Source organism: Somniosus microcephalus, unplaced genomic scaffold (assembly GCF_052327205.1).
Source record: "Somniosus microcephalus isolate GS21.2 unplaced genomic scaffold, FLI_Smic_1.0 unresolved_chr4, whole genome shotgun sequence".
Taxonomy (NCBI): Eukaryota; Metazoa; Chordata; class Chondrichthyes; order Squaliformes; family Somniosidae; genus Somniosus; species Somniosus microcephalus.
In genome coordinates, this window is record NW_028225182.1 from 39,509,017 (window position 1) to 39,580,945 (window position 71,929).

General features: G+C 48.4%; 1 protein-coding gene across 1 annotated transcript; it reads right to left on the minus strand.

The window, feature by feature from the left end:
• Positions 1-20,212: 20,212 nt before the first annotated feature.
• Positions 20,213-55,286, minus strand: LOC147090595 (guanine nucleotide-binding protein G(I)/G(S)/G(T) subunit beta-2). The gene is made up of 10 exons (XM_085977362.1): positions 55,181-55,286; positions 54,240-54,351; positions 51,391-51,429; positions 49,275-49,381; positions 46,374-46,437; positions 42,061-42,223; positions 34,772-34,838; positions 32,600-32,801; positions 30,737-30,953; positions 20,213-27,811 (listed from the first exon to the last, which is right to left on the minus strand). Exons 2-10 carry the CDS (start codon positions 54,294-54,296, stop codon positions 27,705-27,707), a joined length of 1,023 nt encoding a protein of 340 aa, XP_085833488.1. The 5' UTR covers positions 54,297-54,351; positions 55,181-55,286; the 3' UTR covers positions 20,213-27,704.
• Between the last annotated feature and the right edge of the window lie 16,643 nt (positions 55,287-71,929).

A 71,929-nucleotide genomic window follows, 5' to 3' on the forward strand; every position in this document is an offset into this window, starting at 1 on the left:
AGGGGACAAGTAGCAGAATGGATTGCTGGCTGGCTTCAGGACAGAAAGCAGAGAGTAGGGGTAAAGGGCAGCTATTCACAGTGGCAGAAGGTGGGTAGTGGTGTTCCACAAGGATCAGTGCTGGGACCACCGTTGTTCACAATTTACATTAACGATTTAGACTTTGGAATCAAAAACACAATTTCTAAATTTGCGGATGACACCAAATTGTGGGGGATAGTCAATACTGAGGAGGACTGCAACAAATTACAGGAGGACATTAATAAACTTGCAGAATGGGCATATAATTGGCAAATGAAGTTCAACACAGATAAATGTGAGGTATTACATTTTGGTAGGAAGAATAGGGAGGTCACTTATCACTTGGAGGGTGCGAGTCTGGGTGGGGTAGAGGAACAAAGGGATCTCGGAGTACAAATACACAAATCACTAAAGGTTGCGACGCAGGTTAGCAAGGCCATAAAAAAAGCAAATCAAGCACTAGGGTTTATTCCTAGAGGGATAGAATTGAAAAGTAGGGAAGTTATGCTAAACCTGTATCGAACCTTGGTTAGACCACACTTGGAGCACTGCGGACAGTTCTGGTCGCCATATTATAAAAAGGATATAGAGGCACTGGAGAGGGTGCAGAGAAGATTTACAAGGATGATGCCAGAAATGCGAGGGTATACCAATCAGGAAAGGATGAACAGGCTGGAGCAGCGCTCCGAAAGCTTGTGATTTCAAATAAAGCTGTTGGACTATAACCTGGTGTTGTGTGACTTCTTACATTTGTCCACCCCAGTCCGACACCGGCATCTCCACACCTTGAAAAAAGAAGGCTGAGGGGTGACCTAATAGAGGTCTTTAAAATTATGAAAGGTTTTGACAGAGTGGATACAGAGAGAATGTTTCCACTTGTGGGGAAGAGCAAAACTAGAGGCCATCAATATAAGATAGTCACCAAGAAATCCAATAGGGATTTCAGGAGAAACTTCTTTACCCAGAGAGTGGTGAGAATGTGGAACTCGCTACCACAGGGAGTGGTTGAAGCGAATAGTATAGAGGCATTTAAGGGGAGGCTAGATAAGAAGGGAATCGAGGGTTACGCTGATAGATTTAGATGAGGAAAGACGGGAGGAGGCTCGAGTGGAGCATAAACGCCGGCATGGGCTGGTTGGGCCGAATGGCCTGTTTCTGTGCTGTATATCCTGTGTAATCCTGTGTAAAGAGCCCAGCGAACGTGAGTACAAATCCCACCCGTGACAGTTTGAGAATTTAAGTTAAGTTTTAAAAATCTGGTATCGGATTGTTGTAAAAACCCAACGGGTTCACTAATGTCCTTTAGGGAAGGAAACCTTACGTCCTTTCCCGGTCTGGATCTATATGTGACTCCAACGTGGTTGACTATAAACTGCCCTCTATAGTGACCTAGCAAATCACTCAGTTGTGTCTCCAGGGATGGTTTATAAATGGCGACCTAGCCAGCGACGCCCACGCCCCGAGAATGAATAAATTAACTGGTCTCAGTGAAGGTCGGAGCAGGACCAAGAGAGTCGGCTTGATTGCCCCAGTTAGAGAGGGGGATTCCTAGTCCTGCTCACTATTAATTCCTAGTCCTGCTCACTATTGCTGGATGGTGTGTGTGTGTTTGTGCGTTGAACATGTTATCGTGTTTGACTGTGATGCCCTCCCCAGTCGAATAGCCGACTGAAACTCACCATCTAAATTTCAGTGACTGCTTGGCCCAGCGCTGGCTCCGTGTTGTCGGACTGCCCTGTCTGGCATCTAGTCCTGGATGAGCAGTAATTTCGTCCTCAAGCCCCTGTCACAAACTTTGTTCCCTCACCACCGCCTCCATCCTCCTCCTCCACCAACCCCCCCCCCCCCCCCCCATGGCCACTGTCTCAGGCTGAACCAGACGGTTCGCAACCTGTGGGACCCCCGAGCTGAGCTTCCGGCCCCCACATCCCGGATTGAGGGGGGGGGTGGGGGGTGAGGCCGCGACATGCGAGGAGCCCGACACAGTTCAAGACAGAGCGGGTCACTTGCCATGCAACGTGCTATCCAGCTACCTCCGCAGTCTGAAGACAAAGTGTAGGCCTCGAGGGGGACACTTTTGTGGGAATGATGCACTTGGCTTGCACCGGTGCTCGCAGCTGCTGTGTCCTTGGGGAATGGGGGGAGGGAGGGAGGTCTTTGTCCTGACATGCCCCCGCTGAGCTGGGCCTCAGCCTGTGACCTCCTCTACACAACCGGGCGCCGCTGCCCCGTCTCGTTCTCACGTAACCGACGGCCAGCTGCGAGTGACGGAGGTCGAAGGGCAGAGGTTGCTTGGTGCCGTCACCTTCATGGCTGCCCGCAGTGCGGAGAGCAGCTCTCCCCGCTGTTAGGATCAGCTGTTAGTCAAGCTCCTTCCTCATGTGTTTCACAGCGACAGGCTTCGAGAAAGCACGAGGCAGCAGGCCGTGGGTTCGAGTCCCACTCCAGAGACTTGAGCACATAATCTAGGCTGACACTCCCAGTGCAGTGCTGAGGGAGCGCTGCACTGTCGGAGGTGCCGTCTTTCGGATGAGACGTTAAACTGAGGCCCCGTCTGCTCTCTCAGGTGGACGTAAAAGATCCCGTGGCTACTATTCCGAAGAAGAGCAGCAGAGTTCTCCCCGGTGTCCTGGGGCCAATATTTATCCCTCAATCAACATCACTAAAGCAGGTTATCTGGTCATTATCACATTGCTGTGTGTGGGAGCTTGCTGTGCGCAAATTGGCTGCCGTGTTGCCTACATTACAACGCTGACTACACTTCAAAAAAATACTTCATTGGCTGTAAAGTGCTTTGGGATGTTGTGAGGTCATGAAAGGCGCCATATAAATGCAAGTCTTTCTTTTTTTTTCTGATGATGGCGTATAGGGAAGAGACTTTATTTATATACGGCTTTTCGGTTTCTCTATCCTTCGAGGCCTCCTAAGAAATACTGAAAACCATGCTCCATTATACAACTTATTTTGCCCACGGATAAGACCTCTTGAAGTATCTGTTCCTGAACCCCTTGAAAACAGTCTATATAAATAAACAATAGCAATTGTTTACTCCAAAGATTCTTCTCTCAAACAAGAATTCCTCCACCTCTCTCTCCTCCTTTAAGTTGCTCCTTAAAACCTACCTCTTTGATCAAGCCTTTGGTCACCTGTCCCAGTATCCCCACATGTGGCTCAAATCCCTCCGTGGCCTCGCCCCTCCCTATCTCTGTAATCTCTTCCAGCCCAACAACCCTCCGAGATCTCTGCGCTCCTCCAATTCCGGCCTCTTGCGCATCCCCGATTTTTGTCGCCCCACCATTGGTGGTTGTGCCGGGGCCCTAAGCTCTGGAATTCCCTCCCTAAACCTCTCCGCCTCTCTCTCCTCCTTTAAGACGCTCTTTAAAACCTACCTCTTTGACCAAACATTTGGTCACCTGTCCTAATATCACCTTATGTGGCTCGGTGTCAAATTTTGTTTGATAATCGCTCCTGTGAAGTGCCTTGGGGATGTTTTACTATGTTAAAGGTGCTATATAAATGCAAGATGTTGCTGTTGTTGACCTAACTGTTCTCGAATAATAGTCCTTTTATTAACTACTAGCAGGGGGGGCCCGGCGTTGCCAGGGCAGTTTAGAGGGTGGCGCGGTTGACCGCCGGCCGCTGCCGCTCCCCTGCTTTGTGTGTCGGGCCGCGCGGTTGACGGCCGGCCACTGCCGGTCCCCTGCTGTGTGTCTGGGGCTGAGCGGTTGTGAGGCCCGGCCCGAGTGACCCCAACTCACCTCCCACTCCGGCGGGCTGACGCAGTTGAGGAAAAGCAGGGGAAAAAATGGCAGCGAAGTTTCGGGAGGCTGGAGGATTAGGTCCCGCCTGTGATGCACCAATTGGTGAACCATCAGGTCACTGAACTGTAGGATTGGTCAATCATCACGTCACTCAACGCTAATGAGTGGTAGGATTGGTCAACCGCCAATGAGCGGATTTTTAAAAGTTTTTTGAAAGTTTTTTATCTACTGTCCGAACAATTTTTGTCTGACCAAAAAGTAAATACACCTATGACACTCCCCTGATCATCAGCTTTCTTTTGATATAACATATGTGTACGTACGCTCTATAACGTTTGAGTGTATAGCGGACAGACAGACAGACATACAGGCATACTGCTTTATTATAAAAGAAGATAGATAGATAGATAGATTCACCTTCCTAAACATTCCTCCTATAGTTAATGGATCCCCCTGCACAAGCCGCGACACCGTAAACCATCATAGCCGGTGTCGCCCAGTCACTTATCTCCTTGCACAAGTGTTGCTTGTGGATAATACTCGGACAACTGGAGCAGAAGATAAGCCACGCTTGCTCCTGCGGTAATCCTGTTTATCTTGGAAAGATACAAGGATGTTCGATTATTAACCCTTAACTCTCCCGAGATGTCCAACATCGACAAGGCTTGGATGAGCCTGAAACAGGGGGTGTTGGCGGGGTGGTGGGTGGGGGAAGGATGAGGACGGAGGTGTTCGAACACCCCTCGAAATTTCTACGATTGATTTTATAGCGGACTACTACTCATTGTCTCGAAAGTAGTCTTCGATCACTTGACCGACCAACAACGACGGCTTGTATTTATATAGCACCTTTAACGTAGCAAAAACGTTCCAAGGCCCTTCACAGGGGCGATTTATCAAACAAAATTTGACACCGAGCCACATAAGGAGATATTGCGACAGATGACCAAAAGCTTGGTCAAAGAGGTTTTAAGGAGCGTCTTAAAGGAGGAGAGAGAGAGGCGGTGAGGTTGAGGGAGGGAATTCCAAAGCTTAAAGGTCTTGGCAGCTTAAGGCACGGCCGCCAATGGTGGAGCGATGAAAATCTGGGATGTACAAGAGGCCAGAATTGGAGGAGCGCAGAGATCTCGGAGGGTTGTAGGGCTGGAGGAGATTACAGAGATAGGGAGGGGTTTGAACACAAGGCTGAGAATTTTACAATCGTTGCCGGATCGGGAGCCAATGTAGGTCAGCGAACAACAGGGGGGTTGATGGGTGAACGGGGCTTGGTGCGAGTTAGGATTCGGGGCAGCAGAGTTTGGGATGAGTTTCAAGTTTTACGGAGGGTTGAAGATGAGAGGACGGTCAGGAGAACGTCGGAATAGTCGAGCCTGGAGAAACAATGGACGTCCTACCAGAGTGGGTCAGTTCCGCAATTCAACTGGTGAAATCCTATTAGTTGGGCTCCCGTGTCTAGACGGTCACCGGGATATTGCGACAAAGAGTAGCCAAGTTACTGACGGACTCACAACTCTTAACCGAAGCTCGAAGCTCAAGTTTTCGTCTGACAAGTCTATTCCTTGTGCTTTATTTCAATTTTGTTTTTTGTATTCATTCACGAGATGTGGGCGTCGCTGGCAAGGCAGGCATTTATTGCCCATCCCTAATTGCCCTCGAGAAGGGGGTGGTGAGCCGCCTTCTTGAAACGCTGCAGTCCGTGTGGTGAAGGTGCTCCCACAGTGCTGTTAGGGAGCGAGTTCCAGGATTTTTGACCCAGCGACGATGAAGGATCGGCCGATATATTTCCAAGTCAGGATGGTGTGTGACTTGGAGGGGAACTTGGAGGTGGTGAATGACGGAAGTTATAAGGTTTCGAATTGAACTTTACCGTCAAATTCCCGTTTGAAAAATAGGTCTTTCGGAGCAGTTTTGATGGGCCTGGCAAACTCCAAATCCCCCGCCCCTTTAAATAAAACCTGCCCACGCTAGAGGCATTCTCAGGCGCCCTGCTTAAGAGGAAACCGATTGGTAACTGAGTCAATAACTCCTGTGGACCAGGTGTCGCTTCACCCTATACCTGCTCCCTACTGACTCCTTTCCTGGATGGCTTTGGAGGCCGAAATAAATCATCGAATGATACAGCACGGAATGGAGGCCATTTGGCCCATCGTGCCTGTGCTGGCTCTCTGAAAGAGCTTTCCAATTAGTCCCACTCCCCCCAGCCCTTTGCCCCATAGCCCAGCACTTCATGTATTTCTCCAATTCCCCTTTTGAAGGCTACTATTGAATCTGCTTCCACCGCCCTTTCAGGCAGCGCCTTCCAGATCATCATAACTCGGAGTAAAAAGTTCTCCTCATCTCCCCCTCCCCCTCTGGTTCTTTTGCCAATCACCTTAAATCTGACGAAGGGTTTCGACCTGAAACGTTGACTCTATTTCTCTCTCCACGGATGTGGCCTGGCCTGCTGAGTTTTTCCAGCATTTTCTGTTGTTATTTAAATCTGGGTCCTCTGGTTACCGACCCTCCTGCCGCTGGAAACAGTTTCTCCTTATTTACTCTATCAAAACTCTTCATCATTTTGAACACCTCTATTAAATCTCCTCTTAACCTTCTCTGCTCTAAGGAGAGCAATCCCAGCTTCTCCAGTCTCTCCACCCAACTGAAGTCCCTCATCCCCGGTACCATTCCGGTAAATCTCCTCCGCACCCTCTCCAAGGCCTTGACATCCTTCCTAAAGTGCGGTGCCCAGAATTGGACACAATACTCCAGCTGGGGCCTAACCAATGATTTATAAAGGTTTAGCGTAACTTCCTTGCTCTTGTATTCTAAACAACAGAAAAAGAAAGACTTGCATTTCTATAGCGCCTTTCGCCACCTCAGGACGTCCCAAAGCGCTTTACAGCCAATGAAGTACTTTTTGAAGGGTAGTCACTGTTGTAATGTAGGAAACACGGCAGCCAATTTGCGCACAGCAAGCTCCCACAAACAGCAACATGATAATTGTTAGATCCGTGTATCTTAATGTTGTGTCCTTCAATAATCAGACAAAGACTGCAGGGAACGATCAACAGGTGTTTACTGAATGAGGGTTCAAACTGCAACTGACTGTACAGAGCGCTACTCAGGGTTTATATACAGGTGTGGTCACTGCCGGTACTACAGAATACAGGAGCTGTAAAAAGTAATTCTCCCCCTTAAAGGTACATACACTACAATAATGACCAGATCATGTTTTTTAGTGATGTTTGTTGAGGGATAAATATTGGCCCCAGGACCCCGGGGAGAACTCCCCCCTGCTCTTCTTCAAAATAGTGGCCACGGGATCTGTTACGTCCACCAGAGAGGTCAGACGGGGCCTCGGTTTAATGTCTCATCCGAAAGACGGCAGCTCCGACAGTGCAGCACTCCCTCAGCACTGCACTGGGAGTCTCAGTCTAGGTTTTTGTGCTCAAGTCCCTGGAGTGGGGCTCGAACCCACGACCTTCTGACTCAGAAGCGAGAGAGAGAGTGCGACCCACTGAGCCACAGCTGGAAAGCTGCACGATCGAGTCACGCGTAAGGAAGAGCTTGGGTTTACACAGCCCTCAATTTCCAGTATCAACGCCAAGATAATTAATCTGAGCTACAGTTGCCATTATAATCAGAAAACCTGGGCCGGAGACTCCGCAAGGGACGGAGGGAGGAGAAGATCCTGATTGCATCCCAGTGAGCCCTGCTGAAAAGTACAGACGCGGGGTGAAGACTGGATTGGCTCCAATTGGGAAGCCCTCCATGGCTAAATAGCCGCCACTCACTGTCTATCACAGGCGAGGGATGATTGCCAGAGGAGTGAGAGTAGCTAGCCTTGACATCGAGGCAACATTCGGCCGAACGTGACACCAAGGTGTCCTGGCAAAATTGATGTCAATGCGAGAGATGGGGGGGAGGTGGGGGCAGGGCGGGGGAAGGGAAATCTCTCCAGTGGCTGGAGTCGTACCTGACACAAAGGTTGTGGTTGTTGGAGACCAATCAGCTCAGCCCCAGGACATCACTGCAGGAGTTCCTCGGGGCAGTGTCCGAGGCCCAACCATCTTCAGCTGCTTCATCAATGACCTTCCCTCCATCATAAGGTCGTCGTCGTACGTGTCTTCACACTGTTCCCTTTGGGGAACTGTATGAAGTGGTGGAAGGATTTCTGGCTGCGATTAACGCTCCTTCCGTGACCGTAACCTTCTTTGTACCAGCCATTAGGGTGGTTAGTCCTATGGCGAGAGGGTTTTACGGGCTCCCACAACCCATACGAGGGGGGGAGGGGGGGCCACCCACACCCACGGACGCAAGTATCCCGCTGGATGTCAACCCAGAATTTAGAGCCGGCGCTCCGATTCCACTTGCCGGGACTGTCTGGAGCGGGGTTCGAAACCCTACGCCTTCTGGCCCAGTGGCGGGGATGCTACCGCTACGCCAAAGGCCCACTCCGTCATAAGGTCAGAAGTGGGGATGTTCGCTGATGACTGCACAGTGTTCATTTCCATTCGCAACTCCTCAGATAATGAAGCAGTCCATGCCCGCATGCAGCAAGACCTGGACGACATTCAAGTTTGGGCTGATAAGTGGTAGGTCATGACCATCGCCCTGACCTTCAATAGAAGATAGGAAGACTTGCATTTCTGCAGTGCCTTTCACAACCTCAGGACGTCCCAAAGCGTTTTACAGCTTAAGAAGCACTTTTTGAAGTTTAGCCACTGCTGTAATGTAGGAAACGCGGCAGCCAATTTGCGCACAGCAAGCTCCCACAAACAGCAATGTGACAATGACCAGATCATCTGCTTTATTGATGTAGGTTGAGCGATAAATATTGGCCAGGACACTGGGGAGAACTCCCCTGCTCTTCTTCAAAATAGTGGCCGCAGGATCTTTTACGTCTACCTGAGAGAGCAGACGGGGCCTCGGTTTAACGTCTCATCCGAAAGACGGCACCTCCGACAGTGCAGCGCTCCCTCAGCACTGCACTGGGCGTGTCAGCCTAGATTTTGTGCTCAAGTCTCTCAGAGGAGCAGGACTTGAACCTATAACCTTCTGATTCAGAGGCGAGACAGCACCATCCACTGAGCCACGGCTGACACCTCAATGGCACCACCATCACGGCGTTGTATTGTGTGCAGTTTTGGTTGCCTTACCTGAGGAAGGACGTTCTTGCCATGTAAGGAGTGCAGCGAAGATTCACCAGGCAACATGGTGGCATAGTGGTTAGCACTGTTGCCTCACAGCGCCAGGGACCCGGGTTCGAATCCGGGGGGGAGGCCATTGACCAGAAACGTAACAGAGAGGAGGCAGCTTAGCAGCTCTGCGGAGGCTGGGATTTTTAAAATATTCATTCATGGGATGTGGGCGTCGCTGGCAAGGCCAGCATTTATCACCCATCCCTACACAACTGAGTGGCTTGCTAGGCCGTTTGAGAGGGCAGAGTCAGCCAGGTTGCTGTGGGTCTGAAGTCGCCTATCGGCCAGACCGGGTAAGAACGGCAGATTTCTTTCCCTAAAGGATATTAGTGAACCAGATGGGCTCTTCCGACAATCCGGTAGTCTCATGGTCACTGACGCTAACTTTTCATTCCAGATTTAGTGGTGGGATTTGAGCTCACGCCTCCGGATCCTTAGTCCAGGCCTCTGGTTTACTAGTCCAGTAACATAGCCACTATGCTACCGTACCTCATAATGGTCCGAGATTCAGCATAGAAGATAGGAGCAGGAGTAGGCCATTCGGCCCCTCGAGCCTGCTCCACCATTCAATGAGATCATGGCTGATCATCCAAATTCAGTACCCTGTCCCTGCTTTCTCCCCATATCCCTTGATCCCTCTGGCCTTAAGAAATATATCCAACTCCTTCTTGAATATATTTAATGTATTGGCCTCTACTGCCTTCTGTGGTAGATGTATTGATTTCTTTGTGGGTTCAATGACGAGACATTTATGAAAGAGAATGAGTTTTAATCTAAAGCCTGTTCAACTCTTTTATACAGCTTTTACAGGAGACACGATGCTGTGATGCATCTAGAACAAAACTGAAACTAAAACTAAACTGCCTTGCTTGTCTCGGTCACATGACCTCTGCTGGCCAGGCATAAGTAATCAATACCTGCAAACATGCTATTAAGGCATCATAATCGAACAGGCAAATACCATCTCTATTTGCTGATATCATTACATCTCCTTTCCTTAAAACAAAAGTATTTTACTTTTAACTAACAACATGTTTTCTTTGTATTAATCTGCATTTTAACTGTAACACTTAATGAACTTACATTATCATTATCATGATCAAGGTTTTTTAACCTTGCTTTGTGTGTTCACATGAAATATGTCAATACACTAGAACTTGAAGAAAGAATAAGATAACATTACTTCCTTCTATAACAATAGTCCTTAAATTTGCTCAATGAGTCTCTCAGGAGGCTTCACGTGTCTTGAGGATTTTCTGATTGATTGTCCTTGAATCTGAGTTGTTGCCTCAGATGATGTGTTCTCAGCTGTGTGATCAGGTTGTTCAACAGTATCAGTCTCTTGACCTGCTGTGGCTGGTCCCATGAGAAGATCTCGATGATTTCTTCTCAGAACAGCACCCTCATCTGTCTGAATGGTGTATGATCTTGGTTGAACTTCACTCAGGACAGTTCTCTTCTGAGTCCATGTGTTTGTTTTGTCTTTGAACCTTACTTGGTCACCAGTGTGGAGTTCAGGTAGGTTTTGTGTTCCTCTGTCATAGTAGTACTTTTGCTTTTCTTTCTGTTGTTCTTTGAACTTCCTCACTTTCTCCCCCTCTTTTGTTTTCAGGAGGTTCTCCGGGATGGGTAGGTTTGACCTTAGCCGACGTCCCATCAGGAGTTGGGCTGGTGACATACCACACTCAAGCGGCGTTGTGCGGTATACAAGCATGCTCTGGTAGAAGTCAGTTCCACTGTCTTTTGCCTTGTACATCAGTCTTTTCACTGTCTGGACCGATTTTTCCACTAGTCCATTGGACTGTGGAAAGTGAGGGCTTGACGTTGTGTGGACAAAGTCCCACTCTTTGGCAAAGTGTCGGAAACTTGCATTGTAAAACTGAGGTCCGTTGTCTGTGAAGACCTCGCTTGCCACGCCATGTCTGGAGAATATGGCTTTCATACATGTTATCACAGCATCTGCAGTGGTGGTGTGCAGTCTACAAACCTCTGGATACAGGGAGTAATAGTCTGTGACAACAAGATAGTCCTTCCCTTCACATACGAATAGGTCAGCGCCTACCTTCTGGTAAGGTCTGTCTGGTGCTGGGTGTGGCTTTAGTGGTTCTACCGGATTGCTTGCTCAATATTTCAGGCATATTGTGCAGTTTGACACCTCATTTGTCACATCTTGGTTGATTCGTGGCCAGTACATCACCTCTCGTGCTCTTTTCTTACACTTTTCGATTCCCAGATGTCCTCCATGGATCTTTTTTAGCATCTCTCTTCTCAGACTCTTTGGGATAACTATTTTACTTCCTTTGTAGATGATGTCTTCGACCACTGATAGTTCCGCCCTGCAGTTCCAGTACTCTGCTATATCAGGTGAGCAGTCTTGCTTCATGTTGGGCCATCCATCCAAGATGCTTTTTCTCAGTCGTCTCATTGTTTCATCTTTGTTTGTCTCAGTCTTTATGAGCTCCATTTTTGCATCTGCTATGGGCAGTGCACTTGTGATCATGTCCACGTAGGCGTTCACTTTGTCATCCATTGTGGTGCTTGCGGGCTCACTTGGGTCTACAGCTCTGGACAACGTATCTGCTGTATACATCAGCTTACCCGGTGTGTACGCAACATTCAGTGTATAGCGTTGCAGCCTGATCATCATTCTTTGTATTCTAAGCGGACAGCTATTTAGTGGCTTTTGGAACAATGCAATCAAGGGCTTATGGTCAGTCCCTACACTGATTGCTTGTCCTGCCACAAACTGGTGAAATCTTTCACAGGCGTATGTGATGCTGAGCAGCTCCTTTTCTATTTGAGCATATCGCGTCTCCGCGTCTGTCATTGAGCGCGATGCATATGCAATAGGTTGCCAGTAGTCATATTGTTGCAGAAGAACGGCACCGAGCCCACTCTGTGATGCATCTGATGATATCTTGATGGGTCTTGCTGGGTCATAAAACCTCAGAACTGGCTCCTCTGTGAGCAGTTTCTTTAGATCGCTCCATGACTTCTCATGCTCATGATTCCATTCCCATTCTATGTTCTTTTCAGTTAGTCTTCTCAGTGGCGCCATCTTTTCTGAGAGGTTGGATATGAATTTCCCCATGTAGTTGACCATTCCATTAAACCTCTGCACGTCCTTTTTGCATTGTGGCTTTGGCATATTCTCAATGGCGGACACCTTTCTGGGATCTGGTCTGATGCCCTCACTGCTAAGGATATCTCCCACGAATGTCAGTTCTGTCACCCCGAGCTGGCATTTCTCTCTATTCAGCTTCAGGTTTGTTTTCCTTGTTGCTTCCAGCACATTTTTCAGTCTCTCGTCATGCTCAGTTCTCGTGGTTCCCCATACTATGATGTCATCCATTGATGTATCAACTCCCTCCAGGTGCTCATAGATCATATGGATAGTCTTGTGATACACTTCAGGAGCTGAGGCAATGCCAAATGGTAACCTTAGGAATCTGTATCTGCCAAATGGACTGTTGAACGTGCACAGTCTTGAACTTGCTTCGTCCAGCTTCATCTGCCAAAATCCTGATGATGCATCTAACTTGCTGAAATATTTTGCATTTGCAAACTGTGCCATGATTTCCTCATGTGTAGGAAGCTTGAAGTGCTCTCTCTTTATTGCTCTGTTTAGATCTCTTGGATCCAGGCAAATTCTGAGCTTTCCATTCTTTTTGTCCACTACGACGAGGGAACTCACCCACTCAGTTGGCTCATCTATCTTCTGAATCACGTTCAGGCTTTCCATCCTGTCCAACTCTGCCTTCAGTTGCTTTTGAAGAGCAAACAGAACTTTTCTGCATGGATGTATGACCGGTGTCATACTTTTATCTACTCTGATCGTGTGTTCTCCTGGAATGCAGCCTAGACCCTTAAATAGGTCATTGTACTCTTTCATGAGTTCATCATAGACTGTCTCTCCTTCGCTTTCCACAACGAGGACTCTCTTTACCAGGTTCAGTCTCTCACAGGCTTTTAAACCTAGTATGGCTTGCACATCCTTTGGCACCACGATTAATGCTAGCGTGTGCTCTCTGTCCTTGTGTGTTACTTTGACAATGCATCTTCCTTTCACTGGTATATCAGTACCTGAGTATCCTGTCACTTTCACTTTTATTCCATGTATCTTTGGTCTGGGTCTAATTTTCTTAAAATCAGTCTCTGATATCACATTAACTTGTGCTCCAGTATCCAATTTAAATGGAATGTGTATGTCATTCACTTTTAGTGTCAACATCCAGTCTCTTTCTTCTTTTTTGTTTTCAGACACAACATCTACATTGAACTCCTCTATGTCGCTTTCATCTACTGCATGGACCTTGTTTTGTTGCACTTGGTTCTTGCAGCAACGGGCATAATGGTTGTTTTTGTTGCAACTATTGCATTTTTTACCATATGCTGGACACTTTTTTGGTGGATGCTGTGTACCGCATCGACTACATGTCTTTCGATTGTCCCTTTCATTTTCGTTCGCTGGCCACGCCTCTTTTTTCACATTGGCGCTCTTTTTGTTAAACGGTTTGTATCCGTTCATTCTCACTGCATCCACGTTGCAGCTATTGTCACTGAACAGCTCCTTTGCCTGCAACTTCACAGTCTCTGTAGCCCTACACAGTGCTATGGCTTTTCCCAGGTCTGGATCATGCTCTCTTAGCAGTCTTTCCCTTAGACCATTATCTGGAATACCACACACCAGTCTGTCTTTTATCAGCGAGTCTGTCAGTCCCCCAAATTCACACGATTTGCTTCTGTTTCTCAGTTCAGTCACATACTGATCAATAGTCTCACCCGTTTTCTGTACACATGTGAAAAATCTGTGCCTCTCAAACATCACGTTACGTTTAGGTATGCAGTAGGCCTCAAACTGTTCCATTATTTTATCTAGTTTCATTTTGTCTCCATTAGCAGCGAATGTGAAGTTATTATACACCTCCAGCGCTTCATCACCCACGACATGTAAGAACAGTGACGATTTATTTTTATTACTTTTCTCGTCAGCTCCGATTGCTGCTAAATACAACCCCACACGTTGTTTGAACCTCCTCCAATTTTCAGCCACATTACCTGTCAACTGAAGCGTCGCCGGTGGGTGTAAACCTTCCATTTTTTCACTTCGTTAGCTATTCTCCAATGGTAAGCAACGATGTTCACTTTTGGCTTGCTAATATGTGGAGAGCTGATTTCACTTTAGATTTTTTCTCTTCATCTCTTTCAGCCACTTCTGACACCATGTATTGATTTCTTTGTGGGTTCAATGACGAGACATTTATGAAAGAGAATGAGTTTTAATCTAAAGTCTGTTCAACTCTTTTATACAGCTTTTACAGGAGACACGATGCTGTGATGCATCTAGAACGAAACTGAAACTAAAACTAAACTGCCTTGCTTGTCTCGGTCACATGACCTGCTGGTCAGGCATAAGTAATCAATACCTGCAAACATGCTATTAAGGCATCATAATCGAACAGGCAAATACCATCTTTATTTGCTGATATCATTACAGGAGAGAGTTCCACAGGTTCACCACTCTCTGGGTGAAGAAATTCCTCCTCGTTTCTGTCCTAAATGGCTTACCCCTTATCCTTAGACTGTGACCCCTGGTTCTGGACTCCCCGACCATCGGGAACATCCTTCCTGCATCTAGTCTGTCTCGTCCTGTCAGAATTTTATAAGTTTCAATGAGATCCCCTCTCATTCTTCTAAACTCCAGCGAGTATAAGCCCAATCGACCCAATCTTTCCTGGCACGTCATTCCTGCTATCCCAGGTATCAGCCTGGTGAATCTTCGCTGAACTCCTTCCACGGCAAGAACATCCTTCCTCAGATAAGGCGACCAAAACTGCACACAATACTCAAGATGTGGTTTCACCAAGGCCCTGTACAACTGCAGCAAGACATCCTTGTTCCTGTACTCAAACCCTCTCGCTACGAAGGCCAACATGCCATTTGCCTTCTTAACAGCCTGCTGCACCTGCATGCTTACCTTCAGCGACTGGTGCACAAGGACACCCAGATCTCGTTGCACTTCCCCTTCTCCCAATCTATTGCCATTCAGATAATAATCTGCCTGCCTGTTTTTGCCACCAAAGTGGATAACCTCGCATTTATCCACGTTATATTGCATCTGTTATGCTTTTGCCACAGAGAGTCCAGCGTACACAGGGAACCGCAAGTGAAGTTAACCCGTTTCAACCTCAACTGAGACTGCAATAGGATCATTCCACACTGAGCAGCCCTGGGCTGAGCGTGAGGGATGGCGGGGTGGGGGAAAGCAGGGGCGAGAGGAGCCCTGGATCTTGCACTGGATCATTATCCAGCAATCCCTGCTGGTAAGTGCATGTTGTGTGGAAGTTAAGCCAGGTCTGGAACAGCCTTGGCTGTGATGCCCCCTGTAGTGGAATAGCCCAATCGCGAATGCGATGCCACACGTGGTCGAATAGCCCACCAACACAATCACCTGGGTTCTCACATGTCGAATAGCCACTTGGCAACTGTACGTGGCAGGCGTCAACACTTGCAGAGGAGCAAAGGAAAGGGGATAAATCTGCCCAAAAGGGGACTAACTACCAATTAAACTATCGTGAAACTTTAAATCAAATACCGCTCACAATCAGACATTATTTTTTTAAGGCAATGTTTAGCCTCTTGTCAGTGCGTGGGTAGGTGTCCAGAGCAACACAAGGACATCTTCGCATAAGCAGGGATCCCAGGTGAATCTGCGTCGCAGCAAGAAATCTTTGCACATTTGCAATGATTTAACTCTGTGCTGTGCAGAATCCACCCTCTGGTGGACAATTCTGGCAGCCCCACTGAACCGTCAACAGGATCAACCGTGGCTGTGATGCCCACCACAGTCAAATACCGCGGGCTGCTACTCACTGGCCAGGCTCACCTAGCTGCACGCCGGTGCCTTGTAAACCAATCGGTAGCACTGGTTCTCTCCTTACCGAGGTAGTTCAAATTGCGAATTGCTCAAGAGGGAAAACACAGCGTTCCCTGAGGGTTTTCAGCTCAAACTCTTTATAAAAAGATTTGGTTGGTATTATGCACAACCCTCCTTTTAAAATGGTGGGCAGCACTTTTACCTTTGAGTCAAGAAGGTTGTGGGTTCAAGTCCCACTCCATAGACTTAATCCAGGTGGACACTCCCAGTGCTACTGAGGGAGTGCTGCACTGACAGTGATGCTGTCCTTTCGATAAGACAGCAGGCATTTATATTGCACCTTTAATGTACAAAGCATTCCAAGGAGTTTAATAAGAACATAAGAAATAGGAGCAGGAGTAGGCCAATTGGCCCCTCGAGCCTGCTCCGCCATTCAATAAGATCATGGCTGATCTGATCCTAACCGCCAATCTACTATCACAGAACCATCTCCTGAATCTAACAGAATTAGACACACGAAATAGGAGCAGGATCAGGCTACACGGCCCCTGGGCCCGCTCCGCTACCCACAGGGCCATGACCAATCCGAACCTAGACTCATGTCCAAATTCCTGCCCGCTCCCCGTAACCCTCAATTCCCTTTACTTCTAGGAAACTGTCTATTTCTGTTTTAAATTTATGTAATGATGTAGCTTCTACAGCTTTTTGGGGCAGCATATTCCATGGACCTACCACCCTCTGAGTGAAGTAGTTCCTCCTCCTCTCAGTTTTGAAAGAGCAGCCCCTTATTCTAAGACTATGCCCCCTAGTTCTAGTTTCACCCATCATCGGGAACATCCTCCCCGCATCCACCCGATCCAACCCCTTCACAATCTTATATGTTTCAATAAGATCGTCTCTCATTCTTCTGAGCTCCAATGAGTAGAGTCCCAATCTACTCAACCTCCCCTCATCCCCGGGATTAACCGAGTGAACCTTCTTTGTACTGACTCGAGAGCAAGTATGTCTTTTCTTAAGCATGGACACCAAAACTGTATGCAGTATTCCAGGTGCGGTCTCACCAATGCCTTGTACAACTGAAGCAATACCTCCCTGTTTTTATATTCTATCCCCCTAGCAATGAAAGCCAACATTCCATTGGCCTTCTTAAATACCTGCTGTGTTAAACTGAAGCATTGTCTGTGTAGTCCCATATCCTCTCCATCACCAAGACTACTTACTTCCACCTCTGCAATATTGCCCATCCCTCAGCCCATCTGCCGCTGAAACTCTCATCTATGCTCTCGTCACCTCTGGATTTGACTGTTCCGATGTTCTCCTGGCCAGTCTCTCAGCTCCAAACCTCCAGAAACTTAAATCTCCTTCAAAATTCTGCTGCTGCCCATGTCCTAACTTGCATAAAGTCCCATTCACCCATCACCCATGCTTGCTGACCTGCATTGGTTTCTGGTCCCCACAAAACCATTAAAAAAAATTCTCCTCATGTTTGAATCCCTCCATGGCCTCGCCCTTCCCTCTCTCGAACCTCCTCCAGCCCGACAACTCGTTCCCCAACTCCCTTCACCCCACCATTGGCAGCTATGCCTTCAGCCATCTAGGCTCTTAAGCTTCGGAATACCCTTCCCTAATCCTGAAAAATCTCCCTCTTTGACCAAGTGTTCCTTTCTCTACACAGAATGGTCATCCACGTTAAACCAGCGCCAGCTCTCCAATGTGATTCATTTTGTGTGAAGGGTTCTGAGGCACGGAAGAACTTGCATTTAGATAGCGCCTTTCACTACTTCAGAATGTCCCAAAGCTCTTTACAGCCAATTAAGAACTTTTTGAAGTGTAGTCACTGTTGTAATGTAGGAAATGCAGCTGCCACAGCAAGCTCCCAAGACCAGCAATGAAATCACTGATTAGATCATCTGTTTTAGCAATGTGGATTGAGGGCTAAATATTAGACCAGGACACCGGGGAGAACTCACCCCCGCCTCTTCTTCCAATAGTGGCTGTGGGATCTTTTACGTTCACCCGAGAGGGAAGACGGTGGGACCTCGGTTTAACGTCTCATCCGAAAGACGGCACCTCCGACAGCGCAGCGTTCCCTCAGTACTGTCAGCCTGAATTATAGGCTCAAGTATCTTGGGAGTGGGGCTTGAACCCACGACCTTCTGACTCAAGAGTGCAGCCATTGAGCCACAACTACATCAATCGATGAGTTTATGCAATCGGTCAGTGTTCATTTTTGGGGTCTTGCTTTTGGATTAGTTTATGGGAACACTTACTATTTTGGTACGGAGTGATATACAGAGTGAAGGTTTGGTTACTGTGCGTGTGTTTTCTCTTGCTCTGCTCCATTAAGATATGACTAGCAACATTCTATTCAGCACAACTGCGGCACGTGTTGTAAGCATACGATCGGCATTGTAATCTTTTCCAGAGTAAAAGTAAGTTGTAGGCTTAGTGATAAAACTGTGGCAAGTGGTGTGGTACTGAGCCAGAAAGACCAGGAGGATCCCACTGTGGATCACTGGATATAAAATCACTGCGGATAAAATGCAACCAAGGGGTGCTTCTGATCACTGATCCCTATGAGTGGGTGAGCGTCTGGGAGAGGGTGAGCGTCTGGGGGGGGGGGGGGGGGGGTCGGAGCAGGAACGTGTAGAATCAGGTGCTCTTCCCCCATAGCCCTGGAAATGTCTCCCTTTCAAGAATTCATCCAATTCCCCTTTTGAAAGTTACTATTGAATCTGCTTCCACCACCCTTTCACGCAGTGCATTTCCAGATATTTTATACACCTCCAGAAATTCTCTGAGAGAGACACTAGTTACATTTATGACGAGGTGCAAAATATTTCAAACTCAGAATATCTCGGTGTTAAATTCAGTCTTAAACTTTCAAATCTCCAGGAACTTTGCTTCTTTATATATTTAGTTTTATCCGCGCCGCAATCAACGATCCTGGATAGCTGCGCAGTTCTGCGCCAGTTTCTTTTAATGCACGGTCTCTTACAGTATTTACAACAGGTAAGTCGGTGAGCAGCCCGCGCGGGACCCTTTCCTGTTACTGACCAGCTGCGAGGCATTGGCCGCAATACTGCATGCTTGCTGAAATACTCTGCCTGAACACTCTCGCAGTGTACTTGGGGTAGAAGCTGAGGAGGGCAACCAGGAGAGAGAATCTTTGGAATTTTCTACGCCACAGCTGCGGAGGCTCAGTCGTCGAGTATATTCAAGACAGAGATCGATAGATTTTTGGACTCATGGGGAAATGGGGATCGGGCAGGAAAGTGGAGTTAAGGTCGATGATCAGCCATGATCTTATTGAATGGCGGAGCAGGCCAGGGCACCGGGGAGAACGCCCCCCTGCTCTTCTTCCAATAGTGGCCGTGGAATCTTTTACGTCCACTAGAGGGCAGACGGGGCCTCGGTTTAACGTCTCACCAGCAAAGCAGATTTTTGGGGTCTTGTTTTTGGATTAGTTTACGGGATTTTCAGGATCTTGCGGAGGCAGCGTTGGTGGTACCTCTCCAGTGCTTTGAGGTGCCTGCTGTACATGGTCCATGATACCTGCCCTGCTGTATGCCTCAGATACATGGACCATGTACAGCAGGCACCTCAAAGCACTGGAGAGGTACCACCAACGCTGCCTCCGCAAGATCCTGCAAATCCATTGGCAGGATAGGCGCACTAATGTCAGTGTTCTTGCTCAGGCCAACATCCCCAGCATCGAAGCTCTGACCACACTCAATCAGCTCCGATGGACGGGTAACATCGTCCGCATACCCGGTACAAGACTCCCAAAACAAGCGGCACGGCAAGAGAGCCCCAGGTGGGCAGAGGAAACGCTTCAAGGACACCCTCAAAGCCTCCTTGAAAAAGTGTAACATCCCCACCGACACCTGGGAATCCCTGGCCCAAGACTGCACAAAGTGGAGGAGAAGCATCCGGGAAGGTGCCGAACACCTCGAGTCTCTTCGCCGGGAGCAAGCGGAAGCCAAGCGTAGGCAGCGCAAGGAGCGCACGTCAACCTAAGCACCCCACCACCCGCCCCTTCAACCACCGTCTGCCCCACCTGTGAGAGGCTGTAGGTCCCGCATTGGACTCATCAGTCACCTGAGAACTCATTTTTAATGTGGAAGCAAGTCATCCTCGGTTCCGAGGGACTGCCTAAGAGAGAAGAGTTTACGGGAACAGTTACTATTTTGATCTTACTGAATGGCGGAGCCGGCCGGATGGCCCTCTCCTGCTCCTATTTCTCATGCTCTTATGTTATGTAGATGGGGGTGCGTGCGTGCGAGAGCACGTCAGGAGGGTGGAAGGGGGAAAAACAGAAACCCCAAAACAAAAAACCGACCCGACGAGAAAGAGAAATCAAGTCACAAAAGTACAGAACACAGAATGTTGCTTTATTCGAATCAAAGACTAGAGCCAGTGAAAAATTCGAACTTCTTCCCCATTTTGGCATTGTTGAAATGGTGCAAGAACAAAATAAAAACAAAAATTATATATATTTATTTATATATATATATATATACTGCACGGTCACCGGCCTCTGAAAGAAACTGGGTGACCTAAAGAAAACAAAAAAAAAATCCTTTCAATGTGAGAAAATTGGATAAAGATGGAATGCTTAGGATAAAAAAATCATAGTTTTTAATTATTATTTTTGTTAAAACCAGCCCTTCAGGACTGAGAACAGTTTATATTCCCCCCCTCCCTCCCCCAAAATATTGAAAATCAGAACACCTACTTTTTTTTTTGTTAATGTTTTTCTTTTTAAAGTTACAATGCAAATCCACTAACATAAAACAAGATAAAATCAGGTACACATAAATAGTCTCCAGAAACTTAATTTTGTTTTTAAAAATGCAGCTCGTTTCGTTATCCTTCAACACAACACTAACACTTGTTTCTACAGCGTAGCGACTACGCTGTGTACAGTTTTATTTTTAATATATATAATATATACAAAGTAAAAGTGAGCGACATACAATAGCAGGCTTTTTGTATTTTTATTTAAACTTTCTCTCTTCCTTTTAAACAGAGGTGACTTGCCCGAGCCACAAAATATGCGGCATCCGATTATACCCATATACGTGCTCCAAGTGCCCTCGGCCAATAAAAATCAGATCTGATGAAGCAGAAGCTGTAAACGGGCGCAGCCCTTTCCCCCTCGGAGTGGGTGAGCGGTAGGGGATGGGTGGGGAAATGGACAGGAACCCTTATAGTATTCTGGTCTTCAACTATGAGCCGACCCCCCCCCCATCTCCGCATTTACTTCGAGAGCGCTTAAACAACTGTGCGAAGATGGTCCCTTTGCAAGCCTGAATATTTCCCCGCACCCCCCCCCCCCAACAATAAAATTCAGTCTTCGGATGCGGGCATCGCTGGCATTCATTGCCCGTCCCTAATTGCCCTTGAGAAGGTGGTGGTGGTCCGCCTTCTTGAACCGCTGCAGACTCTGTGGTGAAGGTGCTCCCACAGTGCGGTTAGGTAGGGGAGTCCCTGGAATTTGATCCGGCGCGTGTTGCCGGAACCCTCCCGTTTTGCCGGAACCCTCCCGTTTGCTCAGCTATGCCTTGTCCCCCCCCCTAACTTCATGCAGCAGTACTTCAAGCCCTACCCCAGGGCTCGAGCACATAATCTGGGCCCACATTCCAGTCCAATGCTGCATCGTTAAGAGGTACCGTATTTCACTGGGACATTCAATCGAGACCCCCCCGCCCATCCCTGCTCAATTGGTTTCAGGGTTCTAGTTGAGGTGGACCTCATTGGAAGGAGAGCTGGGAGTTCTCTGGCTAACGTATCCCCCTTAGCCCAAATTATATTCAAGTAAGTCAAGTCTGTTGCCAATGCAGGATAACTGACGCGTTTTACCTACATTAATGCATTGAGGCACCTCGATGTCAACAGCTCGTTAGGCATTATACACGTGACAAATAATCCCACTCGCACATTTCACATCGGATATTTTTAAACCTGTAAACACACGATCACCCCTGCCTCCCCCTTCCACCACCCCCCCAAACCCCTTGGCTGCAGCACGCAGTCTCAAATCTCTGCCAAAGCGACTAATTGACCACACTACTGGGCTGGGCGGAGAGTCCTTTGCTTGGGGGGGGGGGGGGGGGGGGGCAGCGGCAGGGTTAAGGTGCTCTTCCCCAGGACCATGCCCACTGACCCTGTGGCGATGGCCATTGCTGGCTGCACTGCCCTCTGCTCGCACAGCGGGCACCTGGGAACGCGCTCCACCCGGCTACAGGGCACCGAGAGACACACCGATCGAGGGGGGCGTGGGCACGGGCACGCAGATATGATATTTCCAAACCAATCTGCTCACAGGCCCCACCTTCTAGGCCAGGTCACATTTATGGGGGAAGGCGGCGAAGGAAGGAGAGAGCGAGTCTGGTGAATAATTAGCAAATTCTCCTGACAACACAGGAACAAATTGTTTTGTTTAATAAGACAGCAGATGCATTAAGATCTAGTGGTTTAACCATGGCAACTGCACTCCAAGGCGTCTATCAGATGCTGAATACAGAATGAGAACTGGGAATAAGATTCCTTTCTTTAAAACTCCAAACACTGGGAATGCACAGCATGATGCTTGGGGGGGTTCAATTGATATTTTTAAGACCGAGATCGCTAAAATTTTGCCGGGGAAGGGTATCAAGGGATATGGAACACAGGCGGGTAAGATTAAGTCGAGGCACAGATCAGGCAGGATCTAACTGAATCACAGAACAGGCTCGAGGGGCTGAATGGCCGACTCCTGGTCCTAGGTCTGACAGCATCATGTTTTTTTTAAAAAAAATTGTTTAACGTTCCCGTTAAGCGCCTTGGGAGGTTTCTTACGACGGGAAAGGCTCGCTACAAATGTAAACTGAATCATCAGAATTGGAAGGCAACAAACCATTGTATAGGATGAGATTAAAAGGTAGTGGGGGGAGGGGAGGGGGCAGGAAAAAGAACAGGTAATGGGAGGGACAGAAACCGTATTAAACAGAAAATGCCGAAGACACTCGGCGGGTCGAGCAGCATCTGTCGAGCAAACAGATGTTGCAGTTTTTGGGAATGGAATCTTCATCGCCCCGTCTCTCTCTTCTGTTCAGCCAACGCTGTTCCTTTGTAATATTTCCCCATTCCGGGCAAGGGTTCAACACTCGAAACACTGACTTGTGCTCTCTCAACAGGTAAAGAGAAGGGGCGGGAATGTGACAAAGACACAGTTAAATGGTTTGACAGCTTGTTTTTTTAAAAAAAAAATGAAAGATTGGACCCGGGTGGAAAAAGATGATAAATCATCTCGAGCAGGATGGGTCACACAGGTACTGGCAGCCCTCTGGAAGCACACTGAAGTGCCAATCTGTCACGGGTGACCACAGACAGTGTGCTGGAAAGCTGTTTGCCTGCGGAGCCAGATTCCTGCTTGCCCGCTGTCCCTACACCTGCTCGCTCCAGCAGCAGGGGATGAGTAATATGACCAGGATCCCCGGCTAATTACTCCCTCCCTAAGCTAAGGGAAACGGGGATAATTACATAGAAGTAACAGCCCAGAAACAGGCCATTCGGCCCAACCAGTCCCTGCCGGCGTTTATGCTCCACTCAAGCCTCCTCCCGTCTTTCCTCGTCTAACTCTATCAGCGTAACCCTCTATTCCCTTCTCCCTCAGATGTTTATCTAGCCTCCCCTTAAATGCATCTATACTATTCACTTCAACCACTCCCTGTGGTAGAGAGTTCCACATTCTCACCTCTCTGGGTAAAGAAGTTTCTCCTGAATTCCCTATTTGATTTCTTGGTGACCATCTTATATTGATGGCCTCAAGTTTTGTTCTTCCCCACAAGTGGAAACACTCTCTCTGTGTCTACTCTATCAAAAGCTTTCATAATCTTAAAGACCTCTATTGGGTCACCCTTCAAGAGGAAAAAAAGAGACCCAGCCTGTTCATCCTTTCCTGATAGGTATAACCTCGCATTTCTGGTATCATCTTGTAAATCTTCTCTCCACCCTCTATCCTTTTTATAATATGGTGACCAGAATTATACACAGCGCTCCAAGTGCGGTCTAACCAAGGTTCGGTACAGTTGCTGCTGCCTCTTCTGGCTTCCCGACAGAGATCAACTCAAAAGAATACGGGGGTGGAATTTCCACAGGGATTCTCCCGCTGTGACTTTGGCGGGAGAAACGGCAATGGGCTGGGTTTCCCCGGCGGGAGATCGGGTGACATTGCAGCTCACCGGGCCTCTGGCAAAACCAATGAACTGATGAGACACTGCTTTAATTCTCCCAGTTCTACTGATTTTAACCATGGGACACCCCCCCACCCCCCCGAGAGGCTAATTCCTGCCAGATTACACCATTATCGTCACATCAAGTTGACCGGCAACCCGGCTGTGCCATCGCAGACCCCTGTCCTTCCAAAGATGGGCGGGGGCTGGACAACACACGGGTGGCAGTACCGGCGATTACGGGTCTGCCCCAGGAGCCAGCAGCGATGAGAGTGAGGAGTTAGGAGGATGGCGCAACGTGGTGTATGGGCCTCCCCAAGTGCTGTCGAATCCTGTAACCTTTTGGCACTGGCATATTAAGTAAACCAGGGGACAATAGCGCAACCATATCTGGTGTGGCAGCAGGAGGGGGCCACCTGGTCTTGGCCTAGTGCACTGGAAAGCGCGGGAGACCAAGGAAGAATAATTTTTTAAAAACGGGTGCAAGAGTGGATTCCTGATTATCCGATGAGACATGCAAAAGAAAACTTGAGAATAATATGCACTAACCCTCTATTTTACTTCAATACTCCTTTAATGCCTATTGGATATACAAGTTTTTGAAAGAGGTTTAAGATTCTTACCTCAGCGTCACATTTACCCTAAAGGCTGATCTTGCTATTCAAGTTAAAAGAGGATTTCAGCCGGTCTTTGTAAACCACCATCCCTCTCTCCCCGTGCACCACTGCAACGATCAGTTTACAATGATGGTGACAGGGTCGCTCTCTCCCCGTGCACCACTGCGGTGATCACAGTTTACAATGATGGTGACAGGGTCGCTCTCTCCCCGTGCACCACTGCGGTGATCACAGTTTACAATGATGGTGACAGGGTCGCTCTCTCCCCGTGCACCACTGCGGTGATCACAGTTTACAATGATGGTGACAGGGTCGCTCTCTCCCTGTGCACCACTGCGGTGATCACAGTTTACAGTGATGGTGACAGGGTCGCTCTCTCCCCGTGCACCACTGTGCTGATCACAGTTCACAATTACTGCAGTGCGGGGGAAAGGTGTGGAGCATGTACCATTTTAGTAAGCATGGTAGGAGGAGAGGGGGTGGTGTGCCTCACAACAGAGGCACACGACGACCCTGCAGTGATCTGGAAGGGGGTGGGTGCGGGGGCAGGTTATCACGTACATTGTCTATATTTACTAATTCTGCTCTACACACTTGCCTCGTTTACAACTCTTTAAAGATGGGCAGTACACGAACCAACGACCGGTCACACTAACGGACAGCTCGTGCTGCATCCCCCCTCTTCCACTAGTTTTCAAACACAAGGTGCCATTGTGGGGACCAGAACAGCTTTCGTCAACACCCTGAACCTCTGCTCAGTCCAGTAGAAATTAGATAGCTCTCTGGCTATTTCGGAAAAGAGGGAAATGGGGTGGACAGAAGGAGAACAGGGGAGGGTATTTGAGACGGCCAATTTGCCCTCTGCAGAGAGGAGAGAGACGCGATTCCCGCAGACAAAACCCCGTCACATCAACAACTGGTAGCTTCAAGTGTCGGGGCAAAGAACCGAGATTCCCAAGACCCTGGAGGAATGCTGAAGTGAGCCTCTCCGTTACAGGATTTGTCTCCTTTAACTCTCAAACAACAACAAAAGAAAAAATACCCAGATGCTCGCCGCAAGCTCTAAACTGCCCAAGGCCGAGACCACCGCCGATTCACACCCCAGGCACGCTGCTACCCGGCCAACCGGCATCTTAACGCTGCAAGTTTATCTCTAAACCTGCTCCGAGCCAACAATACAGTGTCACCTCATCATAGATAGTCCCCCAAAGAGCCATAAAAAAAAGTACTTTATTGTTAAGCGCAAGTGATATAAAAAACAATGGCAACATGCTGCTATGAACAGGAAAGTGCATCACGTCAGAGACTGTGGAGGGGTGAACACGGTTATAGTGAGGGGCGGGGGGGGGGGGGGTCGCTGTAATGACTTGGCTAGTTCTATTTGAGCAAAGGAAAGCAAGATAATAGGCAGAGGTCACTGGTGTCCCCTTAAACAAAGCAACCTTTCACCCTCAGAGGTCGACGCTGGGAGACCAAGTAGAGGAGAGGAACCAGCGGATCAGCCCTTTCCAGTTACACGACGCGTCCCATTTTCAGGACACCTGCGGCTCTAGACAAGTAAACGAGAGCCGTCAAGGTGATTTCTGAATGTAGTCAAACTGCGCAAAGGTTAGAGAGCTCGTTCCCCCCCCCCCCCCCCGATAAGAGCTTTAGGGACGGGCAGAAGAAAAACCAAGGATGCAACAACTGACGGGAGAGCCACCCCCCCCACCAAAAAAACAGAAAGCAAATCGAATGCTCAGAATTTAATTGTGGACCCCCTTTTGACTGCAGTCTGCGATGAATTCCCAGCGGACCATGACGTACAATCGCCCCCCCCCCCACTTTATTTTCCCGTTGGCAGTAAACAACCTCACGGGGGGGTGGAGCGGGTTGAAGGGAAACCAATTTCTGGCAAAGTGGGGTGCCAGAGCAGACGACAAGAACGTGAGAGGGCGCGAGTGCAGGGGAAAGAGACCCAGCGGGCTTTTAAACCCGGGGGGGGGATCTCTGCGCGGGGAACCCACCCGGCAACAGACGGAAAGGCCCGGGTAAATCCGCCGCCAACGCTAGAAGGCGAGCGAGCGGGCGGGGGACGGCAGCGCAGCATTCACAACCGAGAGCACCCGCTCGCACGCTGTGCCGACCACCCGACGGCTGGGAAGGGGCGGCGGTCCTTTTTTCAAAAGTAAGAATTTTACACGCCGCTCTCACCCAGTGAGGCACGCGCGTGCTTCTTCGGAATTCTCAGCGCTGACGGTTACCGTGATCAGCGAGGGCAGGAGATGGAAAGCGACTCGGCAGGCCTAGCGGGAAGTCACCAGTGACCGGCCCAGCCGGCCGAGGCTTCGATTTGCTCAAATATCACCGGCTCCTGGCGTGACATAATTAGTGCTTCAGTATAAAAATTGAAAGCGAGGGCGTTGGGTGTCGAGGGAGGGTTGGGGGAGGTGAAAAGACGCATCAGTAACAGTATTCTATGAAAGAAACACACACTCTCTCTGTCTCTCTCTCTCTCTCACACACACATACACGACTGAACTAATCTGTAGCAAAGAATTAAAAAAAAAAAATCCGGTGACAAAGCTTAGATCATCGCCACCAGGAGAGCTCGGTCAATTTAAGTTTCTCTTTTTAAAAAAAAAAAATAAAAAAAAAATTTACTTCAGTCTTTTCTTCCTCGTTAAATGTTGTTACTATACAGGAACCTCATAGAATCATTATTCCCCCCTACCACCACTTCCCAAGGTTCTTTTGTTATTTAAACAGACAAATCAAACTTCACTCTACGAATCACAGGGGGTGGCGGGGGCAGGGGGGGGGGGCAGGAGTGGATTTATTTTTCTTCATTTTTCGGGGTATCTGTTTATCGCAGACACCTTTATCTCCTCCTCCTCCCCTTTCCACATCCTGCAATTTCTTCTCAAGGGAGAGGGAGGGAGGGAGGGAGGGAGGGAGGGGAGGAGAGGACGGGAAGTTTCAAATCTAATAAAAAGGTTGTTGTTTTTTTTTTTTTTTTTTAAATGTCGACACGCCACTTCACTTCACGGTTAATTCCAGATTTTTAGGAAACTGTCCCAAGATCCCGTCGCTACCGCCATGCCGTCGTCCGTCACACCCAGGCAGCTGACCCTGTTGTCATGACCAGCCAGGACTCCTGCAAGCGGGTGAAAGAGAAAGAGAGATTAGAGAATCAAATGAATCTGGAGCTTCGTAAGCAGCCGCTCGCAACAAGATTCCCAGAAGACGACAAAGAGCATTCAGCGGTGGGATTAATCCACGAGTAAAAAATCTAGCATATGTGCACACTTCCTGTTGTCATGATTTATATCAACACTTAACATTGAAACTGCCCATTTTAAATAAGAAACCTGGCGCAGTGGTACAAGTGGTTCTGTTACTGGACTAGTAGACCAGGGAATGCAAGCTAAAATCCCGCTATTTGAATGCAGTTTTAAACATAGGAACAGGAGGAGGCCCATTCAGCCCCTCGAGCCTGTTCCGCCATTCAATTCCGCCATGGCCGATTTGTATTTTAACTCCCATCTACCCGCCTTGGTTCTGTAACCCTTAATACCCTTGTCTAACAAAAATCTATTGATCTCCGTCTTGAAATTTTCAACTGATCTTCAGCCTTGACAGCTTTTTTTTTTTGTTGGGGGGGGGGGGGGGGAAAAAGAGTTTTTCAGATTTCCACTACCCTTTGTGTGAAGAAGTGTTGCTTGACATCACCCCTGAACGGCCTGGCTCTAATTTTAAGGTTATGCTTCCTTGAGCTGGACTCCCCCACCCCCCCGCCCACCAGAGGAAATAGTTTCTCTCTATCTATCAAATTCTTGCTAATTAAAAGCTGGAAACAAAAAGTTGGTTTCAGTAAGAGTGACCGTGAAGCTTTCGAGTTGTCGTAAAAACCCCCAATTGGTTCACTGATGCCCTTTAGGGAAGGGAACCTGTCGTCCTTACACGTGGGCCTATGCGCGACTCCAGTTCCGCGCCTGCGCTCTCTCTCGCAAGCCGCTCAGTTGCATCAAACCACCACCATCGGCACTCTCGCAGGGCAACGCGGGACGGGCAAGAAATGCTGGCCTCGCCAGCGACGCCCACATCCAGTGAATGAATTTTCAAAAGTTGCCCGCAGCTGTAGTTGTAGGCTCTGGCCGGTAGGTGGTGCCGCGGAGCAAGTTTCTGAAACGTCTCGCCCATCTTGTCTATAATAATGGCTGCATATCGTGACACCCGGAGTGGAGATGATGGGGGAATTCCCCCGTCAATCACGCCTGGAAGCGACGGACTGATTTCACGTAATTTGTGTTGTGTAACTACCCTCCACTCAATACAATACAATACAAATCGCTTTATTGGCATGATAAGGTACATCTTATGTTGCCAAAGCATCAAAATACATTTATGGTTGAACACAAACGCGGTTCCATTCATACAGTGTATAAACAGGTATATCCCTGAGTTTATAATATACATTCGCCTGCATTCTGCTGGAGAAACCACCTTGCTGCACTCGGGGCGACTCTTTGCTGTAGTAGTTTCAGTCGCAGGGTTCGGAGACCCTAAATTAAAACAAGCCCCCGCCTCCAAATCACTAGCTGGCACAGTGGTGCCAATATTCACTCCGATATAACCACTTTCATTCATCAACGGGCTGTCAGCAACGACACGGGAAAGATTACTGGCCTCCGCCACTGCAGGCTCTCGCTGGGTGCGACCCCTTGGGCAGCAACAGCCAGTCACCGACTCTCTTCCAAGTGGCCATTTGCGAGCCTGGGTAGCGGCGGCTGGTTTAGGAGGTGCCTGCGGAACCACAGCCTGGCTTGAGTCAGTGACACCAAGGAGGCAACCGGGGGGAGGGGGGAGGAGGTTGGGAACCCTCTACATAGCTACTCTCGAGCAATGCTCCCTGTAATTTGTTTTGGCGCTGCACGGCCCTTTAAGAGGCCGCAAATTGCCCCAAAAAAAACCGCACATGCGGTTTCTGCATTGAAGAGCCAGCAAGCCACTAGGGTTGGGGTTACCTGCAGCACTGTGCAGCTTAAAGGGAACATTTTATTGGCGGGGGGGGGGGGGGGGGGGGGGGTGGAATCTAACCTTTTCTCTGCGGTTGATACTTTTCATTAAGAGTAATCTGCTCCCAGCCCGCACCGTTAGGACACAGTCTGACTCACCTTTGCTCCCTTGTCCAGGGTATGTGGAGTAACACAGGAACGGGTTTAGGCCCTTCTGTCCAGGGAGCGTGCTTTGCTTTCGGGGCAGCACAGCAGCTCCGATCTCTTAAAGCCCACTTCCCACCCCTCCACGTACATCAGCAACCTCCAAGTCTCTTACTGCCCTGTCAAACACCTCAACTGATTCTGCCTCTTATGACCTTCTGAGGTCCATACTCCCAGCACCCTTTGTGTGTGGAGGATTTTCAGGATTGGTGTTTAACCTTTCTGAAATGCGAGGCACAGTTCGAGGGAAGCAGTTTACAGCTGCAGTTACTGACACCACTATTCCCAGCCAGAATGGAGACGATTGGGTAATTTCCCGCGTCAATCACGCCTGTGTCTGGGGTTCATTTTATGCACATGAATTTGTATTATGTAACTATCCTCCACTCACTGCATTTTACCAGAGAAATAATCCTGCTTTTACCGGGAGACTTTGCTGTAGTTTCGGTCAGGAGTTCTGTTTGCTGTAGTGCGCAGAGACTCTTTAAATAGACTCTGTGGACTGTGTGCTGTAGTGCACTATTTAAATAGACGCTGTAGACTGTTCTAGTGCGCTGTTTAAATAGACTCTGTAGACTGTTTGCTGTAGTGTGCTGTTTAAATAGACTGGATTGTTTTCTGTAACGCGTAGAGACTCTTTTTAAATAGATTCTGTTTGTTGCAAGTCCTGCCCAGCCTCCGACCCACCCGCTGATCCGCCGTGACCTTTACCCTCCTTTCTCCCCAGGCCACTCCAGTCCTAACCTGCACACCTTCCCTGACAGTTCCCGAATTTCAGGCATGGAAGAAAGGACAGGAGCCCGGGAGCGGGAACAAGATCATAAGGGGGTGGGGACAAACCGAGATTGCGGCCCACTTACCAGCACGGTCGCCTTTCATGGAGTCCCAGATGTTGCAGTTGAAGTCGTCGTAGCCGGCCAGCAGGAGGCGGCCGCTCTTGGAGAAGGCCACCGACGTGATGCCACAGATGATGTTGTCGTGCGAGTACATCATCAGCTCCTGGTCCGCCCGGAGGTCGAACAGTCGGCAGGTGGCGTCGTCCGAGCCCGTGGCGAAGGCATTCCCGTTGGGGAAGAACTGGAGAAAGCGAGAGAGAAAGAAAGGTGTCTCCCGTCAACAGATCACCAGTAACATGGAGCATCGGCCGCCTTCCCTTTCTTCATGTGATCCCTCAATGAACGCGGCTTGCACTCGCAACCTCGTCACTGGTGCTAGAGGAGGAGCTGCAGCATTATCACCTCCCCCCGGTAACCACTAGGCTTTGCTCTCCTTTCCATACTCCCTCTCTCCATTGCAACTGCTCTCATCTCTATTTCATAGGAACCAAAGGAGGCCATTCAGCCCCTTGAGCCTGTTCCACCATTCAATTAGATCATGGCTGATCTGTATCTTAACTCAATCTACAGGAAACTTTGGTTTATCCGGAGGTTATATGTCTGGAATACTCGATCTAACGGCAAAAATCAGGAGCAGTTTTCTATAAGATTTTTTGTTCTCGTTGCTTTTTTCCCCCCCCCAGTCAGGCACTGCAAGGTCTGTAGCTATAGCAACAGCTTCAGCTAGAGACGCTTGCAGCTGCAGCCGACTGTTTTGAAGCTGTCGCTAAGCAACAGGGTTTGTCGATTCACACGGAGCTTCTCAGTTCCGTATGTTTCAACATTAACGCTGGTATGTCCGGCACTTTTGATGGTACGGCACCAGCTCGGGCCCGTCAGTGCCGGATATCAGAAAGTTTCCTGTACCTGCCTTGGTTCCGTAGCCCTCGTTACCCTTACCTAACAAAAATCTATCAATCTCAGTTTTGAAATTTACAACTGACCCCCCCCCCCCCCCCAGCCGTAACAGCTTTTTGGGGGAGAGTTTTCCAGATTTCCACTACCCTTTGTGTGAAGAAATGTTTCCTGCCATCACCCCCTGAACGGCCTGGCTCTAATTTTAAGGTTACACCCCCTTGTTATGGACTCCCCCCCACCAGAGGAAATAGATTCTCTCCATCCACCCGATCAAATCTTTTAATCATCTTCAACAACTTGATTAGATCACCCTTTAATCTCCTATACTCGAGGGAATACAAGCCCAGTCTGTGCAACCTGTCCCCATAATTTAACCCCATCAGCCCCCCCCCCCCCCCCCCGGTATCATTCTGGTGAATCTGCGCTGCACCCCCTCCCAAGGCCAATATATCCTTCCTGAGGTGAATCATCAACACTTCTGTGGTCTTCGCTCTTCTAGACCGCTCGCTGGTCGCTCAAGTCTAATTGTCCCACCCTACGCACTCTTCTTTCTGCATAGATCCCATGGGGAAATGAAGATCAATTGTACCATCCCCCACTCTACGGCCTTATTCACTCCCAACCTCCCTCAGTCTTCCCTTACTCCCTCAATCTGCAGGGTTCTCTCTACCCCTCTCTCCTCCTTTAAGACGTCCTTAAAACCAATCTTTCAGTCATATGCGAATATCTCACATGGCTCGGGGTCATATTCTGTCTGATGACGCTCCTGCGAAGCACCCTTTGTTACATTAAGGGCGCTATATAAATGCAAGATGTTGTTGTTTCAAACCCCCCGCCCCCACAGGCTCCGCAAAGCCCGACGGCACTGAACCACTATGCACCCCACTTTCTGTTTTACTCTCTCTCTCTGCCCTGCATTAAGTGTCGCGGGCCCCTCTTTCTCCGCGGCCGCCTCACTCCGAGGGGAGTCCCGGCACCCGGCCAACTTACGCAGACGGCGTTGATGTCCGACTCGTGGCCGGTGAAAGTCTGCCGACACATGCTGTCTCGCACGTCCCAGAGCTTGACCGAGGCGTCGCAGGCTCCCGACACGAACGTCTTGAAGTCGGGGGACAAGGAGAGGCTCATGACGTCGCCGCTGTGGCCCGTGAACGTGGTGGTCTGCTGCCCAGTTTCAATATCCCACAGGGCACTGCGGAAAAATTAAAAGGTTGGGGGGGGGGGGGGGGGGGAGACAACGTCAGACATTTGCAGCAGAGATTTTTAAAAAATGTATATTTCCTGACACCGACAAGGAGAGTCTGAAGGCTCCTCACCACCCCCTGCAATGTCATACAAAGTGAACGTTCTACACAAACATCCATTGCACCACTGCCTCGAAGTAGCAAATATGTTGGTGATGCTGGCAAAGATACATTGATTGCCCATCCCTAGGTGCCCAGAGAAGGTAGAAACATAGAAAAATAGGGGTCGTCGACCATTTGGCCCTGCTCCGCCATTCAATATGATCGTGGCTGATCCTCTATCTCAATACCATATTCCCGCTCTCTCCCCATATCCCTTGATGCCTTTTGTGTCTAGAAATTGATCCATCTCCTTCTTAAATATATTCAGTGACTTGGCCTCCACAGCCTCCTGTGGTAGAGAATTCCACAGGCTCACCACCCTCTGAGTGAAGAAATTTCTCATCTCAGTCCTAAACGTCCTACCCCGTATCCCGAGACTGTGACCTCCTCGTTCTAGACACCCCCCCCCAGCCAGGGGAAACATCCTCCCTGCATCCAGTCTGTCTAGCCCTGTCAGAATTTTATACGTTTCAAAGGTGTCGGGTGTGGGAGGTTCTTCTTACAGCAACTGTGTTTATAACAGAGAGGCTTACTAGGCCGTGGCGGAGGGCCACATAGCTTTGGACATACCGTGACTCAGGCCGGGTTTGGGGGGCGGGGTATGACAGGTTCCCGTCCCTGAAGAACATTAGTGACATAGAAACATAGAAGATAGGAGCGGGAGTAGGCCATTCGGCCCTTCGAGCCTGCTCCGCCATTCAACGAGATCATGGCTGATCATCCAAACCCTAGCACCCGGTCCCTACACCGACAGCCATCCCACCCAAGCCCTATCCCCGTAACCCCACATATTTAATCCCCCCTAACACTAAGGGCCAATTTATCATAGCCAATCAACCTAACCCGCACATCTTTGGACTGTGGGAGGAAACCGGAGCACCCGGAGGAAACCCACGCAAACACGGGGAGAATGTGCAAACTAACTCCACACAGAGTTGGGTTGGGTTTTTAATGACCGCTTACGTGGTCTTTATTTCCCCTTGGTGCCAGAGTTATTGAATTTAACTTGCACAGTGGGATTTGAACTTGTGATGCCTGGGTTGCTAGTCCAGTACCATAACCACGACACTGCTGTATCCAATTCCTACAATACTGGCCATGTAACAAGGAGAGCCTGAAAACAAGAAGTTTATTACTAAAGACTCCGCCAGCCCCTTGTCCACATTCACCAGCAGGTCTGGGCTGCTGTCTGCTCACCCCTGGGGAGACCCGACATCAGCAGTCTCAACCCTGCACTCAGAAATCCTCTTCCTAAATCTCTTCACCCTGCCACACCTAAACCCCGTCTGCCCTCTCAGGTCGATATAAAAGATCCCATGGCACTATTTCGAAGAACAGGGGTGTTCTCCCTGGTGTCCTGGCCAATCCATCGCTCAACCAACAACACTTAAAAAAAAAAAAAAAATTATCCGGTCATTATCCCATTGCTGTTTGTGGGGGCTTGCTGTGTTTCCTACATTACAACAGTGACTACACTTCAATGAAGTACTTCATTGCCTTTGAAGCGCTTTGGGGCATCCCAAGGTCGTGAAAGGCGCTACATAAATGCAAGTCTTTCTTTCTTTTCACCTTAAAATCCACCGCTTCAACCACCTTCCCCCTAACTCCTGCTTGGGGTCCAAGCTGTCCGTTAGTGAAGCGCTTGGGACATTCTGGGATGTTAAAGGGGACGTGCAGGTTATCGCTACTGTACTTCTTTAACTTATTTCATGCAGTAGGTTGGTTGTGCATTATTTCCTATTGCTCACTATTATGCAACGATCCCCCTCCTAACTACCCAGCCCCCACCCCCACTGCGTCTCACTGGTAAACTCACCAAGTTGTATCCCCAGAGCTCGTCACGATCTGGTTGTCATCCAGAAAGCGGCAGCAGGATAAGTAACCTATGAAAGAACGGACAATGCAAATCACCGGGATTACCATCTATGAGATGGACACAAAGTCAAAGCCCCCCCCCCCCCCGCCACAAAAACACACCGATGCGCGCTAGGATGAGCGTAGGCCCACCCACCCCCCTCCTTCCAGTGCCAGCCTCGACTGCGACTGCCCTCGCCTGCAGGGATCACTGGATAGTGGCCATTTGCAAGCACGGGTAGAGCCGGCTGGTTTCAGGAGGTGCCTGTGGAACCACAGCCCAGCTCAAGTCAGTGATGCCAGGAGGGAGGGGGGTTTGGGGAACCCGCAACATAGCCACTCTCAACTTTGGTTTTCAGACTGTCACACAGATTTGGTGGGGGTGGGAGGGAGGGGGAATAAATCTAATCTTTACTGTGTGGCTCAGTTACTTTACATTAAGAATAATCTGCTCCCAACCCCAGTCGTAGGGCAGCGTGTGCCTCACGGTGTTCGGATACAGTCTGACTCACACTTGCTCCCTTGTGCAGGAGATGTGGGAGAAACACAGGGATGAGTTTAGGCCCTTCTGTCCACAGAGGGTACTTTGCTATTGGGGCAGCAGTAGCAGCCCTACCCCACACCCCACCATGGGGCACTGAGGTCAACTGTAGCGGCCCCGAGGGGGCGGAATGCAGTATCAGGCTGTACATGCGACAGTGAGTGGCGCTCCACAGAGTTGGATATTGCTCTTAATTACTATACACATCTTAGTTATCAAGATAGACTAAAAGAGTTGTGGCTCTACAATTTAGAGAAGCGTAGACTTAAGAGGTGATCTGATTGAGGTTTATAAGATGATGAAGGGAATAGATTGTGTTCCAGTTGACATTTGTTCCAATTAAATAGGTTAGGGAGGACCAGGAGTCACAATTTTAAGTTGTACAAGGCCAGATCTAGGTTAGATTCTATCGTAAGGGGAACAGATAGACGTTTCTGTGGCCGCAGACGTGACTCCAGGACGGTATGTTGCCTCCCTGGTGCCAGGGTCAAGGATGTCACTGAGCGGCTGCAGGACATTCTGAAGGGGGAGGGTGAACAGCCAGAGGTCGTGGTCCATAATCGGTACCAACGACATAGGTAGAAAGAGGGACGAGGTCCTGCAAGCAGAATATAGGGAGCTAAGAAATAAATTAAAAAGCAGGACCTCAAAAGGTAGTAATCTCAGGATTACTCCCAGTGCCACGTGCTAGCGAGAGCAGAAATAGGAGAATAGACCAGATGAATGCGTGGCTGAAGAGATGGTGTAGGAGGGAGGGATTTAAATTCCTGAGGCATTGGGATTGATTCTGGGGAAGGTGGGACCTGTACAAGCTGGACGGGTTACACCTCGGCAGAAACGGGACCAACATCCTCGCAAGGGGGTTTGCTAGTGCTGTTGGGAAGGATTTAAACTAGTTTTTCAGGGGTCTGGGAACCTTAGTGTGGGCCCAGAACGGAGAGAAACAAAGCTGGAAGTGCAAGTTAGAAAAGTAGTCAGCAAAACTAGTAGGGAGCAGAAACAAAGGCCAACAGTAAAGAGGGTCAAAGTGCAGAAAAATATTAAACAGGCAAAGTTGAAGGCACTTTATCTAAATGCACGTAGCATTCGCAACAAGGTGGATGAATTAATGGCACTAATAGAAGTAAATGGGTATGATGTAATTGCCATTACAGAGACATGGTTGCAGGGTAACCAAAGCTGGGAACTGAATGTTCCAGGGTACTCAACATTTAAGAAGGACAGGCAAAAAGGAAAAGGAGGTGACGTAGCGCTGTTAATAAGGGATGAGATCGGTACGGTAGAGATAAAAGATCATGGCTCGGCAGATTGTGATGTAGAACTGGAATCAGTTTGGGTGGAGCTAAGAAACAGCAAAGGGCGGAAAACATTGGTGGGAGTTGTGTATAGGCCACCAAACAGTAATGGTAATGTAGGGAACAGTATCAATCAAGAAATTAGAAGTGCATGTAACAAGGGCAATATGGTAATCATGGGGGACTTTAATCTACATATTGACTGGGCAAATCAAATTACCACTAATGGTGTGGAGGACGAATTCTTGGAATGCATGCGAGATGGTTTCCTGGATCAGTATGTGGAGGAACCAACCAGGGAACAGGCGATTCTGGACCTGGTACTGTGTAATGAGAAAGGGCTAATCAATAATCTTGTGGTAAAGGGGCCTTTAGGGACAAGTGACCATAATATGATTGAATTTTATATTAAGTTTGAGAGTGATGTATTCCAACCTGAAACGAAGGTCTTCAATCTAAACAGAAGAAACTACAAGGGTATGAGGGACAAGTTGGCCATGGTAGATTGGGAGACTACACTAAAAGGTATGAAGGTGGACATACAATGGCTAACATTCAAGGAAATAATGCATAATTTGCAACAAACATATTCTTCTAGGGCATAAAAACCCAAAAGGAAAAGTGATCCAACCATGGCTAACAAAAGAAATTAAAGCTAGTATTAAGTCAAAGGAGGAAGCTTATAAAGTTGCCAGGAAAAGCAGTCAGCCTAAGGATTGGGATCTTTTTAGAAATCAGCAAAGGGGGACCGAGAAATTGATAAAGAAAGGGAAAATGGAATATGAGCACAAACTAGTGAAAAATAGAAAAACGGATTGTAAAAGCTTCTATAGGTATGTGAAAAGGAAAAGACTGGCGAAGGTAAATGTAGGTCCTTTACAGTCAGAGACGGGAGAATTTATAATGAGGAATGAAGAAATGGTAGAGAAATTAAATAAATACTTTGTTTCTGTCTTCACGGAGGAAGACACAAAAAACCTCCCAGGGCAGCACGGTGGCATAGTGGTTAGCATTGTTGCCTCACAGCGCCAGGGACCCGGGTTCGAATCCGGCCTCGGGCGACTGTCTGTGTGGAGTTTGCACATTCTCCCCGTGTTTGCGTGGGTTTCCTCCGGGTGCTCCGGTTTCCTCCCACAGTCCAAAGATGTGCGAGTTAGGTTGATTGGCTATGATAAATTGACCCTTAGTGTTAGGGGGATTAAAATACGTGGGGTTATGGGGATCGGGTGGGATATGTGTCGGTGCAGGCTCGATGGGCCGAAATGGCCTCTATCTGCACTGTGGGGTTTCTGTGATTCTGTGAAATACGAGAAAACCAAGGATGTGGCAAGAATGAGGAACTTAAAGAAATTAGTAAAAAAAACAGTACTAACAAAATGAATGGGACTAAAAGTCGATAAATCCCAAGGACCGGATGACCTACATCCTAGGGTTTTGAAAGAGGTGGCCTTTGGGATAGTGGACGCATTGGTTGTCATCTTCCAAAATTCTATAGATTCTGGAATGATTCCTGCAGATTGGAGGATAGCAAATGTAACCCCGCTATTTAAGAAAGGAGGGAGAGAGAGAGAAAACGGGGAACTACAGGCCTGTTAGCCTCACATCAGTAGTTGGGAAAATGCTGGAATCTATTATAAAGGATGCAATAACTGGGCACTTAGAAACTAATAGTAAGATTGGGTAGAGTCAACATGGATTTATGAAAGGGAAATCCTGTTTAACAAACCTATTGGAGTTCTTTGAGGACGTAACTAGTGGAGTAGACAAAGGGGAACCAGTAGATGTGGTGTATCTGGATTTTCAGAAGGCCTTCGATAAAGGTCCCACACAAGAGGTTGGTGAACAAAATTAGGGCACATGGAAAATTGGGGGTAATATAGTAGCATGGATTGAGAATTGGTTAACGGACAGAAAACAAAGAGTAGGGATAAATGTGTCTTTTTCAGGATGGCAGGCAGTGACTAGTGGGGTACTGGAAGGATCGGTGCTTGGGCCCCAACTACAGGAAACTTTCGTTTATCTGGAGGTTAAATGTCCGGAAAGCTCGATCTACTGGCAAAATTCAGGAGCCGTTCTCTATGTTTTTTTACTTCTCGTTGCTTTCCCCCCCCTCCCCCCCCCACCCAGTCAGGCTCTGCAAGGTCTAAAAGAAGCTGTTGCTTAGCTACAGAGACGCTTTTAAGCTGCGGTCGACTGTTTAGAAGCTGTTGCTAAGCAACAGGGTTTGTTGCCAGATACGGAGCTCAAAATCTCCATATGCTTTAACATTAGCGCTGGTTTGTCCAGCAGTTTTGATCTAACGGCAACAGCGCGGTCCCGTCAGTGCCGGATATCACCAAGTTTCCTGTATTCACAATCTATATCAATGATTTGGATGAGGGGACTAAATGTAACATTTCCAAATTTGCTGATGACACAAAGCTAGGTGGCAGTGTCAGTTGCGAAGTGGCTTCAAGGGGATCTCGACAGGCTCAGTGAGTGGGTGTGAACATGGCAGATGGATTCTAATGTGGATAAATGTGAAGTTATCCACTTTGGTAGAAAAAACAGAAAGGCAGAGTATTTCCTAAATGGTGAAAGATTGGGGAATGCAGATGCTCGAAGGGACCTGGGTGTCCTTGTACATGAGTCACTGAAAGTGAATGTGCAGGTGCAGCAAGCCATTAGGAAGGCAAATGGTATGCTGGCCTTCATTATAAGAGGATTTGAGAACAGGAGTAAAGAAGTCTTACTCCAATTATATAGGGCCTTGGTGAGACCACACCTGGAGTACTGTGTACAATTTTGGTCTTACTTAAGGAAGGATATACTTGCCATAGAGGGAGTGCAAGGAAGGTTCACGAGATTCATTCCTGGGATGGCGGGACTGTCGTATGAGAAGAGATTGAGTAAACTAGGCCTGTATTCTCTTGAATTCAGAAGAATGAGAGGGGATCTCATTGAAGCATACAAAATTATTATAGGGCTTGATAGGATGGATTCTGGGAGAATGTTTCCCTTGGCTGGGGAGTCGAGAACCAGGGGCCACAGCCTCAGGATAAAGGGTAGGCCATTCAAGACTGTGTGTGAAGAAATTTCTTCACAGAGAGTGGTGAATCTTTGGAATTTTCTACCCCAGAGGGCTGTGGAGGCTCAGTCATTGGGTATATTCAAAACAGAAGTCGATAGATTTCTGACTAGTAAGGGCATCAAGGGATATGGCGGTAGGGCCGGTGAATAGAATTGAGGCAGAAGATCAGCCATGATCTCATTGAATGGCGGAGCAGGCTCGAAGGGCCAAATGGCCTACTCCTGCTCCTCATGTTGTGTTAGATGTCAAGAGGTGGTTCTTTTCCCCAGAGAATAGTGAACCTCTGGAACAGGCTGCCGTCCCGTGCTGAGTTCCTTTGAGCGAGAACTGGACCTGTTTCGGGCTGGGGCGGAGGATCACCTCTTGCAGAAGGTAGGTACTGCAGGGAATTGAGGGCCAGAGCGATCTTAGGGACTAGTTTCGATCGCCTAGATGGGTTGGAGAGGAATTTCCCAGATTTTCTTTCCCCAAATTGGCCTGGGTTTTTTTTTTTTAAATCTGGTTGTTCACCTCTCCCAGGAGATCACATGGTTTTGGGTGGGGTGGAGAGTGTATATATAGTGACACGCAAGGCATGAGAGTTGTGGGGGACAGGCTGGATGGACCAGAGGGTCTTTACCTGCCCGTCATTGTTTGTAAATGATCTGGACTTGGGAACTGAGGGAGCAATAGCAACATTTGCCGAAGAAACCAAATTGGGGGGGAATTGGCAGTGAACAGACTGTGGGAATGCCAGCAGCAGGGGCAGCTTGTGGCAGCTACAGTTCAAGCCAAGCGATACATTTTGGAAGTAGGAACTCAAAGGAAATGCACCTTAAATATTAAGAAGACAGTACAGGAGCAGAGATATTTTGGTGTGCAGGTGCTCAGGTCATTAAAAGGTGGCAACACAAATGAATAAGGCCATAAAATAGGCCAATTAAACCTTTTTTTTTTTCTATGCCTTTAGATACAAAACAAAGACACATGGGATCCTTGGTTTTATTAATAGAGGCATAAAGTACAAAAGGAAGGAAGTTATGTTACAACTTTACAAAACACGGGTTAAGCGTCAGCTGGAGTATTGTGTCAAATTCTAAGGCCTTCGCGAGGGTGCAGAGAAGGTTTACTAGACTGGTATCGGGGATGAAAGACTTTGTTACCCAGAGAGACTAGAGAAACTGGGGTTGTTCTCCTGAGAGCAGAGAAGGTTAAGGGGAGATTTGATAGAGGTGTTCAAAATCATGAAGGGTTTAGAAAAATTAGATAAGGAGAAACTGTTTCTACTGGCAGGAGGGTCGGTAGCCAGAGGACACAGATTTAAGGTAATTGGCAAAAGAACCAGAGGCGACATGAGGAAAAAAGGTTTACGCAGCGAGTTATGATCTGGAACGCGCTGCCTGAAAGGGCGGTGGAAGCAGATTCAATAGTAACTTTCAAAAGGGAATCTGATAAATACTTGAAAAGGAAAAATTCACAGGGCAGTGGGGAAAGAGCAGGGGAGTGGGACTAATTGGAGCGCTCTTTGAAAGAGCCGGCACAGGCACGTTGGGTCAAATAGCCTCCTTCTGTGCTGCATCATTCTGTGATTCTACAACACATAAGCAAGGAGGTAAGACTGAACGTGTACTAGATCTTAGTGGAATGAGGTGTACAGTTTTGGGCAATTTATTATAAAAGTAGTGGGGAAAAAGTAATATATCTGTCAGCTCCTTTAATAGAATATTTCCAGAATACGAACACTACTCGTTGTACCAACTAGCAGTTTCTTAAATGGGTTCCTGACCTGGTCTCAACCAGCCCTCCTGATTATCCGTTCCAGCTGTTGACCGTCCTCTGTGTAAAGAAATACTCCACATGCCCGGTATCCATTGTCCTGCTGCCCTGCTATTTTTGTAAGTCTTACCATCTTGTACACCACAATCAGATTCCCTCGAGGCGTTCTACATGGCCTGGATTTCCCTCAGTTAACCCCGCCGCCTCCTTTTAAGACCAATTTTGAAACCCACTTCTTGGATTAGGTTTCTAGTCAATTTGGCTCGGCGGCCATTTCCCTCGTGCCTTTCTGAAACTCCCCGGGAACGTTTTTTCGACATGAACGGTGCTGCATCTTTGCCGTTCCTTAAGAGGCCGCCTTACCTGGCTGCTCCTTGTAGGGATCCTCTCGGGATCAGCCCCATCGCACTCCTGTGCGCTGCCTCTAGGGTCTGAATCGTCCCCTTGATGCTGTGGTGACCACTGAGCACTGCGCAGCGTTCAGCACGACCTCCGGGAATCGGACGGGTTCAGCCACCCTGTTCAGACAGGGTGGACTCTCGCGCGTGGTACCTCACCACCCCACCCCACCCCAAACTTGCAGCACCCACCTGTGTGTCCCGGGAGCTCCCTGCTCACTCGCACGTTCCCCTCGCGGGTCTTTAGACTGTAGATAGAGCAGATGTTGTCCAGGCCACCACAGGCCACGTAATTACCGGACGGCGCATAAGCGCAGGTCATAACCCAAGACGACCGGAGCGGAATGGCGTGAACCTGTCAAGAAGGAAGCAGTTGATTGGGAGAGATTTGCAGAGTCAGGGGGTGCTGCATCACATCATCCGCCCTGCTAAGCTACTAATACTCGGAAGAACCGACCGCTTGTGCGCACAAATGTCAGGCGAGGACTTGTTTGAGCACTGGTGCGATTCCCTCCACAGTCAAATGGCCCACCAACACTCGCCGTCGAGACTCACATGAAGAATGGGCACTCGGCCGGGGTACTGGATCCCAGCATGATCGAGTGCCTTCAGGGGAGGAGGGAAAATCTTTAAATTGCACCTTGGTCTGTAACACAAGGATCACCAGAGGTCGAAGTCACCACTTGTCAGAAAACAAGAACTCAACATCTCTGAACAAGGTACAGGGTATTCATTTACAGCAAGAAGTTTCATCTTGAAGCCTCTTTTGGAAATACATCAATTATGCTGACACTAAAAGTGAAGGTCAGACAAGAAAAATATCATGCACAAGTCTTCAAATCAGGGTGCTATATGTGAAAGCAGGAACAGTGCATGGCTCCCTTCCACGAAACGTTGCGAAAAGAATCTCGATCAAGCACTTGAACCCAGTTTCCCCTTTTAAGTTCATTGTTGCTGCATCACCTCTCGACTCCCCTCGTAACCATTCCCTGTCGAAGAGACAGGGAATGATCTACTCCGGGACCTCGGGTAATGGGGCCTGTTAAGAGGGACAAGACGGCACTTTGGTGGAGGGGAGAAATGAAATGAATCGCTGTTTCCGAGAGGCTGTATCCCCAGGTTGGAGAGTCTCGAACTAGGGGGCAGTCTCAGGATAAAGGGGTCGGCCATTTAGGATTGAGATGAGGAGAAATTTCTTCTCAGAGGGTTGTGGATGCTCAGTCGTCGAGTATATTCAAGGCTGAGATTGATTGATTTTTGGACTCTAGGGGAATCAAGGGATATGGAGATTGGGCCGGAAAGTGGAGTTGAGGTCGATGATCAGCCCTGATCTTACTGAATGGCGGAGCAGGCTCGAGGGGCCATATTGCCTACTCCTGCATGTCCTTTCTCAGATAAGGAGACTCCAGGTGTGCCCAGTGCTCCAGGTGTGGTCTCACCAAGGCCCTGTACAATTGTAGTAAGACTTCCTCACTCTTATACTCCAACCCCCTGCAATGAAGGCCAACATGCCATTTGCCTTCCTAATCGCTTGCTGTACCTGCATGCTAACTCGGTTTCCTGTACGAGGACACCTAAATCTCTCTGAACACCAACATTTAATAGTTTCTCACGATTTAAAAAAAAAAAAAATTCTGTTTTTCTATTCTTCCTACCAAAGTGAATAACCTCACATTTCACTCCATCTGCCACCTTATTGCCCACTCACTTAACCTGTCTATATCCCTCTGCAGGCTCTGTGTCCGCCTCACGGCTTACTTTCCCACCTAGCTTTGTATCGTCGGCACACACACAAACTTTGTGGAATCTGTACAAGATACTGATTATGCCATAGTTGGAGAGTTTCAGGTGCAGCCTGGGCAGCCACGGAAAGTGTACAGCAAAGATTCACTAAGATAATACCAGGAAGATGATAGTTATAGCCCTCCTGGGATGAGAGGGCTGTCCCATGAAGAGAGGTTGTGTAGAACGGGCCTGTATTCTCTGGAGTTTAGAAGAATGAGAGGTGATCTCATTGAAACATATAAAATTCTTAGAGGGCTTGACAGGGTAGATGCTGCGAGGTTGTTTCCCCCTGGCTGGAGAGTCTAGAACTGGGGGGCAGAGACTCAGGATAAGGGATTGGTCATTTAGGACTGCGACGAGGAGAAATTTCTTCACTCAAAGGGTTGTGAATCTTCTGTTGTGAATTCTCTACCCCAGAGGGCTGTGAATGCTGAGTTGAGTATATTCAAGACGGAGAGCGATAGATTTTTTGGGCACGAAGGGAATCAAAGGATATGGGAATAGGGCGGGAGAGTGGAGCTGATGTAGAGGATAGCTACTTGATCCTCTGCCTGTTTCCCTGGGTCGCCCCATGCTTCACTCCAGTTCCCAGACAGACAGTCGCAGGGTCCTTATAATTGACCGGCAGTGAAGGAAGTGCGCTAGAGCAGCGGCAGGTCGATTCCTGCGCCGTCGTGAGGAGTCTTCACCCGCTTGCCAGCCCCGGCCATGCAATCCGCTCACGAGGGAAACAAGCGGGTGTGAACCCGCATCCTGTCACACACCCCTTTTTACCGTCAACATTAACATTACAGCACCTGGAACCAGAGGTTCACAGCATTTGGCCCACTTCTCGATTTAACTCAGGGTTTTTTTTTTTAACCTTAGTGCTATCCTGTACGATGGATGGCCTTCAGCCTGGGATTCTGAACTCAAACTCAAGGTTCGGACAGCAGGAGCATGACTGCCTCCACGTTCTACATCGAAAGGATCGGAGCTTAAACTCGGGTACGAGAGATCGGAGCCAGTAAGTGAAATAGTACAAATCGCGCAGGACCTCGTGTGCATTACACAAGGCACACAAAAGAGAGACAGACGCTTGAAACACAATCTGAAAACCAATTAGACTGAGCACACGTACGAATGTTATCGGCAAGGGGGTGGGGGGGGGGCACGACGACACATTTTTACACTCCTTTCCCCTGCTCTTAAGTTCAAATCGACAAGAGCATAAACTGAGAGCACAGACGGGATATAAACAAAGTGATTAATCCAACACACTTGCATTCTTGCCCGATAAGACTTCTTGTGCGCGGTTTTTAAATTGGTCACCTTAAAATTGTTCCTCCCACTGCCACCAACAGTAAGAAGTCACACAACACCAGGTTATAGCCCAACAGTTTTATTTGAAATCACAAGCTTTCGGAGCGCTGCTCCTTCGTCAGGTGAAGTGGAGAGATGCCTATAGACACAGCTTATATAGTCAGAGAATAATGCCAGATGATTACAGGTAATCTTTCTAACTGCCATTTATCACACCTCGGCAGAGAGATAATCACAGCAATCAAAGGTGTGAATGGTGTCCAAACAGGTCAGTCAGGGAAACATTACATCAAAGAACAATGAGGTGGGGTCACAAGGGGTCGAATGTTGCAGATGCTACACAGATGCGTCCGGACCTGCTGTGATTTCCAGCAAAGAAAATATTTTGTGTCTGTTTTTTGTTTTTCATACAGACCCCAGCATCTGCAACATTCGACCCCACCTCATTGTTCTTTGATGTAATGTTTTCCTGACTGACCTGTTTGGACACCATTCACACCTTTGATTGCTGTGATTATCTCTCTGCCGAGGTGTGATAAATGGCAGTTAGAAAGATTACCTGTAATCATCTGGCATTATTCTCTGACTATATAAACTGTGTCTTTATGCATCTCTCCACTTCACCTGACGAAGGAGCAGCGCTCCGAAAGCTTGTGATTTCAAATAAAGCTGTTGGACTATAACCTGGTGTTGTGTGACTTCTTACATTTGTCCACCCCAGTCCAACTCCGGCATCGCCACACCATGCCACCAACAGTGACAGACCTGTAACCACCATCTCAGCTCAGAAAAGCTCTCTCCAATCACAACCCATGTCTGGGAGGAGAGAAGCTCTGCTGGCTGGTCCACGTTCAATGGATGCAGCACAAGAATCGCGCTGCTGCACCCTGATGCTTTAAAGAAATCCAAGCTGCAACACGGAGCGGGACTTACAGGGGAAAAAAATATTCTAGTTGGCCCACTTTCTTGAAAACCCTGGTTTTTGTCGGTCTATCCTTCACCTCCACTCAGAACCTGGCAAGAACCAGGGAAAGGTCCAAGTGAAGATACAGATCGCTGTTTAGCACGAAGCTCGTTGCACGAGTTTTTAAAATAAAATCGCGCTGTAGCATGAGGTCGACCAAAAACGTAAACTGAGATAAAGATCCCATTGTGGCATGGGGGCAAACTGAATACACCGAAATAAAGATCCCATTGTGGCACAAAGCTAGCCGAGTGCAACAAATGACCCCTTATCTCGATTCACGAGTTTGAGAGTGCGCACACGTCCTCGTCAATTCCAGAGGGGAGAAGAGATCGGAAGTCGAAAACCTCTCCCGGTTCATCAAAAGCAGATCAAAAAGCGCAGCAATCTTCACACCCAAAATGAAGCGGCGGGACGGAGTGGACTCGCGAGGAGCGTGTTTGCTGGGACCTACCTTGTTCGTGGTATAGCTGTCCCAGATGATTAATTTCCCATCCTGAGACGCGCTGACCAACAGTCTGTGGGATGAACATAAAGTGAAGTGAATCACGAAAGCAGTGAACTTAAACAAGTCAGGACAGTGGGGGGGAGGGGGAAGAAATAATATTTGAAAAGAAGCTTTTTTTTTTAACCCCTAGAGCTCAAATCCCCCTCTCCTTCCTCCCCCACCCCCAGTTAAAAGAAATAACTTGCATTTATATAGCACCAGTTACCTCCTCAGGACGTCCCAAAGTGCTTCACAGCCAAGGAAATATTTTTGGAAGTGTAGTCAGTATTGTAACCAGTACGTGGGCGGAGGGCACCACTAAATGGGCTCTTTGTCTGCAAAAATGGCTGCGGCATAGAGGTCTTTAAAACTATGAAAGGGTTTGATAGGGTGGACGTTGAGAGGATGTTTCCACTTGTGGAGGTGTCCAAAACTAGAGGCCATAAACAAGATAATCGCTACGGAATTAGCAATAAGGAATTCAGGAGAACCTTCTTTACTCAGATTGGTGAAAATATGAAACGCACTACCACGCGGGGCAAATGTTCGCCCTAATATTTTGGGGGATGCGTGGCCCCTTTAAAGGGGTTGCGCACCCCATTCAATTCAATTCAAATCGCTTTATTGGCATGATAAGGTACATCTTATGTTGCCAAAGCATCGAAAAACATTTATGGTTGAACACAAACGCAGATCTATTCATACAGTGTATAAACAGGTATATCCCTGAGTGTTTAAATATACATTCGTATAATTTGTATATACTCTTCTTAGATTTAATGGTTGTCCCTCTGTTTATGGCAAGCTGTAACATAGTGTGCCGCTAAGGTTACACAATTTCTCTGTTCCCCTAGTAGGTATGGGAGTTTTTGGTCGTCATTCAAATTTCTGAATTCCGGGCATATTTTTGTGAATTTTGGGTAGAAATTCTCCCTGATGCCCTGATATTTTCTACAAGCTGTGAGGAAGTGACTCTCTGTCTCCACCACTCCCTGACTGCAGTGAGAGCATATCCTGTCCTCTCTTGGCAGCCGGGTCTGTCTGTGTCTGCCTTTTTCGATGGCCAGGCTATGTTCACTAAGTCTGTACCTTGTCAAGGTTTTTCTCAGTTTACTATCCTTTACCATGGTCAGGTATTCAGCCATGTTGTATTGCCTGTTTAGGGCCAAGTAGCAATTGAGTTTGTTTTGGGTTTTTGTTGTTTCTGCCCAATATGACAGGTATTTTTCCTTTTGCTTAGTGACAATTGTGTTGGGTCGAATTTTCTGTGCCTCAACATTGTGCAGCTTATAGGGAACGTTGACGTGGTGCGGTTGTGGCGAATGGCGCAGATGCATTTAAGGGGAATTTAGATAAGTACACGAGGGAGAAAGGAACAGAAGTATATGCTGATAGGGTGAGATGAAGTAAATAGTGGGAGGAGGCTCGTGTGAAGCATAAGCACTGGCGTGGACCAGTTGGGCCAAAGGGCCGGTATCTGTGCTGTAAATTCAATGTAATTCAGGCAAATGCAGCAGCCTAAACAGCGAGGAGCTAAATGACCAGTTACAGGAAACTTTCGATTTACCGGCACCTAAATAACCGGAAATCTCGGTTAACCAGCAAAATTCAGGAGTAGGTTCAGATAAGTTTTACTTCATATTGTACTTGCCTTCCTCGATCTGTTGCTGTGCAAGGGTGTGGCTGCATCTGTTGCTAAGCTACAGAGACGCTTGGAACTTGTGGCCATTGTTCTGCACTTGTTGCTAAGCAACAGGGTTTGTTGCTTTATACGGAGCTCTCAGCTCCGTATCTTTTACTATAGCTTTCGGTTATCCGGAATTTTTGATGAACCGGCACCACGTCGGTGCCGGTTAAAAAAAAAAAAAGTTTCCTGTAATCTGTTTTTTTGTGGTGTTGGTCGAGGGAGCAATGCTTGCCCAGGACACCGGAAGCTTGCCGTCATGCCATGGGACCCTTTAGGTCCAGCCTAGTGGGCAGACAGAGCCTCGGCTGAAGAGCTCAATTGAAAGGCGGCATCAGTGACAATGCAGCGCCCCGCCAGAACTGCACCGAAATTGTGCAGCAAGTCTCCAGGGAAGGCCATTGAGGCACACAGCATAAACCAAGTTCACGAGGGTTAGATGGGTTTCTGGAGGGAGAAGGGGTGATAGAGGAATTATGCGGAGAGGTGAGGCTGATCCAGAAGGCTCAACAGTCTTTCCTGCTCCTTGTTCACGTGACCCAACATCCAGCTCAAGCCGAGATCAGGAAGTTTGTGTGTGTTAGGAAGGGAAAGACACAGATAGATCTATGCGGCAGCTGGTCAATATAACAACAGGCTCCTGGGAATTGCATGTCTCAGGTTGGGTCACGGTCAGAATCAAATGGGCTCAGACTACTGTTTATCGATTCAAATCAGAGAAACCGCGCACGGACGGGCTCTCATCCCCGCCTCAATGAGTTTAGATATGAAACAAGCACGTATCTCAGAATCTAGACAAGAAATTGCCTTTGACTCGAGCAGTAAATTCTCAGCCTTTTCCAATCCCTCCATGGCCTCGCCCTTTCCCTAACTCTCTAACCTCTTCCAGCCCGACAACCCCCCACCCCGAGATCTCTGTGCTCCTCCAATTCTGGCCTCGAGCATCCCAGATTTTAATCGCCCACCATTGAGGGGGGGGGGGGGGGGGGGGGGGGGGCGTGCCTTCAGCTGCCGAGACCCCAAGCTCTGGAATTCCCTTCCGAAACCTCTCTGCCTCCCTCTCCTCCTTGAAAACACACTCTGATATCTCGTTATGTGGCTCGGTGACATTTTGTCTGATAACGCGCCAGCCCAGCGCTGTATAAAAGCAAGTTGCTGTAATTTGTCGCAAGTGGGGCACGTACCTCGAGTCGGTTCCCCAGTGCATGGCATAGATCTTAGCCAAGTGACCCCTCAGTGTGCGCCTCGTGCGCATCTGGATTCTCCCGACTGGATCGAGGGCGGCTGTAATCTGGGAACAGACGCGCGCACAACAGTTTACGCACACTGGAAGTGACCACTGCGAATAGCCTTAGGCAGATCGCGACTCTCGAAATTGCAGAGCATGCACGCTTCAACAAGATGTGGATTAGATTTTGAGAAAACAGGAGCCCATTATGGCCCTGCTCTTCCCTGTTTGGATCTGGCGTTAGTACAAACTGCCCCGGTCGGGTACAGCGCAAGTCAAAAAGGAGACCGTGGCCTAAGAATTCCAACTGGGGTCGTTCCACCGATCACAAGAGGTAAACCACTGACCTTAGCCGACACCCTGCTGGCCTTCAACAGAGAGTCATGCCAAACCGGGGGTCACGGGCTCGGAATAAGGGGTCGGCCATTTAGGACTGAGAGGGGGAGAAATTTCTTCACTCAGAGGGTTGTGAATCTCTGGAATTCTCTACCCCAGAGGGCTGTGGATGCTCAGTTGAGTATATTCAAGACTGAGATCGATAGATTTTTGGATACTAAGGGAATCAAGGGTTAGTGCAGGAAAGTGGAGCCGAGGTCGAAGATCAGCCACGATCTTACTGAATGGCGGAGCAGGCTCAAGGGGCCGAATGGCCGACTCCTGCACCTACTTCTTATGTTACCTAGAGGTCACAAGCTCAAATCCCAAGATGGCAAGCTGTGAAACTGAGTTCAGTGAAGGTACATAGGAACAGGAGGAGGCCATTCAGCCCCTGGAGCCTGTTCCACCATTCAATGAGAGCATGGCTGATCTGTGAACTAACTCCAGATCCCCGCTGACGTAATAAAACTCACTACGCACTTGGTTTGAGCGTAAAGCAAGGCTTTAATCAACTTGTTTCTGAACATGGAGGTCTAGTTGTACTTCACTAGTTCCTTGTCTTACAAAATGTCCCAGGCAAGCTGGGCCCACGCCCGAGTATTTATACACCTTGGACGACGCCACCAGCTGGCCGTCCAGCGTTATTTCATAAGTAGTTTCTTGATGAGATTTATAACACCCGCCTTTGCTGCATATCCTTTGGTTAACAAAGATCCATCAATCTCAGATTTAAAATTAACAATTGACCCAGCATCAATTGCCATTTACGAAGAGCGTTCCAAACTTCTACCACCCTTTGCCTGTAGAAGTGATTCCCAATTTCACTCCTGAAAGGTCTGCCTCTCATTTTTAGACTATGCCCCTTAGTCCTAGACACCCCAAAAGTTCAGTGAAGGTGCTCACTTGAGAGCAGGCACCAGAAAAAACAAACGCCCGTGAAAGCTGCCGTTCACGAACGCCCTTCGGGGATAGGAACCTACCACCGCTAACCCGGTCTGGCACGACTTTGTTTACTCAGTTTTCGGGACAACCATGGGTGGGCAATAAATGCAGACTTGCTACTGTTACCCACATCAGGAGAACAAACGTTAAAGGAAAAAAGCTCTGCAGCTCACCAAACCACTCAAGGTTCCCTCTCACTGCACGAGTATGTGGGAAACTGATAAGGTTACCGCTCTTTGTAATCGACATTGGATATTGTGGTAATTAACTGCTGAATTTGCTACCAAGCCTCTCGCTGCAAGGTTACAGAACCAACCTAAGAGATGCCATAGCCAAGAACTGCAGTTAGCAGTTCCTACCCTCCCCCATTCAGGTAAAATCAAAACCATTTATAATAGATACCAGAAGGCAATTTCAAAGCTGGAATCTAATCATCTGATTTCAGACGACAACTGTAAAGCTCATCCTCTCTCTCGTGCAGCATCAAGGCACCTGATGACAAAGCAGTAACCCAATCCCTCCATTAATCCACACGGTGCGTGCGGGAGAGGAGATCAGAGTGGCGATAGAAAACCCGGCAGTTTCGCTAGCGGATCAGCTACTGGCAAAATTCCCCCCAAGCCGCGCGGCCATCGGGAGATCCCGCACAGGCCGCTCACCAGCTGTAACGCTGGCAAACATACGCGCAGCAAATTTAAAGGGACCGCGCGCCTAAAATAAAAAAGAGAGGGAACATTGGTTACCGGACTCACCTGGGTCAGCGTGGAGTCGCCACATGCTTTCCTTGCGTCCTGCAACAGACGAGAGTCGTTAAGACAAGTTGGCTGATCCGCACTTACTCGTCAATAACCTTCTCCTAACCAGCGACGCACCCCCCCCCCCCCCCCCACCAAAAACATTTAGTATTTCCCACACAGTGAAGAGTGACACAGTGCTCCATTCCAAAATGTCAACGTAAACTTACGTCGCACCTTAAAATAAAGTGCAAAGCGATTCTTTTGGCATTCGGTGCTTTGAAAGCCGAAAATCTTCATTCTTCGCTGCTAAAATGACATTGCGTCCTTCTTGACAAACTTACACAAGAAGTGTTCCACTGAACGGTGTCAAAACGTCTCAACAAGTACGGCAAGGAGCCTGGCCGAGACCCCGCTTGCATCACCTCAAGCGAACTGGTTCAGCAGGAGCAGCACACCAGCTTGATAATGGGCGAAAGGGGTGTTCTCAAAATTTCTAAACAGCTTTTATTTTGGCCATAACATCTCAACATTGAGCATAAAATTTAAATGTCGGGAACGCAAATTTTTCTCCCCCCACCCCCCAAAATGCAACAAGCATCAGCACCGGGCACTCAAGGCCCAGGTATAGATTACACGCCAAGTAACGTTGCCTCTGTGTTGCTCTGAAGATCATTCCCGCCTCCACCAGTGTGGCGTTTCCATTTAGCCACGACTTGTGTCTGTGAATGGTATTAGAGCCACAGTAAGCGCCGGCGTGTGCTGTGGGCTCGTACCCAATAGGAAAGCGAGTCGAAAGCACATCCCAATTCATATCATTTAGAGCTATTTCAGACCATCGTCAGTCTGGGCTGGGTCCAAAACTGAAAGTAAAGCGTTCGCACCCACGGTGCTGCCCAGTCCTGCAGTTTCCAAAGCAATGCTGTTATTTGTTAAGAGAATATGATGATATTCTTAGCTTGTGCTTTTTGCAAATAAAAAAAAGTACATAGCAATCTTTTGGGACATTGAAACACCAAAAATAAGACTGGGTGTTGGTTCGGTTAGAGAGGTCAGACTTTCTAAATCAATTATTGTAGCAACGAAGACAAACAGCACGGCTTCACGGAACCTTGAACCAGTCTCCAATTACAGACTCAAGCTACACTGCCAGTGAATATTTAGGATTTGGCATTGCTGGTTTAAAGAGAGACATCCGACACTGTAGGATTCCGTCTCCATTCTGTTGCCCGCTCAGAGCTTCTGCTTCAAACAGCAGGTGGCCCCATCAGTGCGGATTTATTTCTCGATTAGCCTTTCACTCCCACCTCCTTCTGCCCACTGCTTCTGTCCCTCAAGAAAGAAAATAAAGAGAAAGGAGGAGTGTGAGAAAGAGACAGAGCGAGAGGAAGTGAGCGGAAAAGCAAAAGGGGAAAGGAGCAAAAGAGAAAGTAAAAATAAGTCCCAAAGTGCTTTACAGTCAATGAAGTGGAGTCACAGTTTTAATGTGGGAAACGCAGCAGCCAAGTTGTGCACAGCAAGCTCCCACAAATAGCAGTGTGATAATGATCAGGTAATCTGTTTTAGTGATAGCAACGCCTTAGGGAGATCCAACACCTCACTGGGGTACAAGTCCACTGGTGCTGGTCACCCACCAATCCTTAAGTGGCCATTTTTCATGTACGAGCCTAGACTGAGTTTAAAAAAAAAAATTAGTTTATGGGATGTGGGTGTCGTTGCCAAGGCCGGCATTTATTGCCCATCCCTAGTTGCCCTTGAGAAGGTGGTGGTGAGCCGCCTTCTTGAACCGCTGCAGTCCGTGTGGTGAAGGTGCTCCCACAGTGCCGTCAGGGAGGGAGTTCCAGGGTTTTGACCCAGCGACGATGAAGGGACGGCCGATATACTTCCAAGTCAGGATGGTGTGTGACTTGGAGGGGAACTTGGAGGTGGTGGTGTTCCCATGCACCTGCTGCCCTTGTCCTTCTAGGTGGAAGAGGTCGCGGGTTTGGGAGGTACTGCCAAAGAAACCTTGGCGAGTTGCTGCAGTCCATCTTGTAGATGGTACACACTGCAGCCACGGTACGCTGGCGGTGGAGGGAGTGAATGTTTAAGGTGGTGGATGGGGTGCCAATCAAGTGGGCTGCTTTGTCCTGGATGGTGTCGAGAGCTTCTTGAGTGTTGTTGGAGCTGCACTCATCCAGGCAAGTGGCGAGTATTCCATCACACTCCTGACTTGTGCCTTGTAGCTGGTGTAGAGTGTCAACAGGCTGCCTGACCCCCCACTGGGCATCACAGCCCAGTCCGACCCAATACCCAACCCGTTCGCTATCGGGAGTCGCGGCATAGTCAGCGGGAAGAGGAATCTGGTTGTTGTATCCTGCCAGCAACCGGGGGGCATTGGAATTGGCATCAGCACCTGAGCTGGCCAGGGGGAGGCAGGAGGAAATGTCAGCAAGGGTTACAGCTCCTGATAATCGTTCCGCGACCTCGGTCGTGCGGGCACTGGATAAGCACATCGGGCAGGGACAGCATCAAGGCTCAGCGATGGGCCTTCCTGCTTTCTGTCCAGAAATGGAACGGCCTCGTGCCACTTGCCGCGAGTGGACATTCTTGGGGTGGGGGAGAAAGAAGGGAAAGATATTGCTCAGGATAAGTATTCTTTGCTCACACGCCAGGAGCGGTCATTGGGACAAGGTACCCATGGATTATAGGAACAGGAGTAGGCCATTCAGCCCCTCGGACCGTACCGCCGTCTTGAACCAGCGCCTTATGGAGGGGAGTAAGAACTGCCACAATTCCTCAGTTTAACAATGCCTCGGCCAGGCCTCATTCAACACGATACAATTCAAGTTTAAGCCGCTGGATTCTGCGACTGCCGCTCTGCTCACCCTGATCTGGTTCCGTAGCTGGTCTGCCTCTTGGCGCAACTGTTCAAGCTCACTCATCGTCTCCGGTCAAAGCAAACGCCGCTAGCCCACCACCACTCGGCCAATCAGAAATCTGCCAAGAACGGAAACAAAAAGACGCAGGTTAGCAACCCGGCCGTACACAGGGCAGGACACCGAGCTCAAACCCAGCGCAGTCGCTCTGTGGCTGGTAAAAGAATTTGCATTTATATAGCGCCTTTCATGACCTCAGGATGCCCCCAAAGCACTTCACAGCTAACGATGTACTTTCTGAAGTGCAGTCGCTGTTGTAATGTAGGAAACACGGCACCAATTTGTGCACAGCAAGCTCCCAATTGCTGCTCTTCCAGTAGTGCCAGGGAGGTTTTTTTTTTTTTAACGCTCACCCGAGGGGAAAGACAGGGCCTCGGTTTAACATCTCATCCGAAAGACGGCACCTCTCGACTCCCTCGGCACTGCACTGGGAATGACATCCAGGATGACGCGCTCAAGTCTTGGAGTGGGACTTGAACCCACAACCTTCTGACTCAGGAGAGGGCTGCCCACTGAGCCACGGTTGAGACAAAGTAGGTTCAGCATTTAAAACAGCGAATATCACTCGGAACTGAAGGCCCAACCCCAAGCACTTCCTATTTTGCGGACACTCGAAAGCAGCCGCTCCCTTTAGACAACAATCTCGAGCGACAAGTCAATGAGATTATTATAGGCTGCTTCACAGAGCAGCTGAACACGGCCCAGGCCCAGTTTTACAACAGGAATCGCAAGCGGAGTGAGGAGCGGAAGTAGAGGAAGTGTTTATATTTTACAGGGTTACTGTCTAACACAAACTCTTCCTCTCTGCTCAACCAGCTCCCGATACACTCAGACTATCGCGAGTTCGGTCGGGGGTGGCACGGCAGCCAGACATAAAATTTATATTTTACGTTTCTTTAAAATATCTTTTAAAAAAAGATAAGGAAGCATTGCCCAAAGCAGCCCGATGCGTTCAATGTCATTCTGCTCCCGTTGTACATTCGCTGGAGCAATGCAGCACGTAACTGCAGGCTACTGTAATGGGTGGAGTTCCACAAGCCAGGGGAAGTGATGGGGTTGTGTTGGGGCGGTTTCTCGCAGACTGGTGGCTGTACACTATGTGCAAAAATTGCACTGGTGCCAACACGATTCACCGTTGTGCAATATTTTTAATTCCGTCATTTCAAACTGCCTCTACGGCCAGCCTGCAAGCGCTTTGCCCGCATCTCAAGAGACTGACATACGCGCCAGACGCAATCGAATTTGGAAGATCTAGAATTGAACTGCCGAGTGTTTCCTTTGCACAATTCATTTTGCACAGAGTGCGAACGTTTCACTGAAATCTGACTGACAATAACTAAAATGGTCGATGAGGCATTGCTGCTGGCACCTGGTGTGGGCTTTTGGGATTGAAGCAGAATGCAGCTGGGCCTGCCTGTGTGTGTTCTTGGTATCAGCACCGGTTTATCCATTTTTGATTTTAAGCTCAATTTACGGAGAAACGTCAGTAACTGAGCTCTCAGGCACAGATGCGGGGAAGCAAGTGTTCGAATGCAGAGGATGTGCAACAAACACACTCTTGTTGGGATCTCACGGAATGGCGACACTCAAATCCGTTCAGGGAGATGTTCCGCTATTGATTCTCTATGGAAATGAGGTTAAACAGCAAAAGGAGATGGAGCAAGGGGATCTATACTCTGCACTGGACCAGTGTTGCACCGGATTGGGGCGTGCTTGACGCAAACAACTAACTGGAAGTCCAAAAATTCTTCACTGCAGTAAAAATATTTCAAACTTAATTAGGACAGAACTGTGAAACATTTCCTATTTATTCACACAAATCTAGTCAGTTTTAGAAACATCTTTTCACACAAATCCAAACACTTTGCTCCTTCTTTATTTAGCTCCCGGCCCCTTCGGTTTCAACGAAAGAGCACAAATTTTAGCAAAAAGGGAGGCTTCGAGACCGGACGGGAAAGGGAAAGACGTTTAAAGCTTTGGGTAACCAAAACCAACCAAGAAGCAGCCTAAATATTACCATCAATTACGGTAAGAGCTGACGTCAATGAAAGTATCCAACATGGCAGAGAAATGCCACACATGTTTGAGGGCCTCGGTCAGACCTTTACGGAATTAATGGCCAAATGCTTATTAATAGGGAAAGGAAAGGGGTCCACTGACTGTAATTACATGGGATTAACAGCACAGAAACAGGCCATTCGGCCCAACCAGTCCATGCCGGCGTTTATGCTCCACTCGAGCCTCCTCCTGTCTTTCCACATCTAAATCTATCAGCATAACCCTCTATTCCCTTCTCCCTCATACGCTTGTCCAGCCTCCCCTTAAATGCATCGATACTATTCGCTTCAACCACTCCCTGTGGTAGCGAGTTCCACATTCTCACCACTCTCTGGGTAAAGACGTTTCTCCTGGATTCCCTATTGGATTTCTTGGTGACTATCTTATATTGATGGCCTCTAGTTACGCTCTTCCCCACAAGTGGAAACATTCTCTCTGTATCCACTCTATCAAAACCGTTCATCATTTTAAAGACCTCTATTAGGTCACCCCTCAGCCCTCTCTTTTCCAAGAGGAAAGAGACCCAGCCTGTTCATCTTTGCCCGATAGGTATAACCTCGCATTGCTGGCACCATCCTTGTAAATCTTTTTTGCACCTGTAATTACATTTTTTGTAGTGGGAACAGAACGTTTAAGAATGGCCTTAGGGGCGGACGTGAAACCATCGGCTCCAAAGGAAAGCCACGAGTGCCGTGCAGACCAGGGTCGGGGCAGCTCAGGGACGCGGGTGGCCCCCCCGGTAACCTTTGGCGACGGAGCAGCTCTGCAGCAAACTGAAGCCACCTCGAGGGGACAAACCTCAAAAGGATGTTGGCAACAAGGATTCTATACGGTTAACCGTTTCTCGAAGGGGAGAGGGCACTCTGAAGAGGGAGCTATTCCTCCTCGACGGGTGGAGCTTTAAACAATGTACTGCAGATGCTGGAAATCAGAAACAAAAGCAGAAAATGCTGGCAACACTCAAATAAGTTGGTGTCTGTGGAGAAAAGAGACAAGTTGACCTTTTGGGTGTAGGTCCTTCATCAGGGCTGGAATATAAGAGTCGGACGGGCATACAAATATAATCAGGAGGAGGGGGGGGAAGGGTGGAAATACATAATGAAATGCACATCATCCTAGTCAAGTAATGGACAGAAACAAAGGTTGTACACCAAAACTCGGCTGCCCGTGTCCTAACCCGCACCAAGTCCCGTTCACCCATCACCCCCCGAGCTCGCTGACCTACACTGGCTCCTAGTCCAGCAACGCCTCATTTTAAAATTCTCATCCTTGTGTCGAAATCCCTCCATGGCCTCGCCCCCTCCCTATCTCTGAAATCTCCTCCAGCCCCCCCCCCCCCCCCAACCACCCCCCCCCACAGCCCCACAACCACCCCCCCCACAGCCCCACAACCACCCCCCCCCCGGCCCCACAACCACCCCCCCCCCCCCCCCCCCCCGGTGATCTCTGCGCTCCTCCAATTCTGGCCTCTTGCGCATCCCTGATTTTAATCGCTCCACCATTGGCGGCCGTGCCTTCAGCTGCCTGGGTCCAGAGCTCTGGAATTCCCTCCCTGAACCTCTCCGCCTCTCTATCCTCTTTTAAAACACTCCTTAAAACCTGCCTCTTTGATCAAGCTTTTGGTCACCTGTTTCCTTGTGTGGCTTGGTGTCAAATCATGTTTGATAATACTCCTATGAAGCGCTTTGGGATGTTTTAATATGTTCAAAGGTGCTATCAAAATGCAAGTTGTTGTAACATACACAGAATATACAGCACAGAAAAAGGCCATTCGTCCAACTAGTCAGTGCTGGCATTTATACTCCACACGAGTCTCCTCCCAGTCCATCTACTTGATCTTTTTATCTCTTGTATAAATGGCCAAGGGAGGAGGAAGCCTGGGAAATGTAAGAAAATGAGAGACATGAAAAGCCTGCAACTGAAACCCTCATTCTAAAATGAGGATTATAGCTAAGTTAATGAAGTCAACTCAGTCTGCTCAGACATCTCCAGGATGCCGAGGAGAACGACGACATACTGGGACTGCCTAAGACGACGACGACTGTTAAAGAAAGACTTGCATTTATATAGCGCCTTTCACGACCACCGACATCCCAAAGCGCTTCACTGCTGTAATGTGGGAAACGCGACAGTCAGTTTGCGCACAGCAAGTTCCCACAAACAGCAATGTGATAATGACCAGATAATCTGTTTTTGTTATGTTGATTGAGGCATAAATATTGGCGAAATAGAGGCCGTGGGATCTTTTACGCCCACCTGAGAGAGCAGACGGGGCCTCGGTTTAACGTCTCATCCAAAAGGCGGCACCTCCGACAGTGCAGCACTCCCTCAGCACTGCACTGGGAGTGTCAGCCTAGATTTTTGTGCTCAAGTCTCTGAAGTGGAACTTGAACCCACGACCTTCTGAGTCAGAGACGAGGGTGTTCATCAAGTGTGGGGATGGGAGGGGCAGTTAAATCTGCCTTTGATATCCTCAGTGGCGGTGGCGATTTCACGGTCAACAGAGCCCTAAACAAGCTGGCTTCAAGCCGCCATCTCTCAACCACGTAAAATACTTCCCTGCTGGTTTTAATACTCGAGAACAGGTCAGGCAGTGAGAGTAGGGAGAGTGTAGTCACAAGAACAATTCCTACCCCCTCACACACACACACGATATTCCCACCAACCTCAACAGTCAGTTACAAGCCACCAGAGCAAAGATGAATGGAATTGCACCACACATAAATAAAAGGATTTAAATATAGAATACGTGCGGGTTACAAGGTAAACCATGGTACAGGAAACTCGATTTACCGCCACCTAAATAACCGGAAATCTCGGTTAACCGGCAGAATTCAGGAGTCGGTTCAGGTAACTTTTATTACTTTTTTTACTCCATTTGTTGCTGTGCAAGGGTGTGGCTGCAGCTGTTGCTAAGCTACAGAGACGCTTGGAACCTGTGCCCATTGTTCTGAAGCTGTTGCTAAGCAACAGGGTTTGTTGCTTTATACGGAGCTCTCAGCTCCGTATCTTTTACTATAGCGTTCGGTTATCCGGAATTTTTGATGAACCGGCACCACGTCGGTCCCGTCCATACCGGATAAAAAAAAGTTTCCTGTACGTATTGTTACAGGAGCCACTCACTGTAAAACGGCATCAAGTAAAATGCACATTATTCAGACTATGCTACATCTATAGGAAATGCTTGAATCAATGAATATTGGCTTATTCATCGCTGCTCTCAAACCAGCACGGCAGGTCAGCTAGGCGAGCAGACGAAGCCAGTTGGCAGCACACACGCAGAGGCATGGGCACTTTGAGGTAAGTGACCGGATCTGTTACTCTCTAGCCACGGGCCAAGCTCAGCATTAGCTCTCGCGTGTCTAGACGCAGATGGGAGCAGCTGATGATTTTTGACCTCAATGGCAGTTGTAAAGATGACATTTGACTGGAGGGCAGACACGCACGGCAAATCCTCAGCTCGGCTCAAGTCCCGGTTAATGGAGAATCTGCAGAGAGAGCTGCCATTTTAGGCAGCATTAACAGAGCCTAAAATTTGTACACAGTTCGGGGGGGGGGGGGGGACACTTCATATTACAACAGCTTCTCTGGTCCCCCCTGACCAACAACAACTTGTATTTATATAGCGCCATTAATGTAGTAACGCATCACAAGGTGCTTCACAGGAGCGTTGTCAAACACCGAGCCACGTAGAGATATATTAGGACAGGGAGTTACAGGAAACTTTCGATTTACCGGCACCTAAATAACCGGAAATCTCGGTTAACCAGCAAAATTCAGGAGTAGGTTTTACTTCAGATTGTATTTGCCTTCCTCCATTTGTTGCTGTGCAAGGGTGTGGCTGCAGCTGTTGCTAAGCTACAGAGATGCTTGGAACTTGTGGCCATTGTTCTACAGTTGTTGCTAAGCAACAGGGTTTGTTGCTTTATACGGAGCTGTCGGCTCTCCCTATCTTTTACTATAGCGTTCGGTTATCCGGAATTTTTGATGAACCGGCACCACCTCGGTCCCGTCCGTGCCGGATAAAAAAAAAAAGTTTCCTGTAGGTTTTAAGGAGCATCTTAAAGAAGAGGTTTAGGGAGGGAATTTCAGAGCTTGGGGCCCAGGCAGCTGAAGGCACGGCCGCCAATGGTGGAGTGATGGAAATCGGGGATGTCCAGAGAGGCCAGAATTGGAGGAGCGCCGAGTTCTCGGAAAGTTGTAGGGCTGCAGTGTACTTGTGGAATGTTTTACTGTACTAGGATTCTTATTGTAATTGTGGGGGGGGGGGGTTTATGGCTAACTAATAACCAGGGAGGGAATGACACAGTAGATTTTATTTGTTTTCTCCCAATCAGTTTACAGGTGCAGAGTTTTTATTCCAAAATGAGAGAGGCAGAGTTACGATCTGCTCGGCACAAAGCACCTCTCACTGCCCGGCTGTCGAGGCTCACAGCCGTTGCAATGAAGAATAAACACTGGCATGGGCCAGTTGGGCCGATTGGCCTGTTTCTGTGCTGTACATTATGTACAATTCTATGAAGCGCTGGGTTGGGGCAAATCAACACCCAAAGAGCCCTTAGCCTCAGGGTTCATTACAATAATGAACAATTCCATTTACAACAAATTGTATTTATATAGCGCCTTTAACGTAGTAAAACGTCCCAAGGCGCTTCACAGGAGCGATTATCAGACAAAATTTGACACCGAGCCACATGAGGAGATATTAGGACAGATGACCAAAAGCTTGGTCAAAGAGGTCGGTTTTAGGAGCGTCTTAAAATGGGGAGGGGTTTAGGGAGGGAATTCCAGAGCTTGGGGCCTAGGCAGCTGAAGGCACAGCCGCCAATGGTGGAGCGATTAAAATCGGGGATGCTCAAGAGGCCAGAATTGGGAGAAGCGCCGAGATCTCGGAGAGATGTGGGGCTGGGGGGTGGTTACAGAGATAGGGAGGGGAGAGGCCATGGAGGGATTTGAACAGAAGGCTGAGAGTTTTAAAATCGAGGCGTTGCTTAACTGGGAGCCAATGTAGGTCAGCGAGCACAGGATCGATGGGTGAACGGGACATGGTGCGAGTTAGGACACGGGCAGCCGAGTTTGCCATGGTACAGAGCCATGCGCACTTTTTAAAAAGGTCAACGGTTTAAGGCTCGATCTGTGGCCAGCTAACGGATTTCAGCCTGAGCCCTGGAGTGTGACACAGAGCAGCCAGCACCATTGGAGCAGTATCCCAGCATTAGCTCAGTCCTTGGTGGAGAGGAAGAATTGGTGGAAGGGGATGTTTTTAGAAGGCTTAGTATGGGGCGTGCACCGTCCTTTAATGTCAATTTAAAAAAAAATTGATCTTCAGTCTGTCTCGTGGCTTGTAACCCAAGGCCGAGCGATTGGTGCTCGTTATCAGAGAGCTGTCACCGTCCTTCCTTCCCTCCCAGCCTATCGCCCCCTCCTCCAAGTCAGGGTTGACCCTTGACTTGGTTGCTGTACGTCGGCATGAATTAGGTATCCCTGGCAACAAGACACAGCAGCGGCCAGCAGATTTTGCGCAATGTCCATTTGATTGATGGTTGCTAGGGGGAAGCACGCTGGTTGGCTGCCACACATCAGGAGGCGAGATCGAATGACTCCCCGCGGGCCTCAGGTTTTTCTCTGGTATGCAAATACATTGCGTGTGTGTGAAGCACATCATCATCTGAATGACCCCATTGTACCATTTCGTGTCAGACAGCTGATGAAGTTAAGTTCAGGTTAACGTCATTTACTGCAGCACAAGCGATTGTAAAACACCAACAGTGCAAAGGCCGGACTCCATTTCGGATCAGAACTTTCCAGTCTGAATTTGTTGATCCAGATTTATTTCAAGGACGCCCAGCCCATCAGAAGGCACATCGCTTTTATAAATGGTGTTTTAGTGGCTGAAGGCGCTACATAAATGCAAGCGGTACCTTTGCCCGCGAGGCCGTCCGGGAACTTTCCCTTTAAAACACACTCACTCGTATTTGACAGCATCGCAGAGTCTCCCCATGCTCGACAGTAGCAACAGAATCCTCCCCCCACCCCCCCCAGCGCTGTTCACTGCATTCAGCACCCCTCTCCGCCCTGCAGCCCTTTCTGAAGCCGCGTGATACACAAGGCCCCGTTTGCAACAGACTTCTCAAAAGAGGAGAACCACCCTCTCCCCCAGAGAAGATTCCACACCGCTGAATCACAAGCAGCTCCTCAGTAACTTGCAACTACCAGCTGATGCGATGGAGTTTTTCCTTTAATATAAAGGAGGGAGTGAGCGAGAGAGTCCATTTTGGAGACTCGTGAGAAAGCATGCCACATAGAAGAGAGAATGTACAGATCAGTCAGCATTTAAAGAGAGAAAGGGGTTAAAAAGCCAAGTTAATATTTCAGCAGCCGCCCTTCACCAGGATGGTTCTGATGAAGAGGATCCCCCGCCCCCCCAACACTGCCCTGTTGGTTTAATTCAGCTGCTGATATACCTCCTGAGCACTTCCAGCAGCTCGTCTCTTTGTCTCTTCATACTTCCAGCGTTTGCAGCTCCTCTTTTCATCTCAACATGCCACAGCTTCAGGAGAGAGCCAACAAACACAAGAAAAAAGGAGCAGGCCATTCAATAAGATCATCTTCTACCTTAACGCCACTTGCCCGCCCCATCCCCATAACCCTCAATTCCCTTAATATCCAATAATCTATCGATCTCTGCCTTGAATATACTCACTGACTGAGCCTCCACTGCCCTCTGGGGTAGAGAATTCCAAAGATTCACCACCCTCTGAGTGAAGAGATTTCTCCTCATCTCAGTCCTAAATGGCCGAGCCCTTATCCTGAGACTGTGACCCCTGGTTCTAGACTCCCCAGCCAGGGGAAACATTCTCCCTGCATCTACCCTGCCAAGCCCTGTAAGAATTTTGTATGTTTCAATGAGATCACCTCTCATTCTTCTAAACTCTAGAGAATATAGGCCTAGTCTACTCAATCTCTCCTCATAGGACAATCCCCCCCATCCCAGGAACCAGTCTGGGGAACCTTTGTTGCACTCCCTCTAATGTATATCCTTCCTTAAAGAAGGAGACCAAAACTGTACACAATACTCCAGGTGTGGTCTCACCAAGGCCCTATATAATTGCAGTAAGACTTCTTTACTCTTATACTCCAACCCCCTTTGCAAGAAGGAAGTCGGCAAGTTGGTCACCACTTATCGTAGCAATTCTTCCTCATCGCTGAAAAAACCCCAACACACGATAGATGCATTTTGGGAAGGAGAACGAGAGGGCGTGTACAGTGCGTGGTAAACTTTTAAGAAGTGGCAGAGGAGTGGAGAGACTTGGGCTCAGAGACAAGAAATAGGAGGACGTGCGATAAAGCTGGGGGGGGGGGGGGAGCCTTAGGGATCCAAGGTATCCTAAACAGGGACACAGTACGAAAGCAAAGAGGTAATAGTAAAGCTGTACAAAAATACAATGGCTAGGCCGGAGATAGAATGCAGTGGCCAGCTTTGGGTGCCTTGTATTTGGACATGCAGAGGATGCCGAAAAGATCAAAGAGGTGCTCCGAGATGAGAAGCTTCAGTTATAAAGGAAAGGCTGGAGAAACTGGGGCCTTTCATTACAAAAGACTCACGGAGGTGTTCAACAATGATGAGAGGCTTTGAGAAAGTAATTGGGGCAAAACGATTTACACTGATCAGGGAGTTGGAACTGCAGGATATAGATTTGAGATTATCACCAAAACAAACAGTGAGGGGAGAAGCTTAGGACATTTATTTTTTAAGGCACAGAGTTGTTTAGGACAGGGAATGCCGAACCAGAAAACAGTGGTGGAAACAAAATGCATTAAATCCGCTTTTGAAAGGGAAGTGGGGAAAACATTGGAAAAGAAAAATTTAGACGGGCTTGGGGAATGGGACCAAGTGGCCAGCTCTTTCAGAGAGCCAGCACTGGTGTGACGGGTTGAATGGCCTCCTTCTGTGCTGTCCAATTCTATCATTCTAAACTGAACAGGTTTTTAAAATAATGCAAGATCCCATCTGGTGTAGCGCAGCCAGACAGACCAGACAGTCCCACGTGCAATAACAGGTTGATGTGGAGTTCAGACAGGGAGCTACAATGGGCTGCCGTGACCCTAGTTTAGGAAGACGGGGGGGGGGGGGGCGGGGGGGGGGGGGGAGCAGAAATGTGCCGTGGCAATGTCCCCTTTAAGCTGCACGGCCGGGCAGCGCTCTGCAGCTCCCGCGCAGCCGGGCTCACCGGCTTTTAAATTGGAAAAAACGCGCACGTGTGGTATTTTGAATGGGCCGCACACACCCAAAAAAAGGGAACACTGGCCAAGGGTTCCTGCTCCGGCTTTCACTCCATTGACTTCTGCCGGAACGTGGGTCTCAAAAGGAGACCGGTTTAAGTTCTGGCTGGGATTACCCCGCACAGCCCACCCACGTTCGCTGTCCAGGCCCACATGTGGAGATCAGCTACTTGGCATCTGTGGAACCATCGAGCAAGAGTCAGCTCATTCAGGAAATGAGGAAGGGGCCCAGACAATAGGAAAAAAAAAACAATCATAATGAATCCCACACCAGCACTATACATTCGCGAGCACAGCCGACCAGCCAGAAGTGCCAGAGCAGAAAATCTGAGGGAAATGCTGTGGGTTAAGAGCTGGCTTGCTAATTGTACACATACTACCAGATACTGCTCAGTTTCCATAGCAGCAAATCTCCGTAGTGTTTTGCGCTGGGCTCTAGAGATTGACTCGAGCATTTTTCAAAAAAACCTCAGAACGATTTTAAAGGCATCGGCTTTACCCAGAGAATTCACAGGCAGCGACCAAGCTCTCAGATCCACGGCCATGACATTGCGCGCGTTATGACTGGTCCTGCAAAACAGATTTGAAGAACTGCCAAGGTATCTGCGGTTGTGTTTACCCTCAGACTGTGTTCGAGTCAACAGTTTGTTTCAATTAAATAGGTTAGGGAGGAGCAGAAGTCACAATTTTAAGTTGTACAAGGCCAGATCTAGGATAGATGTCAGGAGGTGGTTCTTTTCCCAGAGAACAGGCTGCCGTCTCGTGCGGTGGACGCCGAGTCGCTGAATCCCTTCGAGCGAGAGCTGGGCCTGTTTCTGGCTGGGGCGGAGATCAGCTCTTACAGAAGGTAGGTACTGCAGGGAATTCAGGGCCAAAGTGATCTCCTGGACTAGTTTCGATCGCCTAAAGGGGGTCGGAGAGGAATTTCCCAAATTTCTCCCTCCCCAAATTGGCCTAGGGTTTTTAAAATCGGTTTTCTTGCCTCTCCCAGGACGTCACACGGGTGGGGTGGGGGCTCAAGTGTGTATATATTGCGAGTCTGACTGGGATCGAGTTCCATGGGTGCAGATAGCCCTCCAGTACTTCACCCCAGTGGCCATTCTTTTTTTGTATGGGCGTGGGCAGGCCCGGGGGGGGGGGGGGGGGGGTACCACAGCTGTTTCTGAGCCCGTCTTCATCCGACGTGCACTTTCAAGCAAGGGCCACAATAGCAATAGGTGCAGGAACCCTGGCTCCTCCTCCCCTACCCCACCATCGCCCACCCAGAGGTGCCTTTCGTAGCACCCCAGTTCCTGCCCTCCCAGATAGCGACTAGCCCAGCGCAGGCTGGGGATCGAACATGGGGCCTTCAGATCCGTATGGCTCAACACCAAGCCAGCCTGTAACTACAACCTCATCAGGGATGGCAAGAGTCTGAATTTATCCATCATCGTAACCTTTCGCCAAACTACTTCAAGAAAGAATGAACTTGCGTTTATATGGGCCTTTCATGTCATCGGGACGTCTCAAAGCGCTAAACAGCCAATGAAGCCAGGATGACGGTGGCCAATTTGCGCACAACAGCAGCAATGAGATAATGACCAACTCATGTATTCTGGTGATGTTGATTGAGGGATAAATGTTGGACTGGACACAGTGGAGACCTCCCATGCTCTTCAAATAGTGCCGCGGGGTCTTTTACGTTCACCTTCCTTGGTCATACAGCCTGCCAATTCTCAAAGCCTGGGCTCAGAAGGCTCCACGGAAGTCATGCTGGAAAGTGCCAGCCCCCGCACCCCCTCCCATGGAGCTATATCCCAGCAATGAGTTAGTAACTTTCATAGTCCATCCTCCCGCTGTACAAATAATCTAATGCAATTCAGGGAGGAGCTAACAGACGACCTTTCAACCAATAAAAAAACCTCAAGAGCAATTATGTTTTACGTAGAATCCCACAATCTGCGAACATTAAGGTTGAGGGGGCAAGGCAAGAGAGAGTCTAACCACCTCCCCATGACATTCAAAGGGATGACCATCGCCAATTCCCCCACCAACATCCTGGGGGTCACCATTGACCAGAAACTTAGCTGGACCAGTCACATAAATACCGTGGCTACCAGAGCAGGTCAGAGTCTGGATATCCTGCAGCGAGTGTCTCACCTCCTGACTCCCCAAAGCCTTTCCACCATCTACAAGGCACAAGTCAGGAGTGTGATGGAATACTCGCCACTTGCCTGGATGAGTGCAGCTCCAACAACACTCAAGAAGCTCGACACCATCCAGGACAAAGCAGTCTGCTTGGCACCCCATCCACCACCTTAAACATTCACTCCCTCCATCACTGGCGCACCGTGGCTGCAGTGTGTACCATCTACAAGATGCACTGCAGCAACTCGCCAAGGCTTCTTCGGCAGCGCCTCCCAAACCCACGACCTGCCCCACCGAGAAGGACAAGGGCAGCAGGCGCATGGGAACACCACCACCTCCATGTTCCCCTCCAAGTCACACACCATCCTGACTTGGAAATATATCAGCTGCTCCTTCATTGTCACTGGGTCAAAATCCTGGAACTCCCTTCACCACACGGATTGCAGCGGTTCAAGGCGGCGGCTCACCGCCACCTTCAAGGGCAATTAAGGATGGGCAATAAATGCTGGCCTTGCCATCCCACAAACTAATATAAAAAAAGCTTTGAGTTGACACCTCGGTGTTAGAAGGGGAGGATTTACAGACGGGCAACTCAAACCAAACACCTCGTCATGATCTTACAGAATCACTTAATTCGTATATGATTGCCCTCTGATTATGGAAGGAGAAATGTTTGTCTGTGGCAAAAGATTTAAATCATCGAGGCTGGAAAAGCACCGAGACACACACACACCCGAGTGTTCCAATCCAGTGTGGAAAGAGCTTTAACCAGTTACACAGCCTGAAAAAACATTGCATCGTTCACCGTGGGGAGAAACCATACACCTGTTGTGTGTGTGTGGACGAGGCTTCAACCGATCATCCAATCTGTTGAGACACAAGGACACCCACAGTAGGGAGAAACGGTATAAATGTGGGGACTGTGGGAAGGGATTTGGTTCCCCATCAGAACTGGAATCTCATCGGCGCAGTCACACCGGGGAGAGGCTGTTCACCTGCTCTGTCTGTGGGAAGGGATTCATGACATCACCCAGTCTTCAGAAACATTAGCGTATTCACACTGGAGAGGCCATTCACCTGCTCTGTGTGTGTGTGGGAAGGGATTCAGTCAAACATCCACCCTGCTGGGACACCAGCGAGTTCATACTGGAGAGAGACCATTCACCTGCTCTGTGTGTGGGAAGGGATTCACTCTGTCAGGCAACCTTCTCATACACGAGCGAGTTCACATGGGGAGAGGCCGTTCATTTGCTCTGTGTATGGGAAGGCTAAAGGGATCAAGGGATATGGGGAGAAAGCAGGGACAGGGTACTGAATTTGGATGATCAGCCATGATCTCATTAAATGGCGAAGCAGGCTCGAGGGGTCGAACGGCCTACTCCTATCTTCTATGTTTCTCACTGTTGAGCATGCCAGCACAACCAATGCCATCAACAAGGCACCCGAACGCCCAGACAGCCTCCTGCCCAAAAAGCAACACACTCCATATATAAACAGATTGAAATCCGACCCAGCTGCAGCAGAAACTGGGAGATTCGGACTGCACTGGTAGAATATATCTGCTGCTTGTGAACACATTTCATTTAAGCAGGGGGATTTTCACTGGTGTTTCTTTTCTGGATATAGTCATTTCTCCAGCTCCAACACGACCTCCCAAACTCTGTTCACAGATCATTCTCTCATTCATCCGCCCACCCTCTTCAGCTGCTGTACGTCAGTTTCAATTTTGCTCCAATTTGTTCTCTCGTTGTTCTATAAAGCCAAATCCACTATTGGTAATCATACATCACTTCACATTCACAGCACAAATATGACAACTTGTATTTATACAGCACCTTTAACGTAGTAAAACATCCCAAGGTGCTTCACAGGAGTGATTATCAGACAAAATTGGACAGCGAGTCACATAAGGAGATATTAGAGCAGATGGTCAAAGAGGCTGGTTTTAAGGAGCGTCTTAAAAGGAGGAAAGAGAAGTGGAGAGGTTTAGGGAGGGAATTCCAGAGCTTAGGGCCCAGGCAGCTGAAGGCTCGGCCACCAATGGTGGAGCGATGGAAATCATGGATGCTCTCAAGAGGCCAGAATCCAGAATTTGAGGAGCACAGATATCTCGGGGGGCGGGCTGGAGGAGATTACAGAGATAAGGAGGGGCGAGGTCATGGAGGGGTTTGAAAACAAAGGATGAGTTTTTTTTTTAATAAAATCGAGCCGTTGCTTACCTGGGAGCCAATGTAGGTCAGCGAGCGCAGGGGTATGAGTTAGGACACGGGCAGCAGAGTTTTGGACGGGCTCAAGTTTACGGAGGGTGGAATGTGGCCAGGAGTGCGTTGGAATAGTCAAGTCGAGAGGTAACAAAGGCATGGATAAGGGTTTCAGCAGCGGATGAGCCGAGGCAAGGGCGGAGTCAAGTGGGGCACCAAAATGAATCCTCGATTTCTCAGAAGATACTTACACCCTCTTAAATTGAACTACTTCTTTCGAAAATGGTAAACCGGTCGCACAGAAAATGCCAGAGGGATAAAGAGTCAAATGTACACGTGTGTCAATCAGCCCACTGTAAATGGCCTCACGGTGTCAGATTATTATTGGGAGGAAGGGCAAGCAATGTACACAGAAATCAAATCAAATCAAATCATAGACTGGGTGGTGTACTGGATTTGCGCAGAGTTCAGTTTTTGTAGCTGGGTTCTGATGCAATCGATGGATGAAAAGGTCTGCTGCTGTCTCTTGAGGGTCTTGTGTGTTAATACTAACAAATTCAAAGAATGAATGAAAGGAACAGATTAACAAAAGGGAGACTTTGAGAGGAGCCCGAGAGTGACAGACTCATACCCATCACTATTGTGACAATGGGACAAAACAATTAAAGAAGCAACTAGACTGCCGAGTGCCGTGATACACAGCCAGCACAGCGGAGTCTAAATCGACAGAGGCTTTGTGCACTGGTCAGAGCTCACTTAGAACACTGCGCAATTCTGGTCACCATACTTAAAAAGGGGATTAAGATGCATTGAAGAGGGTGGGGAGAAGAACAGCAGGAATGATCCCAAGCGTGACGAGGATGACTCAAGACACAACAACTTGCATTTATATAGTGCTTTTAATTAATGAGGTAAAACATCCCAAGGTGCTTCACTGGAGCGACACAGGTTAGCAAGGCCATAAAAACAGCAAACCAAGCACTAGGGTTTATTTCTAGAGGGATAGAATTGAAAAGTAGGGAAGTTATGCTAAATCTGTATCGAACCTTGGTTAGACCACACTTGGAGTACTGCGGACAGTTCTGGTTGCCATATTATAAAAAGGATATAGAGACACTGGAGAGGGTGCAGAGAAGATTTACAAGGATGATACCAGAAATGCGAGGGTATACCTATCAGGAAAGGATTACCAGGCTGGGTCTCTTTTCACAGAATCACAGAAACCCCACAGTGCAGATAGAGGCCATTTCGGCCCATCGAGCCTGCACCAACACATATCCCACCTGATCCCCGTAACCCCTACACCAACACATATCCCACCCGATCCCCGTAACCCCTACACCAACACATATCCCACCCTATCCCCGTATTTAATCCCCCTAACACTAAGGGTCAATTTTATCATAGCCAATCAACCTAACCCGCACATCTTTGGACTGTGGGAGGAAACCGGAGCACCCGGAGGAAACCCACGCAAACACGGGGAGAATGTGCAAACTCCACACAGACAGTCGCCCAAGGCCGGATTCGAACCCGGGTCTCTGGCGCTGTGAGGCAACAGTGCTAACCACTATGCCACCGTGCTGCCCTTTTCTCTTGAAAAAAGGCCGAGGTGTGACCTAATAGAGGTCTTTAAAATCATTAACGTTTTTGATAGAGCAGAGAGAGAGAATGTTTCCACTCGTGGGGAGGAGCAAAACTCAAGGCCATCAATATCAGATAGTCACCCAGAAATCCAATAGGGAATTCAGGAGAAACTTCTTTACCCAGAGAGTGGTGAGAATGTGGAACTCGCCACCACAGGGAGTGGTTGAGGCAAATAGTATAGATGCATTTAAGGGGAGGCTGAACAAACATATGAGGGAGAAGGGAACAGAGGGTTACGCTGATAGATTTAGATGAGGAAAGACAGGAGGAGGCTCGAGTGGAGCATAAATGGACTGGTTGGGCCGAATGGCCTGTTTGGGCCGTACATCCTATGCAATCCTATGTTATCAGACAAAATCTGACACTGAGCCACACAAGGAGAGTAGCACAGATGACCAAAAGCTTGGTCAAAGAGGTAGGTTTTAAGGAGTGTCTTAAAGGAGGAAAGAGAGAGGAGGTGAGAGAGAGTAAAGAAACATATGCTCTACAATACAGAGGGAAGGTGGTTGGGGGCAGGCGGGGGAGAGAGCGCGAGAGCGAGAGCGAAAGCATCTCAGAGGTGTATGAGCTATTAATGGCACTGATAAAGTAAACCCAAAATATTACTTTTAAATATTAAATATTAGTCAGGTCAGTAGAGCAAGAAAGCAGAAAATAAAGTTAGTAGCAATAAATTTCGGAAAAATGTACTCAAAGATGATAAACATTTGGAATAACCTAACAAGGAAGGAAATGGAAGAGCCATTAAGGGAATTCAAGATGTTGTTGGATATTAGACTGGGGTATGTTGAAATACTCAAGGACCAAGCTCGATGGGCCAAATGGCTTTTTCCCGTCCTTCACTTATTCTTGTGTTCTGAAGTTTGGCCAGCATTAGTTTTATTGCCTAATTTTGCACTAATATGGCACACTTGCTCAGAGAGACTCCCAGTGAGGGAGAGAACACTTGCAGGAGAGAAAAGAATGGGGAAAAAACTGAAGGTAAATAATGTGCACAAACACAGAGAAGGCCACTGTTGGTGTCTCGCCAATGGGATGTTTGAGGTGGAGAAAGGAAGGCTTGCATTTATACAGCGCCTTGTAGGACCTCAGGACGTCCCAACGTGCTTTACAGCCGGTGAAGTACTTTTGAAGTGCAGTCACTGTCATAATGTAGGAAAAGCATCCAAACCCCACAGCTGTCTCACTGCCACATATAAAGGCAATACAGGAAACTCTCGATTTACCAGCACCTAAATAACCAGAAATCTCGGCTCACTGGCAAAATTCAGGAGTAGGTTCAGGTAAGTTTTACTTCATATTAGTGGCCGTTCCTGGATCTGT

What these genes read in the sequence shown, in the direction of transcription:
- LOC147090595 (XM_085977362.1), bottom strand. Translation starts at nt 54,296, where the DNA reads ATGAGTGAGCTTGAACAGTTGCGCCAAGAGGCAGACCAGCTACGGAAC. An exon ending in AGCTCTGGGGATACAACTTG is followed by an intron (nt 32,802 to 34,771) that starts GTGAGTTTACCA and finishes ATTTTTCCGCAG; the next exon opens with TGCCCTGTGGGATATTGAAA. An exon ending in CGGACATCAACGCCGTCTGC is followed by an intron (nt 30,954 to 32,599) that starts GTAAGTTGGCCG and finishes CGCTTTCTCCAG; the next exon opens with TTCTTCCCCAACGGGAATGC.